The following is a 72,089-nucleotide window of genomic DNA, read 5'->3' on the forward strand; positions in this document are numbered from 1 at the left end:
CTATAGTTGAAGGTTTCCATAAGACTTTTCCCGTTTTGTTTGTTTCTTTGTTTGTTTTCTGAGACAGGGTTTCTCTGTGTAGTCCTGGCTAATCTGAAATTCATTAGGCTGGCCTCAAACTCAGAGATCTACCTGCCTCTGCCTCTTAAGTGATGGATTAAAGGCAGCACCTCTACCACCCAGGCTTAAAACTTTTTAAAAATTGACACCCCAGCCCCAAACAACAAAGCATCTCTGCTATGTTTAGCTATTATATATATAGGTGTATGTAAGTATAGGTATATATAGGTGAGGACACGGTGGTGCCCAGCCCCAGCCCATTTGTAAACAACAGCACTGATGGTAAATGAGGCACAGCCCAAGCCTGCCACAGATACACCTCTTCAGCAGACCATGCACAAATGCAGAATGTGATGCTGGAGTCCTGTGCAGCACTCCCACCCTACATGGGTATGGGTCCAGGCACTGAACTTTCTTCAAAGATAGTGTGTCTGTCACCCAAGAAAGAAAGGGGAAAACAGTAGAAGAAGGAACAATGTGGGGAGCATGGAACTGCCAAGAACCCTTGAAGCAGTATAGGAACTAGGGGTGCAGATAAGTGATGGCAGATGAGAGCTGGATGGCTTCTCTTTTCTCCAAGCCCCGCTCTAAGTCCCAGACTGAGCAAGAGGGACAGGTTCTCTTCTTTCATTGTGGTGGTTTGAATGAGGATGGCACCCAGAGGCACATATGTTTGAAAACTTGATCCCCAGTTGGTAGAACTGTTTGGGAGGGATTAGGAGGTGTGGCCTTGTTGGAGGAGAAGTGTCACTCGAAGGTGGGATTTGAAGTTATAAGGAAAGACTTGTGGCATTCCCAATTAGCTATCTCTGCCCTCTTCTTCTCAGATGTGAGCTCTCAGACACCTGTGACTATGGCCTCTTCACTCTGTCATCATGGACTGTAACCCTTTGAAATCATAAGCCCCTCCCTTTTTGGTTTCTTGAGACAAGGTTTCTCTGTGTTGCCTTGGCTGTACTCTGGACTTGCTTGTCAGCAGAGAACAGTGAATGAATGCACTCTAGTGTTTGGCTTGCTCTCTGTCATATACAGTCCAGGATCCTGCTCAGGGAATGGTCCTGCCCAAGTTAAGAGGAGGCTTATAATCAAGAGAGTCCCCCATAGGCATGCCCAGAGGTCCATTTCTGGTGAATCCAGATTCTGCCAAGGCCCACCCAGAATGGCTCCTTTTGGCCAGTTACTCTGATCCCCGAACACTCAATAGATGATGTGATGGGATAGCTGCTATACACATTCCTATTCAGAAGGGGGCAAGTAGTCCACAGTAACCCTGAACTCTAGCCAGGCAAAGAGTATGGATGCCATGGCTCTTGGCTATTCCCCCTGACTTCTGATTCATCTTTCCTTCCTCATGAAAGCCAGCCCATGTTTGCAGCTGAGCAGTGTCAGCTTGATTCCTGCCAGTGGGATTTGGACAGTCCAAAGGTCACTTTTAATTTGGCTTTTTTTTTTTCCTATAATGTCTGAAAAAACTCAGAGGGCAGCAAAGTACTGTAGTGTGTGTGAGGCTTTGAGTCAGACCTCCAAAACTATGCTCAAAAATTCTGCAGAAAGTGTTCAGCAGCAATCACTCTTAAAGAGCCAGGAGTAGGTGGAAAAATGACCCCTCCATGGCTGTGCACATTGCCACCCACAGAATGTGTGAATATATTTCCTGTTTTAAAGATGTACGAGTAAAGACCCTGAGTCCAGGAGATAATCTTAGGTTATCCCGGTAGAAATGATGCAGTCACAGAAATCGTTAGTGGCTAGCTTGGAGGATGGAAGGAAGCCATGGGCCAAGAATGCAGGCAAGTGGTAGGGAAAGGTCTTGGGTTCAGTCCTCAACACAGGGAAAAAACAAAACAAAAAACAAGTGTGGAGGGGAGGGAATGCAAGTAGCCAGAGAAGGAGGATGGAAAGGTGAAGTGAATTTCTCCAGAGCTTCCAGGAGAGGCACAATGCTGCCTAGACCTTGATTTTCATTAGTGAGATGCATTTCAGACCTCTGGCCTCCAGGATTGTAAGATAGAAATCTGTGAGGTTATAAACTACTGAATTTTCAAGGCACGGTGTCACATGCCTGAAATCCCAGCATTCATGGATCTGAGGCAGGAGGATCAGTCATTTGAGGCCAGTCTGGACTACGTAGTAAAATTCTCTCTCCAAACAAGCCAGTACGTTTATGGTACTCTATTCTAGCAGAAAGAGGAAATTACTATAGTGGATAATGGTGACATTAATGTAGATGGGGACAAGAAAGAATTTATGATCTGAACTTGTTAGATTTACATTGCCTAAGGGCAGTTGTGCAAGGAAGAGGTGACTTTTTGAGATTGGAGAGAGAGTCTTGCATGGGAAAGAGACCCAGGGACCATTAGTGTTTTAGGAGACATGGAAACTGCAGAAATGAATTCTGGCACAGTAAAGGGAAACGGAGGATGGTAAAGGTGGGAAGAGACGGGAGAATGGGGTGGTGCTGAGAGAGTGAGAGTAGAAGGAGGTGAAGGCGTGAGAATGTGAAGGGACAGAGGGGTGACAGTGATATGGAGGAGGTGAGGACAGAAAAAGATGGAGGAAGGCAGGAGTGAACAGGAGGGCAGAGGAAGGAGGGAACTACTGAAGATGAGCTACTTCACCCCAGCCACAGCCATGTGATGGAGGCTTAGTCCCTGGGGGACGCCTTTTATTTTCCATGCTGCCTGGATCTCCAGTTTTTCTAGAGAGTCTCTGGAGACAGGCTTGCATGTTCCCAGAGTCCCAGGCTGAGAGAAGGTATGTGTGTGTGTGTGTGTGACAAACAAATGCTTCGGTATCAGGTGTCCTGCTGTCCTGGGAGAGGGCCAAGCATGGTTCGCAACAGGCTGCACCCCAGCACCCCAGTACCTCCTGGGTCCTGGGGGAGGGGGCAGAGGTACCACCGGGTGAAATTGTCTTTTTTACTTCTTTGGCACTGAGCCCAGGGCCTAGATTCCTACAGAGGGAACAATATGGGGAGTGGGGGTGCATTGCTCCATCTGGGGAAGGGCCATGGGGGTGTCTGAGCAGAACTATGGAGTCCAGAGCCTTTGGGGAAGAAGGTTCCTCACCAGACTCTTCATTTTCCTTTCCAGATGGGGGCTACTGGGGACACATCTCAGCTGAAGGGTCAGTGGCTCCATGCAGAACGTTGCTTATGAAGTCAGCCATAGCTACTAGATCACTTACAGATAAAGAAGCTTCCCAGAGACTAGAAACAGGGAAACCAGTCCACCAGGACTTAAACAAATTGGGATGTGTTTTTCTTTCATAGCACCAAGTCTGGGGTTATCATGGCTGGCACTGGCTTAGGGCACAGTAGTGCTAGGAAGAGCATACTGGTTTTTATTCTGGTATTTTTTTCCCTCAAAGTCACAATAAGAATGTCTTCATATCTCCATTCAAGGTGAGAAAAACTTTTCCACCAGTAACAGGGAGTGTGTGGGGGGAGGACAGGGGAGAGGATTGGTATCAGATACATGTGTTCCATTTATTAAAAGGAAACATCTCCCCAAACCCAAGTAAGTTTCCACCTGTCATGAGTGCCCTTGGCTACAGATGAGAAAAAATGGTTTTGATCTGCTGAAGGGTGCTCTGAAGAAAGTGTGGTGCATTGGTCCACAGTTAGAAATGCCTGCTGATTCAAATCTGCTCTCCTGGAAGGATGGAAGTCAGCCAGGGCAGCGATCTGTCACATCCACACTCAGCAGGCCCTAGGTGATCTCACCTCAAACCTAGCATCAGGGCTGCGGCTGGCTCAGCTGGCTTTGGGAGATCCTGCCTTGCATAGGCAGGCTGTTTCACCGTTTGAGAAAAGAAGACACCTGTCTCAACATTTCCCTTTTTCTTCTTTTATTTCTTGCATTTATTTTACATTTCATTCCTTTAAAATGAAAGGATTTATTTTGTTTGGATATGTGTCTATGTGGGTGCCCTCAAGATGAACTTGAGGCTAGCCTTCTGCTTCTGCTTCCTTAACGATGAGCTTGTAGATGCATAACAGCACTCACATGCATTGCTTAACTTTCAAGTCAAAAATGTGGGCTGCTTCTTCGAGGCGAAGCCGAGAGTAAGATTCAGGTTAGCTGTCTGGGACGGAGAGAGGGTCTCACCTTTCAGCCAGGTTTCTGGCTGCACTCAGGTACCTACCACTTAAAGCCAGGGATGCAGGTAGCCTTCCTTCCCATTATCTCTGTTCTCCTCCCTGTCCTGTCTATCCTCTCTCACCTGCAGATGGATGTTTGTTGTGGAAAAGGCTATTTGACTCTAGAGGACTTGCTCTTAAATGATTGGCACAAAAACCTTTTAAAATTAAAAAAAAAAAAAAAAAAAAAGGCTTAAGGCACCATAACTGGGCAGGTATCAGCCTTCTCTAAGCTATCTCGCTGGTTCCCAGCCACATACCCGAAGCTACTTGTCATAATTGTTCCTGCCTGGGCTGCATCTGTTCCATCAGGCCAGCCCTCATAGACACATGCACATGGTCTTTGCTGCCCTGTGGTGACTTTTTCTCCCTGGCTTCCTCTCCACCTACTACATCTTCTGCTTCCTCTTTCTCCTCCTCCTTCCAGGACACCCTGAGACCCCAAGCCAGAGAAGCCAACTCTTCCCCTACTTTTCTTCTGCCCAGTTACAGGCTTCAGCAACTTTATTAAAACAATTAACTTTAAATTAACTTTAGGTAAAGCAAGGCTTACACAAAAATCAGATCTTGGGGGCAATTAGCATTAGAATACATAGCACCAGACCAACCTCCAACAGATGCTCTAAGACACTGTCTAGCTGTCTATGCCACTGACCTGTCACCTTCCTACTGACCTTTTATATTCTTTCCCACCCACTGCAGGCTGGCAGAAGGGAGCCCTGTCTCCCTAGCTGCAGCACCCCCCAGATAAGCCTGTCATACTGGAAGTGTCCTCCAGATTTAGACATGAAGGGAGGATGGCCACTGCCAACTTCTTTTGGGAGAGGGACAAGACTGGGAGAAGATCCCATCGGCCTTTCCAGGGCTGATTCACTGATGCTTGGTGGGTACCTCTAAGCTTGGAGATGGAGACAGGTACTACCCATCTTTAGGCAGACCTGGTTGTGGGGCATGGGTGTCCCTGCTTGGCTCTAGTATAGGCACATTCTTACAGGGACAACAGCCACCTGCCTCCCCTGTGACTAGCGGGCCAGACTCACTCATACAGACCCCCTGCTTGAATCCATATAGCGTGGGAACAGACTGTTTTAAGTGGGCTGTGCAGACCTAAGCCGATGGCCTATCATATCTATTCCCACACTTGGATTTGCTGGCAAAGTTGCTCTGAGATGGGAGTAAGAGTTGGGAGAAAACCAGGGAAACAGAGGTCTTATTTTTTCTTCATATTCTTTCATTTGCCTTTTTTTGCTGTTGTTTTAAATTATTTATTATTTGTGTGTGGGGATGTGTGTGCATAGGCCTGTGTGACATGCTTGAATGAAGATCAGAGGACAAGTTTGTGAAGCTGGTTCTTTCCTTCTACTTTTGTATGGGCTCCGGGTCTGAACTCAGGTTTCCTGGCTTGTACAGGAACCTCATTTGCCCACTGAACCATTTAGCCAGCTCTCTCTCTCTTTCTCTCTCTCTCTTTCTGTCTGTCTCTCGAGTACTGGAATTATAGATGTACCTGGGCTTTGTTGTTGCTGAAGATTGAACCCAGGCTTCATAGATGCTAAGCAAGACCTCACTGAACTACCTTCACAGCCCAGTATCTGCATATTTTGGTGTTTCATGCATGTATTATCATTTCAATTATAATAGTGAAAGTGTCGCCATCCTTTGCTTATTCTGGAGAAGTTGCTGGTTTAGGTGAATGCATTATTATCTCCCTTGGGGAGAACTGTTGCCCATAGCACCCACATTCCACAGTAGAAGTTTTTAACAGTCTGGAAGAGTCCTTGGGGACATGAGATGTCTGGCAAACAGACCTGGGGCCAGTTAAAGAGGAGAGACTTGTAGGCTTCCCTGTGTGGAGTGAAGCCTGTGTGGCTGTCCTTTGAGGCCTGTGCTCCCAGTAGCCAGTGTATTAAGGTGAAAACATCCCGAAAGCAGAAGAGAGAAAAAAGAAAAAAGTTAGAGCAGCTAATAAAAAAGATAAAACAAATTAGAATAAATGAAAAGATTGTTAAAATAATATAAAAGGCAATATGCAGCAAAATTAATGAACTAAAACCCCTGTTCAGCCCCACAGCTCTCCAGCTGGACAACCCTGAGGTAACCAGACACAGCCACTGGTTCCCATGAAACCTGGTCCCCCTGCACTGATGAGGAGACGTGGGGGCAGACCTCCCTTGCCATACAGTCCCTAGGGAGTGGATGGCTGCCCGTGCTCACCACTACACAGCTGGTGTCTGAAGGCACAGCTTCAGGAAAGCTGAGAGCAGCTTCTGAGGGCTTCTGGAGATGGGAGGCAGGCTTGGTAGTGAGTCCTGACGCGGTCTACTTGGAGGCCACTGACAGCTCTGTCCCAGTCTGCTTCCTACCTCTCACCCCTCAGGAAAAGGAGGCCTCAGTCCTTTGTGAGAGGATCCTAAGCAACCCCCCCTCCCCGCACTAGCAGCCACTTGCAGGTCTCATCCCCCTTGAGGAGTTAGCAGTATTGGGACAGAAAAATCCGCAAAGACCTGGCTCTGTGCGACACTTGTAACCTGCCCCTCTCCTGGCACCAACTTGATTCCTCCCAAATCCAGGCCTTTTCAGTCTGGCCAGGCCCAGTGAGGAGATCTCAGCATTCCTCTTGTGTCCAGGGTCACTGCAGTCTGGCTGCTAGTGGGCAGCTCTACCAGGGCAGGAAAGCAGGAGGCCTGGCCATCCTTCCAGTAGCTTCTTCTCTGAAGCCCATAGGCAATGGCTAGAAAGGAGCTGTACTTTACTCCTCCCTGCATGTGTGGGAATGGTGCTTTCTACACCAGGACAGACATGGAGAGCCTGGCACTAAGCAAAAGGCCACAACATCACGTCTGTGTCACCATTCTTGCAGCCTCAGCTTGTGAGAGCTGGCAAGAGATGTTCAGTGGACAGGAAGGAGTACTTGTGCTGGGTTGTTCATGTCCATGGTCTGGAGCAAAGAAATATTTGCTTAGAGTTAAATCCCTGCCACTTATAACAGCTTCCTGCTTGGAGACCAAGCGTTTCCCAAGCCTTCAAAAGTCCCACCACCAATTAATAGTTAAGGCTTGAACTTACATTTTGAGGCTCCCCACCATCTAGGAATTTCCCCTGGGGAGGAAACTTTCCCAGACACAGAGCACACTGGCTCCAGGGAGGGGAGGAGAGGGAGCTAGCACAGCTTTCTCCTCCAAACCCCAGGGGTCTCTTCACAGTCAGGAAGAAATAACACAATAGCAATAAAAAACAAGGAGATAAGATGAGATAAAAGAATGTAATATAAAATTATAAAGGACAAAATGGAGATAAGAAACGATCAAGATAAGTAAAACAGAACCAGAGAACTAAAGGACTAAAGGAAACAAGAAATAAATGAGCTTTTTTAAAAAATCGTACAAAAAATATAATCAACAGCTCATAGGATTACAAGCTGAGGTTAGAAAAACAAAGAAGTTTACGATGTCCAAACAGCCGCAGCAGGGGAGTGAGCTCAGCAGCGGCCAGGCTGTCTCCCTGGCTCCCACAGAGTCAGAACTTGAACCCTTGGCCAACTCGGAGTCCCTCCCCAAACATCTGACTATGGCTGTCCTTAATGTAGTGTCCAATCTGTCCCTCTGCTAGAGCTTTCCAAAACACCCACACCATCTCAATTCTGAAATGTAAAATGCTCAGAAAACTGAGACGTTCTCTGTGGAACAGAGCCGTGGCCTCGAGTCCCCAAATCTGCCTGCCTCCGCCTCCCGAGCGCTGGGATCAACGTCGCGTGCCTCCACACCCGGCCATGGCACCTCTTATTTGGAGGCATAGCGTGATCTAGCAGGAGCTCATACAAATACAATACCTGACCCACGCCGAGGAGGTAAATGTTTTCCCTGTGTCCTCAAAGAAATGTGACTGACTAAGGGCGCTGCTGCAGACTCGCATGGAGGGCTGCAAGTGGAACACAGCGCATGCGCACCTCTGTGAGTCCAAACCAAAATCCTTCACCAGAAAGACCAACGAATTGGTACTCGGATACAGTCACACACTGGAATACCATACAACAACGACAATAACTTTGCCAACTATAAGCAACTTAAAGTTGGGAGAAAGAAGCCAAACAATGGCTTATCTACCTAGCTGAAAGCTGTGCGATGCATCATTTCTGTGTGTTTATTTTTTAAAATTCTATTGTTAAAAAGTTCAAAACCAGGAGGGAGGCATTAACTAGAGGCCAGTCCCATGATGACCTCTCCCAGCCAGCACACTAAGAGCTGGAGAGCTCGCCAGGCCCTCACGCTGACAGCCCGGTCACGAGCACAGGGCCACATGGCTCCCTTCATCTTCTCTCTGCCTTTGTCTCAGCTCTTCTTTGTCTTCCCTGGTGGCTTTTGGGACAGTGGCAGTCTTGTCCTTTCACGCCTTTGTCCCAACTCCATTTGGGGCCCCTCTCCACCCTCTTCTCTGGCCATTCACATGGGCTTTTTATCTTTCTTCATCCCCTCCTCCTCGGCTGACAAGCTGCTGTCCCACGTGGCCTGGTCTCTTCTTGTCCCGTGTCTCCACGTCTGATCCTTGGGATCTGCTGGCTTTAGTCTTTGTTTGGCCTGTGGGGCTTTCTTTCCGCCTCAGCCTCTTGCTGCCACCACCCTCCTTTCCTTCTCCCTCTTCTCAACGTCCTCTGTGGGACATTCACTTTTATCTCTCTTTGATTTGCTTGCTCTTCTTTGTAGAGACGAATGAAAGGCTCAGCTAATTGTAGCAGTGGGGCAGTGGTGTCTGGTGTTCCTTCCAGCATCTTCCCCACCAGGGCTGAGCAGAGAGAGAAATGAGGGCAGTTCAGCTCCCACCGCCTAGCCTGCTCCACCTCTCTCTCTCCCAAGGGCCCCTGTTCCTACCTGTTTCAAGGGGAAAAACAGACAAGGAGGCCCCCAGCCTCACCCCAGGAACCTCCCTTGACCCACCACTCATTCACTCATATACTTGTGTGCACCAGTGACCACGTCAGGAGCTACGTGCAGTGTGCCACCACACAGATGTGCAGTCTTCCGCAGAATGGTGTCACCTTCAACAGGACTGACTTCAGAATGGTGTCCAGAGGCCAAAGACCGGCTCCTTGTAGCAATGACACTCAAGTCAAAAACTGAAGGAGGCTTAGAAGAATTGTTCTGGAGAGAGAGAAGAGGAGACAGCATCTGTGTCAGAGCATCCAGTTCACTGGGAAAGAACATGACATAAAACACACTATGGTCAGGGCATGACGGGGGCCGATGGTGCAGCCCTACCAAGAGCTTGGAGTTTATACTAAGGGTGGAGGAGGGGGCACTGATGTGTTCTCCACTGGGAATGATAGGTCACATTTGTGTTTGGGGTGGTGTGGGCAAACAGGCTGGAGTGGAACAAGCTGGGAGGAAGGGTTGGGAGATATGGTCACTTCCTGTTGCTGTTATAATGATTAAGTGGCTTCAGGCATCACAGCTGTTCTGTGTACGGTTCTAGAGATTAGAAGCCCAATGTCAGCCTCAATAGGCTGATGTTAAGCCACAGGCAGGGCTGGCTGCTTCTTCAGGTCCATGTGAACAGTCTGTCCCTCTTTTCCAGCATCTGAATGTCTTTGACATTCCTTGGGTCATGTGGCCTTGCCTCCATCTTCAAGTGGCATCTCTCCAATCTCTGCTTCCCTGTCACTTCCTCTCTGGATCCTTTGTGGTGACATTGAGTGACCCAGGATAATCCTCCTACATTTAGGCCCTTAACTTGGCCACATGTGCTCAGGCCCTTTAGCATGTAAGGTAGCACACTCCCAGGCTCTGGGGTTAGGATGTGGACTTCAGCAGGGTGTTCATTCTTTGCTCCAGGAGATGATTGGGGTATTTCCAGCAGGGAGATGGAACAAGTTTAAACCTGGTGGTAGCAGTGGAGGTGTGGCCAAGAGGACAGATGTGTGATAACTAGGAACCGGACTGGTAATAGATTGAAGGTGCCTGTGAGGTAGAGAAGAGAATCTGGGATCACACCTGGGTTTCTGGCTCTAGCAACTGGTAAACTGGAGAGTTTTGAAGAGAGTTAGAAGAGAGAGAACAGAAGAAAAAACCCAAGAGTGGACAGGAGAACTCAAGGGTGGGGGGACACCCAAGGAGCAATGTTCAGAGTGAAAGGGGACATGCATCAGGGGTCCCAAGGAACTGGAGTCTAGAAGAGGAGCTGAGAGACTTGAATGAGTTATATACAAATTATGCCCAGCAGGCTGGCAGCCTGTTTTGCAAGCCAAGTATTATTGGTACCCATGGCTTTTTCAGGACAGTCTATGCCTGGGCTAGACATGTAGCCTGGCGGTAGAAGGCATACTTGGAAAGCTTTACTCCCAGCACCACATGCACACATGCGTGTGGACATGCGTGCATGTGCGCACACACACACACAGGAGGTTTGTGCTAAAAATGGAAGAGAAGTGTTGAGGGTAGCTGGGAGTAAACATATAGAGCGAGGAGGGAAGCCCAGAAACCAAATGCTCAAAGAACAGAGAGAACAAAACGACCCACAGAGGGATACTCAGGGGAGCATTGGAGACGGGGAGAGAGAGGAGGTGCCAGACGTTGTCACCTGTGTCGGTTTCAAAGTAAGTCCACAGATGCTCTGCTCTTCCTCCCGCTAAAAATGGATGATCCGGAGTCCCAAGGAGACCGAGATGACTCAGCCAGGGCCCAGCAAACGATGTCTACAATGGCATGCTGGGCGTGCTGGTGCAAGCCTTTGATCCCAGCATTCAGGAGGCAGAGGCAAGGTATCTGTGAGTTCAAGGCCAACCTCATTTACATCATAAATTCCAGGCCAGCCAGAGATCTACAGTGAGACCCTGTCACAAGAAAAAGAAAACAATGTGAGTGTCTAATTCTGTTCCCCTGGAGTGTGGGCGGCATTCAGTACAGTGACTCACTTCTACGGAATAGCACAAAGTGGAAGTGACACGAGTGGGTCCAGAGACTTTAGGGACCTCTCCTCTCTGCTGGGGAAGTTGCTGTCACGCCAAGAGGAAACTGGACAGTTCTCGTGAAATCTACAGGACTCAGCCTGCATCCTACAGACAGGGAGACTGTGAAAATCAGAATATGTATCATGGTGAAACTCTTGCCCCTCAGAAACATCTAAGGTGTCTGTAGTCAGAGGCCACTGAAGTTTGTCAGACTGCATTACATGATAGGAGATAGCCAACCAAGTAGGAAGCAAGCTTTTCACAGAAAGATGTGTTAACTGTGCAAAATCCTGCCTGAGTTTTCACCCATCCTTACCTTCCATCTGCGTCCTGCTGGATTGTTGAAAAGTTTAACTCGGCTTTTACAGGAGTCCCTGGCCAGGACAAAAGCAACTGTGTGAAACCCTCAAGTCATTTGCTCTTCACTTATGCACCACTGTTGGGGGAGGGACCTGGGCCTGGGAACCAGCCCAAGTCAGTCACTCATCAGTCCTCAGAGGACAGCAGTGCTGGCTGCTGAAATAGGAATCTGAAAAGGCTTCTTATTTTTTCTCATAGTTTTTCAACACAGGGTTTCTCTGTGTGGCCCTGGCTGCCCAGAACCTCTCTCTGTAGGCTAGATTGGCATTGAACTCAGAGATCTGCCTGCCTCTGCCTCCTGAGTGCTGGGGTTAAAGGTGAGTTCTACCATACCCAGCTTCTATCTCTTTTAAAAGACAATAATTTACAAGTGTTCTCTGTTCAGGGATTCTGATTCTTGATTCTCAGCAAGCCACTGGGAGTGATTTTTGATCTGTTATCTGACCGAGCAGCTCTTGGGGGGGGTACCCCATGCTTCTGACTTCCGTTTTCACTTCTCACACAGAAGACATTCGGGGCCACGAGATACAAATCCCTCAGAGCCACAGCTGTGAGGTACCAGGCAAGTCCTCTCCCTGCTTGGCATTTTGACTTAATCAGTCAGTCAGTTTGGTGAGAGGAGGATGCCAAGCACTGTGGGCACCCCGTGTACATGACTCCTCTTTTGTCTTAAACGCTTGTTCTGTGTCATCCTTGGGGAAGGAGAAGAGAGAGCTGCTTGAATAGCTTTCTGTGGGGCTCTTCTGACAGGGCTCCCGTGTGAGGCATGCTGGGGTTTGATGCTGCAGCAGTCTCCGGTTGGTTTCCTGACATCACTAAGCTTTCCAGTCAATTGTTTCAGGCGTAAGCACTGCTACTCTTCTCCTTACCTCTTAGTTTCTTTCTCTTTTCTTTAAACAAGACCTCACTTTGCAGCCCTGAAACTCACAGAGATCTGCCGCCTATTCCTCCCGAGTGCCGAATGGAAGGTGGGGCCAGCCATGACTGTGGTGTATGTCTTACACCACATTTGCTGCTGTTTGTGTGTTCTTATGGCTTGCATGATTCTTTTAATTACTTGCTTCAACTTGAACTGATTCAACAAAGTTTAGTTGTTTTTAGCCACCACACCCAAATCAGTGTGTTCCTATCTAATTCTTTTGTTTTGCTTACATTTTTTTTGTTCTCTGTCAATTATACTTATTTTTCCCTATCACTTTCAACTTTATGGTCGCCCTCTTTCTATGTTATCTTATTAAAGTTTTAATTTTTTATTGATTTCAAACTTTTAATTCCACTTAATGTTATGCTGTTTTATTTTTGCAGTCTAGGGTGTTGTTCATGTTAGGCCGGTCTTCAGTCCTTGCACTATGCCCTCAGCCTGTTTTAACCTTAGCAAATACCAACCCCATCTATACTAAGGCTGGAGCCCAGGTCCCCCTGTGTGCAGGGAAGTTCTCCAGCACTGAGATGTTCCCCAACCCTCTAACTACAATTCTAACATTCTAACATGCAACTGTAAACCAGCAGAGTGGTACAAGTTAGCCCAAGCAGCATAATGAAATTTTATCTAAAATAAAACTACACACACACACACACACACAGACTTATACCATGCACCTGTACGAAGCAGACCCCCACACACATAGAGACTCCCCAACACACATGCCCCTTGAGCTAAGGAGGCCAGAATTCTGCTCTCTGTCCATTTTAATCTTCTCCTTTATTGTTTTCCAGGCAAGGCAATGGACTAACCCAGCACCCTTTGTTCTAGCCCTCCCACCCTGTTTTATTGGCATCTGCCTCCTGTCAGGTGATTCTGTCCAGATCTGTCCTGAGCTGCCAGCTTGTGGCTCCCAAATCTTGGTCTTTCCTTACCATTTCAACCCAAGTATTGTTAAATATTTATTACATTCTAGCCGGCTCTTCTGTGGCCCAGCTGGCTGCCAAATAATTAAGACAGAGACCTGTTGATTTATTTAAACAGCCTTAAGCATAATAACTTGGCAGGTACGATTTAAACTAATTTTCTAAGCTGGTCTGACTCCCTCCCTCTGCACTCCCCAAGTCACCTGCCAATGTGTCGTCCTATCTGGGCTGGATTGGCTCCATCAGGCCATATTCTTTCTCTCCATCTTATTCTCCTTCTTCCTTCTTTCCCTATTTCTACACACCTTGTGGTCCCTACCTGAGACCCCAAGCACAGGAACTGAAGCTCTGCCTACTTCTCTTCTGCCCAGTTAAAAAACAAGCTGTCCAGCCTTTTTTTTTTTTTTTAATTAACTAATCAGAGATAATTAGGGAGTAAAGTTTACACAACAAAGATGGGTGTATGTGAGAAAGCACTCATCTGGACTACAACCAGAAATTGGGGCTCAGAATCCAGCATTTATATATACGTACCACCAAACCAACCCCCAACACTCAAGGACTAGAAGGATCCAGCAGACCACATGGTTAGAGCCTCAACTGAAGTAGCAGGTCCGACATCACTTCTCAAACATGGTCATCCAGCATGGCCTCGTGGTACAGGTTCTTGATACATGGGTTAAGCTCTTCATGTTTGACAGGCTTGGCTGCGTCCACTCTTTTGGGAAACTTATTGCTTCCTGGACTTTTTAAAAAGTATATTTTGTTTTTATTTTTGATTAATTATGTGTTTGTGTGTGTTTGTGTGTAGGTTTGTGCACATAAGTGTAGTGCCCTGTGGAAGTCAGAAGAGGGCATTACACCCCCTGGAGCTACAGTTACGCAGATGCCGGCTGTCTGACGTGAGTCTTAGGAACCAAACTCAGGTCATCTGCTACAGCAGGAAGTGCTCTTAAACACCGAGCCATCTTTCCTGCTTCCTGCTTCTTGGACTTTTTGAGGAAGGTTGCCAGCTCTCACAGATCCCTGCTGATTGATGTGTGCCTTAATCACTGTCCTATTGCCGTGAAGAAGCATCATGACCAAGGCAATTCTTACAAAAGAAAGCATTTAGCTGGGGGCTTGCCTACAGTTCAAGAGATTTAGTTCCTCATCACCGTGGCAGGCCAAGTATGTGCTTTTGTAAGCCCCAAAGCCCACCCTCAGTGACACACCTCCTCAAATAAGGCAACACCTCCCAATCCTTCTAATCCTATCACAGAGTTCCTCTTCCTGGTCATTAATCACTCAAATATATGAACCTAGGGGCCATTTTAACTCAAACCACCACAACTTACTAACCACTAGAAGACCCATCTTTCTTTAATGGGTACCATATTCCCTTTTTAGGTAAAAAACAAAACAACAACACAAAACCCGTGAACTTGGTTGATATGATCCCTATAGTCTTCTCCCTCTGACTGGGTAATGAACTTGAAAATACAATAGGCAGAAATCCCAGAGTAGGTTAGAAACAAGGGTGAAGGAGCTCATGTTTAAGCTGTCCAGGATGGAACCCAGGGCCTCAAATTGGGCAAGCATAGCTCTGAAGGTACCTTTCCCTCAGTAGGCCTTTGGAGGAAGACCAAGGAGTCAACACTTTTATTTTCGTCTTTTGGACTCAAGAGCAGGATTCCTGATCACAGAAACTGTAGATGATAACTCTGTGTTGTGTAAGACACTAAACTTGTGGTATTTTGCTACACAACCTTTAGAACCAGTTGGATAATTGGACTGCATACTGGTAACTGTTTCAAGTTGAAATGAGCTGTTAGTGCCCTCATGGTGCAGCTTCTCTCTGAGGAGGCACGGTTGGCGTGGACCATCCGCCGCTGCCTGGAACATTGATCTCACCGCTTTGTCTATGGACTCACACCTCAGTGGGATGAGGTTGGTGTTATTTTCTGCAGGCAATTCAACTGGCCTGCCTCTAGGGGCCTTTGGGGTCCTGACAACGTTCTATTTCAGGACCTGCGTCCTGTGACCTCACCTGGGCCAGGTGCTTTCGATAAAACCGGTCTGCCACTCCCACCAATTCTCTCTCTGTTCTTTCTTTCCTCTGTGCTCTCTCTGCCTCTCTTTCTCTCCTGGGCCCCCTCCCCCACTGTGTCTCTCTCTTTCTCTCTCTTTCCCTCTCTCTCCACCTCCACCCAATAAATCTCTTTCATATCACATCTGTTGTATGTGGCATTTTGATATATATCCTAACAGTTGGTAAGGAGCTCTATTTGCAGCAGGACCCTCGACATAGGCGTAAAGTTAACAAATAAGTGACTGCAATTTTGAATATTTTGTTAGAATCTTTGGAAGGAAGGAAAGAGAATGCAAACTTAGGGTCAGAATTACATTTTCCCCAAAGGAGCAGAACAATATTATGTATGCCATGCGGTCTTGTTTTAAAGAAGGGTCAGGGTGGAGGTTATGGCTCCAACTCCAGCACTGTAAAGTGACGTGGACCCTCCTCTCACTGAGAGTGACGTCCGTCTCCTCTTTAACAAGGCGTTCATGTGTGACAAAGGTAATGCTGTGGGAATTTTGAGACTACACTGTCCTAATGAATCCTTTTGCCCTGATAAGCATGCAGACCGTCCCCAGGTCACTGTGCACTGAGGAACAGAGCTTAAGTACAGAGATCACTTGGTGAGGTTCTGTCACGGCTTGAAGCATGTGGCTCGGCACCTGTGAAGGCAGTGCTAGAACATGGGGGCTGAGAGTTTAACCACCATCACTGGCCTCGAGGAGCTCACGGCTGGAAGGATGGCTCAGTGATTGAGGGCACTTGTTGTACAAGCGTTAGGACTGGAGTTTAGATCCCAGCACCCACGGAAAAGCTGGGGTGATCCCATGCACACCTGTAACTCCAGAACTAGAGATGGGGGTGGGGCGTGAGAAGGATCACTGGGGCTTGCTGGCTACAGTCCAGTTGGAAAACATGAGCTCCATCCAGCTTCAATGAGAGACCCTGCCTCAAAGTCCCAAAGCATAAATAGAAGACACCTGACACCCTTCTTAGGCCTCTGCACACCTGTGTATGTAAACATACACAAATAAATAAATAAATAAATAAATAAGCCAAACACTGAAGAATTCTGTCCAGAAACATCAGTGACTCCGTGTTGGCTCTAGGTCCAGTGAAAGGACATTTAATTTACTATCCAAATGAATACAGATTTGAGAGCTGGGCTTGGTGGCATACAATTATAATCCCAGTACTTGGCAGTGGAGGCACAACGGGGGATTAGATGTTGAAAGCCAGTTTTGGATATATAGCGAGTTGGATGCTAAATATGGGCTACATGAGACCCTATTTGAGAGACAGACGGAGATATTTGAGAATGGAAGGGATATTATTAATAATCACTGTGGAAGAACAGGCATACACTAGGAATGTAGCAACCACTCACAGCTAGAACTGGTCCTCAGAACTGTGAGCTCTAGTCTTTTACAGCCACACTCACCTGTCCAAACCCATACTTTTCACACACCCATTTCTCTGCATCCTCCTTGGTCAGCTGAGTGTGCCGGGCCTGGCTGCTCTGGGGACCCCTCACTGGTGCCTGGTGATGGCATGCACAAGCACACTCTCTCAACAGTGGCTTTGCCTTTCTCCTTCTTGCCTTAAAGGCCCAGCACTCCTCCTTCCTCCTCACTCCAGGTTGAGGAGCTGACCATGTCCACGTACCTGGCTGCCCCTTGCCTGTGCACACCGCCTCCCCTGCCCACATGCTCCCTGAAGAGGGCACCCATGCCCTGACTCCAGGCCACTGTTCCCTTGCCCACCCTCTGTCTCTGGTGTCATTGTTTCCTCTCATCATCTATACAGCACACAATCTACTGGTCTGTCTCATACCTAAAAACAAAACAAACAACAAAAAAATAAAAAGCCTGCAGTACCTGCACCTGGGAAGCTGAAATAGGAAGATCATGAGAGAGAGGACAGCCTAGGCTACAGACTCTCTGAACTCTACTTTCCTCTTCAATTACAAACCCAATTTTCTTCTTTCTTCCTCACAGGATTATCTAAAAGACTATTCAGCCTCCAACTTTTCTCATTTTAGCCTCTTCTCCACCCATCACCATGAGCCTCAAGTCTTCCTTGAAAGACTTTTCAGCTTGGCTCTAGGACATTACTGTCACCTGGTTTGACTCCTGCTGTAACTGGAGTTTTAGGGTAGTCTGAACAGCAGCTCAGCCACCTGCTCCTAAACATCAGTGAAGAAGATGAAGAATGCTGAAAAGCAGAGAGGAGAGTGGTTCAATGTGACTACTTTGGGGCAAGGCACAGAAGGTATGCATAACGACATCCTGGTCAGGGTGTGGTCTCCCTGATCATTGTTTCAGTTTCAGCCTTATAAGATGGTCTCCAAAAGGCCTCAGAGGACAAGGTGGTTCTTAGGATGTGATTTGTTCTGCTCCAGGGTGGAGCCTCATCCTCACAGATAATTATACTCTATCGTAAGGGTGAAGGGTGTATGCTCTGTTCTGCAAGGTTTTGTTGCTCTTGGAATCCAAGGTGACTTAGGAAAGGCTAAAGGTAACACACCCCTGTGTCATCAGTCACAGTGAAGGAGTCAGGGTTACTGTGGGTCCAAGAGAGGAGCCGATGCTTCTTAGTGAAAGTGGTTTCTGAGAGTGATTCCACTCTTCGCCCACTCTTACTCTCTTCCTTGTTTATCCTCTCTTGCATTGTTCCTCTAGATTCTGGGGCTTCCCAAGGCTAGGGCTGGTGTAGCATCTATTTTTGTACTTATTAATTGTGCATGTCTGTGTGTGTGTGCAGTGTGGTGGTCAGCAGACAACTTACAGGAGTCAGTTTTCCCCGTGAGCTGTGGGTTCTGAGGACCAAACAGGGCATCAGGTTTGTACTGTCACTGAACCGTCCTGACAATCCAGTTAGCATGCTCAGTTTGAGTCGATCCCCACATCATAGGTGGTTTATCCACACTTACATATACTGAATGTTATCTACATCGGACGATTTTCACATTTGGAATGCTGGGGGCTGTTGTAAGTGTAAGAAAATAAGTCACAGTTTCCACGTCAGCAAATAAGATTGGTTGCCCCAACTGCACAAGATGTGCTTGGTCACGCTTAGGTGGGAGGAGCGTGTGCAGGAAGTACTCCAGGACGCGCGCTTGCCCCGGAACTGAATGAAAGTGGGACACTTGGAGCCTTGTGGCTTTCACCTTTATAAGCGCCAGACTGATGCTATTTCCCACCAGGCTAGTTCACAGCTGAATTCCCGGGGAGTCTCAGGTATGAACCCGGCCAGGGTATATCACATCATCTTGGTCAGTATTTGATGAAATTTGCTTCAAACTTGGCTCAAAAATGTGGGAGTGGTCTTATTCTGGCGGGATTAACACTTTTGTTAACACGTTCCCCAGCACACAACACACGCACACAGTTTGCTTGGTGTTACCTCTTGGGATATCTCATAGATGTTTCAAACTTAACATGTTCTAAATTGAGCACCTGCAGCTAACAGGTGTGAGCCCATAAATGTGAACTGCCTCCAGCTGTGAAGTTTTAGGAGCATTTGTCGTACAGCAGTAACTAATATGGAGCCGTCTCCAAGCCTCTTCCCCAACAGGCACTACAGCTTCTCAGCTCTGTTTTCCCTCTTAGCGTTGATTACTATCTAACACAACATGTATTTTAATGATTTATCTTGTTTTGGACTGTCTTCCCAAAGAGGATACAAGCTCAGGGCATGGATTTTTGTCTCTTTTTTTCCACTGCCAGGTCCCCAGGGCTTAGAACATTTTGGTGTACAGCAGGTGCTCAGACAGAGAAGACTGGCCAGCGGATTGATGAGCAAATGCAGTTGATTCTGGACTGTGTCTGAGAGTTCACACGTCAGTGAGGCTCCCAACCATCTAAAACCCGGTGAGGTCAGCTGCAACCCACTATATGCACTTAAAAATAAAGTACCAGGTATACAAATATCACACACTAAAACCCCGAAGGCTTGCAAAGAAGATGGAGCTAGAGCTGCAACACTCAAAAGCATTGTGGGTAGCTGGGCGTGGTGAAGCATGCCTGTCACCCCCGCCTCTGGGAGACTGAGACAGAGACTATGAATTCAAGGCCGGCCTGGGTTACACAACAAGACCCTGTTTCAAGAAACAGAGAGGAAGGAAAAAGGGAAGAAGGAAGGAAGAAAGAAAGGAAAGAAGGAAGAAAGGAAGGAAATTTCTTCAGTGTGCTGGTTTGGTTTCTGTTGCTGAGATAAATACCAAAAGCAACTTGAGAGGGAAGGGCTTATTTCATCTTGCAAGTCCCACCTTTGGTCTCTGCCCCCAGCACAGGAGGCCTGGGCATAGATGACCACCTGTGAACATTATGGGTGGCCAGGGTCATTTGCATCTTCCTCACTGCCTGGCTCAGCTGAGCGTGGTTTCTCCCCCAACTCAGTGCTTCGATCCTCAAAATCAAGCAGAAGCCAAAAGCTAATCTGTAGTCCACTCGGAGACTTTCCTAATGTATGAACAAATTCATGTTTCAGAATAAGCCTTCCGACAGAAATGCTGCCATTTCCCAAGGCTGTGCTGCTCTCTATTTCCTGCCAGGCCAGTTTCACCTTGGCTTCAAGGCCACTTCCTATTGTCTCCTTCATCACTTATGTAGACCTATCTTACCTGAACATTCCGTGATTTCTTCCTGGTTTTAAAGATAGATCTTAGCTTTTGGAGCAGTTTCTGATCTATAGGAAAACTAAATGGAAAGCACAGGGTACCCATATGTCCCAGCTCCCACCTATATCCCACTCCCATCCGTGTCCTCCATCAGGGTGGCTGCACAGGTTACAATTACACACATAAAACATTTAAACTTCTTGTTTGTCTTTTCATGGATTGACAGCTCATTCCTCTTTAGGGCTGAGTGATCTTTCACCAATTGTATGTACCACAGTTTTATCATTCACCTACTGAGAATATCTTGGTTGCTTCCAAATTTTGACAACCATCAGTGACAATTGCTCTAACAGGGCCGCGGGCTTTAGTGTGAATTCTCATTTTAGGGTGAACACTCTCAGAGGAAATAACACCAAATAGACAGTTGCTAGATCGTGTGGTAGGAATGTGCTTGCTTTGGTAAGAAACATAGACTGGAGGCTGCACAGATGGCTCAGTGGTTAAGAGCACTGTTGGTTCTTCCACAGGACCTGGGTTCAATTCCCAGCACCCATATGGCAGCTCACAACTGTCTGTAACTCCAGTTCCAAAGGATCTGGCACCTTCACACTAATGCACATAAAATAAAAGTGAAAGAACGGAAGAAAGAAACATCTAGACTGCTGGGCGGTGGTGGGGCTTGCCCTTTTAATCCCAGCATTCAGGAAGCAGAGGCTGACAAATCTCTGAATTTGAGGCCAGCCTGCTCTACCGATCAAATTTCAGGGTTATACAGAGAGACCCTGTCTTGAGAGAGAGAGAGAGAGAAGAAAGAGGAACCCCAGACTGTCTTTCAGTGGCAGTGGCATTCTGTATTCCTGCCTGCAGTGAGTGGGCATTCCATTGTTTCACATACCAGCACCTGGGCTTTTCTGTGTTCTGGATTTTAACCATTCCACAGGGTGCATGGATGCATTCTCACTTATATTTCACTGTCATCTAAAGTTATTGAATTTGAACCAGATCTCATCCAAGTTTACATATGACTATGTCTCTCTAGCTAGCTCTCCATCCCTTGAGGGCAGGTGAACTTAAGAAAAAAAAAATTATAATTATTGTATGTGTGTATGTGCGTATGTGTGTGCTCACAAGCACACGTGAGACAGTAGGTGTGTCTGTCACAGCATGTGCGTGGAGGACAGCTCTCAGCTGTAGGCTGTCTCCTTCCACTGTGGGTTCGGAGGGCTGGCAGCCAGCACCTTTATACGCCAGCACATGTGCTGGCCAAAGGGTAACTGCCCGGGTGGGGTCTCTTTTTCACCTTGCCTCTGAGACTAGATCTCTCTTGGTTTTGCCCCTGTACCACCTACCCAAGGCTAGCTAGCTCCAGAGGTTCAGGAATGGATGGGTGGTGATGGGGATTCTCCCGTCTCTGCCTCTTACCTCACTGTGAGAGCTCAGGTGCACTATAAATGTGCACTATTGTGCCTATTTTTTTTCTTTCCCTCTAACCCCATTTGGGGTTAGAACTCAGGTCATCAGGCTTGTGCAATAAGGTTTTTGTTTTTCCCCCTGAGCCATCTTGTCAGTCTCTTTTATTATTAATTCTAAAATAAGAGCTTAGACTATGGGGCTAGCTCCATGGCTGAGTGCTTACCCAGCATGCCTGGAGGCCTGGATTCTATTTTTGCTTGTTTGGTTTTGTTCTTTGTTTTTTGAGACAGAGTTTTGTGTGTGTGTGTGTGTGTGTGCGCGTGTGCGTGCGCACGCGCGTGTGGAGCCTGGCTGTCCTGAAACTAGCTTTGTAGACCAGGCTAGCCTGGAACTCAGAGCTCTGACTGCCTCTGCCTCCTGAAGGCTAGGATTTTGAAGGCATAAGGCCTGGGTTCTGTCTCTAACACTTGAGAGAAAAGAAGAGGAAAAGCTCTCAAACTTCTAGCTATTTATGTTGTTTCACATACTCATCAACAGAAGCAAAATCCTCCACCATGGATACTGCAAACAGCTCTTTCTTTTGGTTCACCCTCTCGTCAGCGCTCACTAAAATTCACAGAATGAATCCTCAAAACTTGTTCAGTGAGCCTCACCCCACCGTAGATGATGGCATGAGAAGGGGGGACTTTGCAGGCATGATGGGGTCATTTAAGAGAGCGGAGTCCTCTGAGTGGATCGCGCTCTTATAAGAGGCTTCAGAGAAGCGCTTGTCCCTTCCTCCATACCACCTACAGCAGAAACATGGCCATCTGCAGACCAAGAAAGGAGCCTCACCAGCTGCTGAGCCTGTAGGTGCTCTGACCAGGACCTGCCCGACTTCAGCAGCGCAGGAGACAGATGTGTGGTGTAGAAGCCGCATTATCTCTTGGCAGAGCATCCTGAGAGAGGACTGACTAAGCCTTTGTCAGCCCTGATCTTTCTAGCATCCCCAGCATCCTGGCAGGCTCCGGTTCCTAATGCCACGCCATCTCCTCCGTCGCTTTCCTTCCACTTTGTTGGGCTTCTGTGGTACTCTGCACTTTGCAAGCTGCTGCTGCTCCCCACATCCACTCCCTGAGTCCGTTGGCTAAGGGTCTTTCTCTCCTACCCGATCAGCTTCTCTGGATGCTTTGGCAACCTGGGCCTGCAGCAGAGGTGCTGGTTCTTTGCATTCCTGACCTTCTGAGTGGCTGTGATAAGTGGATGTGATGAGCACATTTGCTGCAGAGACTTACGAAGTGCTTAAAACTGACAATGGAAGGAAGAGGGCTCAGCCTCACCTCTGCTGGGCTCTTTTCCAGAGTGAATTGTGGGTGGGCCCAATGATGGTGGATTCCAAACTTGAGGGTTTTCCTTCTGTCTACCCTCCCTTTGTATGGAGCAGGTGATGGGAGGAGCCTGGGAGCTCATCTTCTGGTTTGGCAGGCCACAGCCCTTAGGCCGCCAGCCAAACCATCTCCATCCGGTTGAGACTTGACCTCTGCAGATAGTGCTGTCCCTCTACTGGAAGGAAATGACTTCCTGGACAGAGGAAGGCAGGCACACAAGCATCCTGCAACGGTTCATAAATCTGCATGGGCTGAGCACACAGGAATCACAATCTTTATGGAACATGAAAAGCTTTAACACATTAAGAGGAAAGACAACCACGCAAGAATGGGTATTAATCAGCAGACACTGACATCCACAAAGGCTTTCATTTGTATATAATTAATGTGGAGACTTTTTGTTTTGTTTTGTTTTGTGGTTTGGTGGTGTTGGGGACCAAACCCAGAGTGTCCTGAAACCCAAGGAAACTTTCTACCCATGGAGCTGCATCCTTACCACCACCTCCCGATCTTTTGTTTGTTTGTTTGTAGAATTGTATGTGTGACGGCGTTTTGCCTGCATCTGTCTGTGCACCATGTGCAGACAGTGACCTCAGAGCCAAGAAAAGAGCGTTGGAGCCTCTGGAACTGGAGTTACAGACGGTTGTGGGCCACCATGTGGATGCTGGGAATCAAAGCCGGGTCTTTCGGAAGAGCAGCCAGTGCTCGCAACCACTGAGCCTCTTCTCTGCGCCCTAAGGAGTTCTGAAGCAAGACTTCATCGCTGGTTCCTAGCCCTGCCTGGGACTCGGTTTGAGTTTGGAGTGCACAGCAGTACCCCACAGGCCATTCTGCTCGTCTAGTTTGTGCCAAGGACATGAGAGGCCAGAAGAACATGGTGCCACCTCGGTGGTGGTGTGCCCCAGAGCCCTGCAGTCCTGTGCAGGCCCCTTCTCCATTGCTACAGGTTACATTAGTGTGCCAGGGCCACAAAACCTACTGTAGTGACTCGGAGGCTTATGAACTGAATTTGATTTTCTCCCACTTCTAGAGATTAAATGTCCCAGACCAAGGGCTCTCGTCAAGGCGCTCATCTTGGCTTCTAATCAGCCCTCTACTGTGTCCTGGAAAGGCAGGAAGGAAAGAGTGAACTCCCTGATCCTCTCCTTATCAGCATATCAATCCTGCAGGGCCCATACTTGTAGCCTCATTTAATCTTAAGTACTTCCTTGCTCCAAATACACTCACATTGGGGGTTAAGACATAGGAAGGGGAGGGAGTGTGCCGTAGTCCGTAGCACTCTGTCCCCAGTTCACATCCTTATTGCACACAAAACACATTTATTTCATCCACCAGCCTCCAAAGTGGGGCCCCACCGAAGCTCTCCACCCTGGAGTCCCAAGTCTCATGTCAGTCACAGACGCTGAGAACCAAGTGCAAGCGTGCTACTGTCACTGTAAGTCCACTCACGCGCTGGAGAGTTTTCCTCTGCCTGTTTCCAGTGCTGGCTCTTCTCACTTCCTGCATTTTGGAGACTTTCATGGGCCACGAAATAAATAAATAACAACAAGAAAACATGTTCGAGTCTTCACGCAGTAACACCCCGCTTCCCTGCCCTGAGTTCTCTAGAGACGCAGAGCAGCGTGAAGGGGTGCACAGGAGAGGTGATGAGCTTACTGTGAGGGACTGACTGATGGTTACAGAGGCTGGGGTTGGGGCTAAAATCTCTACCCTTGAGCCAGAGACCTAGACAAGTAATGGTGTAGTTCTAGTTTGAGGCATGAGGATCAGGAGAGTCAAATTTGTGAAGTTAAGTCCAATGGTCAAAAGGCCTGAGAAACAGCATCTCTGTCAGTGTGAAGGCAGATGACAGGGGAGGCAGGTAGGGGTGGGAATGGGGTGGGAGTAGGGTTGGAGTCCCCTCCTCCTCCTCTTGTTCTTTTCAAGTCTTTAGCCAGTAAGATTCACCCCCATGCTCAACTTCATTCAATCTTGGTTTTTATTTCTGCTATCAGGGTAGAACCCTAGGGCTCTGTGTGCAAGGCAGATGCTCCATCACCCAGCCCATCACTTTCCTCAGCCTTCTAAGTCAAGTGCTAGTCTCTTCTAACAACACACCCAGAACAATGTTTGACCAAGTGTTTGGGCACTTCCTGTGCCAGTCAAGTTGACACATTAAAAATCAATCATCAGAGGCTCATACAAGGAGGTCATAACAGAGGTGTTCAGTTGGCATCTCCAGTTGTTTTCCCCCTCCCCCCATGATCTGCACAGAGGGTTTACATCTTTCCCATACCAAGCTTTGAGTGGAAAGATGCTAGAACCAAACTCCACTGAGCAAGTGTGTGTGTGTGTGTGTGTGTGTGTGTACACAGCTGTGATTAGTCAAATGACATACAGAATCAAGTCCTGAGGTTGGCACCCAGAGCACAGGAATTATGGGACAGGGGAATTTTGTTAACATGTAAATCTCTGCCAGGAGTGGTGGCACAGCTGTTTGGGCTGCCTTTAAGCAGTTGGTTTCTTAGGTTTTATTAGGTTCTTCCTTTTTCTTTTCTTCTTCTTTCCCTGGCTGTTCTATAACTAGCTCTGTAGACCAGGCTGGCTTCAAACTCTCAGAGATTCACCTGCCTCTGCCTTCTGAGTGCTGGGAAGCTAGAGGTCAAAGTAGTGAGCCAATTGGAAAAATGGCCTAAACACAATACTGGTATCCGTTAGATGGGAGAATGCAATGTGGCATTAAAGCCCACAGTGAAGCAGGACACAATGAGTCCTCTCTTCATCGACAGGGTGGCCATGAGAAAACACCCTTTGTCCAGGATTCCAGGTCTGGTCTAGGAAGGGCTAGGCAGGCTTTGCTGGGCCTTTAGGTTTGCTATGGTGGAGGTGGGAAGGGAAGTTGGGAGCTGATGAGGGTAAGGACAGGATGGAAGGAAGCAGTGTTGGGGGGAACCGACAGGAGGAAACAGCAGAGTGGCAGGGTGGGACCCCTCATAGCTGAAGTGTCAACAACTGTGAGGTAAGGCCAAGCATGCAAAGCGGGGCTCTTTAGGGTTCACTACTTCAGGTGATTTGGTGAGTTGGGGTGGAAGCAGAGCTGGCTGCTGAACAATGCGCCTCACATACTTGGTTTCCCAAGTCCTGCCTGCCCAGCCCTAACCTCCATTCTCCATTGTCTTCCACTCACTCAGGCCCTGGTCAGGTGGAGGGCAGGCGGAAGGGCCGCAGGAGACCCTCTTGGCTTGGTGCCTGGGTCTCCAGAACACACACACACACACACACACACACACACACACACACAGCCCAAATGGGGCCAGTGCCTTAGGCTTTCAATGCCTTGGAGCTGGTGGGGCTGGAACTGGGGGAGGAGGAGGAGGGAAGGAAGGGGAGAATCAAACAGAAACCTTCTCATCTTTCTATCAGCAGCCATGCAAGGAATATTGTTCAGCCTGGCACAAAGGCGGCACTCAAAATAGCTGCAGCCAGAGCGGGCTGCCAGCCTCTGCCTGAGATAACGTCTACTCGGAGACACTGGCGTCTTTGTGGGGCTGTCAGTGTCCCCATTGTTCCCTGAGCCTATTGCCTGGGGAATATTGTTCCCAGCTTTTGTCTCCCTGGTTCACTTTTGTTTGCCTTTACTTACCGTTTCATTCCGCGCCCCTTTGTGCCTCCCATCCCCTCCTTTGTCTGCCCTCTCTAAGCTGCCTGGGGCTGTGGATTGGTGCCCAGGGAGACAATAGGCCCGGCCCCCTCCCAGCCTGCAGCCCCACCCCAGCCCCGCTCCTTTCTGCCTCTGCTTCTGCCTCTCCCTAGGGCACCCGAGATGTTCCAAAGGCGAGGCCTCCGGGGAGGGTGGGGTCCAAGCAGCCCACCCCCTACTGGGAACAGAAAGAACCACTCAAGGGATATTCGGTTCCAGGGAAAGTCTGAACCGCCTGGCGGGGGCCCTCTCCCAGGATCGCCTATTTTCTTTTTCAAACAAAATAGGTTTTCAGAGCAGCGAAAGGAATAGAACTCCCCCGCGTTCTTCTTCAGCCCACTTTCAAGCGCTCCTTTCGGGTGACCGGGGTGCTCAGTTTTCTCGTGCCAATCGCCCCGGATCAAAGCAACTTGTGTTTATTTGCACATTAGAATCCTCCGGCCTCCCATGACCCGACCCTGCAAGATGAGCCATAGGGAAGGGGCTAGGTCCCCCAGGGTCAGAGCTGGACTGGACGCTGAGTTAGGGGTGAACAAGATCAGAAGGCCCCTGGGACCAAAGGGATTTAGAAGACAGTGGGGCCACCCTGAGATTGAGCCCGGTGTGGCAGTGTCCCGCGCCAGCCCCGGGACTCCGCCGTTCAACTAAGAGAAGAAGGCTGCACCCAAGAGTGTGGGGCCCTGCGCTCGCCTGCCCCGAGAGAGCCCGACGCTTTAGTCGGAGATTGGCCAGGAGTAGGACCAGCGCCTGCAGCCGGAGGCGGCTCCGCCCTTTCATTGTTCCTGTCCCAAGGACAATGGGCATAGTCTCTGGAGAGAGCCTTTGTTTCAGGAGGTGGAAATTGGGTAGAGGATTTCCGGAAAGTCTGCATGGAAGCTAAGCTTGGCTGTGCAGAGCTGGAGAAGGAAGGGGAACCGGAAAGGGAGGGAGCAGTTTGGGGTTAGGGGAAGCCACCAAGAGGCCCAGAGGTCAGCAGGGTACTCTCAAGTCCCAGATTGCTCCTGATTCCTGCCCACCTCACTTTTCCAGCCATGACTGGCAGGATTATAGAAGATGGCCAAAGTACAGGGGCCCTGCCTTGAACCAGACTCTTACTGAGTCCCTGTACTCAGTCAAACTAGGGAGGGCGTAGGGGCAACCTGCCTCTCTACCTCAGGACTTCCAGGAGGGTCTTATACAAAAGCTGGGGAACAGTGGGTGAGGATTCAGGTCCCTTACCAGTTACCCTCTCCCCCATGGGGCATGTCTGAAGATACCTTCAGAGATGATGTGGGTGTGACCCCATTGGCCTGTGTGTGGAATCACTGTCATGTTCTGTCTGTAGCCCACATATCACTGAAACCGGAGTTCCTTGAGGACAGTGTCATTTCAGTTGTCCCCAGTGCTCACTATAGGTGGCCAGTGTGTTAGGATACCACAGCCCAGGAAATGTAGAGGTGAATTAACTGACAAGCATGCCACTCTTGTCAATTCAACAATGGCATTTCAAGTCTGATATAGTCGATGATTTTGACGTATAGTGTTTTATCCATTTCTCAGCTACTGATTTGATCTTTGAAAATAGCCAAGGTCCCTAAAATCAAAGCACCTGACTAGAACAAAGTTGAGAAGCAGGAATTGAGTTAATAATGTAGGCTGCAGAAGAACCAGCGTTTTGTTGTAAGGCAATATCCTGGGGTGTGGCTCAATGGTGGAAGGCTAGCCCAGTGTGCACGAAGCTCTGGGCTTGTTCCCTAGCACCACAGAAAACTATAATCCCAGCTCTTGGCAAGTGGAGGCAGGAGGATGAGGAATTAAAAGTCATTCTTGGGGAGAGATGGCTCAGTGGTTCAGAACACTGTCTGCACTTCTAAAGGACCCAGGTTCAATTCCCAGCATTCACATGGCAGCTCACCACTGTCTATAACTCCTGTTCCAGGGACCCGACCCCCTTACACATGCAGACAAAACACCAATGTACATAAAAAATTAAAGAGATTTTTAAAAAAGTCATTCTTGGTTACACATTCAAAGCCAGCTTGAGACCTTGTCTCAGAGTGGTAGGAGAAGGCAGTACGCTCGCTGGGCATGGTGGAGGGTGCAGGCATGAAAAAGGTAAAGGCAGTATGCTGAATTTACCCAAGAGAACAAAGATTCCTTACAGCTACAAAGGCCCAATCAAATATCAGAAATAGAGTGCTTTCCCATGTGAGAACTGTGGTTATGATGGCTGGAGCTGCAGCTGATTATGTGACCAGAGGAACGTAGAGTTGGACAGTCCTGTATTAAGGAGGGCCAAGCAACAGTAAGCGCTTGAGGCCCTGATTGCTGCTACGCCATTATCGAAGGTCAAATTGTCTGACTCTAAGCTGTCCTTTCTTTCTTCCTTCCTTCCTTCCTTCCTTCCTTCCTTCCTTCCTTCCTTCCTTCCTTCCTTTCTTTCTATTTTTCCTTTTCTTTTTTTTTTTTTTTGAGACAGGGTTTCTCTGTGTAACCCTATCTTACCTAGAACTAGCTCTGTAGACCAGCTGGCCTTAAACTCTTCCTCTCTCCCAAGTGCTGGGATTAACTGGCCTCAAACCCACAGAGATTCACCCGCCTCTGCCTCCTGGAGTTCTGAGATTATAGGCCTGAGCCACTGAGCCCAGCTAGATTAAACCTTTTAATTTAATGTTTTGTTAGGAAGCTGACACGATTCATTACAATAGTGTATGCCTATTGATAGGGAAACACATCCTTAGACCATTTCTTTCTGTTTGCTGAATTAGTAGGAAAAAGCAAAGGAGTACTAAGAGCTGTCCCATGACTTCCCAGAGCCGGTGGACAATCCAGTGGGTTGTGAAAGTGAAGTCACAGCTCAGTTTAGAGACAGAGACCAGAAAGAACACACTGGTTATGTGCCAAAGCATCTTCTGAGGTGGTGGTGAGTGCCCAAGAGGAACACAGTGCTCTGGTGTCAGTTACTCTCCAAGCCGCTTTGACAAAAGACTGGGACATAAGCGCTTCGTGTAGCAACAAAGGCATGATGGCAAGAGTCTGAGGAGGCTGGTCACAGGGCATTGCTGTCAGGAGGCAGAGAGATGAAGGCTGGAAGTCAGACTCCTTTCTCCTTTTCATTCAGTTCAAGACCTCAGCCCAGGGAATGGTACCTGGTAGGATAGATAATGATGATTGGGGGTGGGTCACCATGGCAGGCCCATGCCAAAATGTAACCCTCTGAGGAATTATGCCACAAAACAGATCTGTTATAAAAGAAGGTTTACTGAGGTGGAAGGTAGAGGAGTGAACCTTGAGGGCAGAGAGAAGGGGGAGACAGAGAGGGAGAGAAAGGGGGCTCCCAGGACAGAGAGAGAGAGAGACTGACAGAGACAGAGCGAGAGAGAGTTGGGGATGGCCAGGGTCCTTACATCAGGCACACACCTGGTGCAAATGATGACCTAAGTAATTGCTAGAACCCTGAAGGCAAACCAGCGGAATTGCCTGTACACTAACAGTGCCACCAATTCAAGTGGCTATCTAGCCTAGATCGCCGGCTCTCAGATATACCCAAGGGTTTGATTCTAAATTCCATAAAATTGAGATTTCAGAATTATCATTACAGCTGTAGATGGGCAGATGGACATTAGATGATATCGTGGTTTGAATAGGGAATGCTTGGCCATAGGGAATGGCACTATGAAGAGGTGTGGCCTGGCTGTGTCACTATGGGGGCAGGTTTTTGAGGTCTTATATGCTCTAGCTATGCCCAGTGAGACACCATCTCTCCTTTCTGCCTGTGGATCCAAATGTAGAACTCTCAGCAACTTCTCCAGTACCATGTCTGCTTGCATGCGGCCATGTTTCCCACCATGATGATAATGGACTAAACCTCTAAAATTCTAAGCCAGCCCCAATTAAATGTTTTGCTTTATAAGAGCTGCTGTGGCCAGTGTTTCAGAAACAGAACCCTAATTAAGAAAGATAATGTGGAAGCTAACAGCCTAAGGCTGAAAAGGGGGGGAGGGGGGCAGGACTGGAAACAAGCAGAACCCCAGGAGCTTATCGATATCTTGGACAGTTAGGCCAAAGAGCCCTAGAGACTTCAGGCATCACCTCTTGCAACACAACATAAGGATGATGACTCATAACAGTATGGCTCATCTAAACCGGTCAGCCTGTCTCATATCACACAAGCAGAGATGTAGATACTACTGTCAAACACAGAAAGGGAAAGGAACAACAGATTTGAAAATTCACAGCCACACTTGAAAATGAGAAAGGGAAGCCTTGAGGACTATCTGTTGGGGGTTGCTCTGGTGTTATGTAATCTAATGCTGATTATCAGCCCCCCAAATATCTGGTTCCCATAGAGAGGGGTGCATTCTCACACACACCAGTCTTTGTTGTATAAATTTTGCTCTACCTAATTCAGAGTTAATTGGTTAATAAAAGTTGCTGAAGTCTGTGACTGGGCAGAAGAAAGGCAGGCAGAGTGTTCCCGGGTTTGGGTTAAGATGGGGACCATGAGGTACAGAAAGAAGAGAGAGGACAAGAACTGAAAAGGAGGAGATGAAGGGTGGACAGATGGACTAGAAGTGGTCCCTGAGGACAGACTGATGGAGCAGAAGCCTCCTGGTATTATCAGACTGACAAGTTACCAGCGTTTAGGTGGGTTTTAAGGGTAGTAGGATTACAATAGCTCAAAACCAGCATAATGCCTATAGCTAAATAATAAATCATAGTCTCTCTGTGTCAATCATTGAGGAACTGCCTGGTTAAAGAAAACTGCTGCTGTATTCACTTCCTGTAGGCAATATTATTAATAATCATTTACAGCTATCAAAGGAGGAAGGCAGATTATTGACCCAGAAACTACAGTCACATTAAAACCAAACCTCACATGAAATGGCAGTTGCTCAAATCAGTAGAATACAATACCAAAGTGCAGAAAGAAAGAACAAAATAGCTTAGTGGAAGATTCTGTGCCTGAGTAAGTATCCAAAAAGACACCTAAAGGCAGATAAGAACTCAGAAACTTTACTATGTCCAGACCTCACTGGAAAGATTTGAACAAGAAGGGTGAAAGGGGAATGTGGGCTGCAGATGAGGCAGAGCGTCCTCTCCCCGCTGTAAAAACAATGCTGGGGCCGGCAGATGCTCGGCCTGCGAAACGGGTGGTGTGGAAGCACAAGCACCCAAGCTCCATCCTTAGCACCCATGTGAAAAGCCAAGCATGGTAACACTGTGCTTGTAATCCTAGCACTGGGGAAGCAGACACAGCAAGACACAACACTGGCCAGCTGTTCTGGTCCAATAGGCGAGCCTCGGGTCCCAGGGAAAGAGACCCTTTCTCACATAAATGAATGAATAAATAAGTGAATATGGCTGAGAGTGGTGGCACACGCCTTTAATCCCAGCGCTCAGGAGGCAGAGACTGACAGATCTCTGTGAGTTCCAGGCCAGCCTGGATTACACAGTAAGACCCTGTCTCAAAAACAAACTAACTAATTTACTAACTAACTAACAAAAAAAACAAAATCAAGGAAGATGGCTCCTGATAATACTCAGGGCCGTCTTTTAGCCTCCACTTGTACACACATGTACCTACACACGTGTGTGGACCTATGTACACGAACACACATGCACACACACACACACACACACACACACACACACACACATGAAGGACTGGTCTAGGGTGTGCTGTTTAGTGTAGAGTTCTTGCTTAGCATGCCCAAGGCCTAGGGATGCATCACTGACACTCAGTAAATGAGTGAGTTACCAATGAAGGAAGAAGGTGATAGTGGGAAGCAGTACCCCCAAGTTCCATAGGCTGGTAGCCAGGAAGCTGTGCTTCCTCCCTCAACAGGCCCAGGGTTCTGCCCTGCAGCTCTCTATTTAAAACCTCAAGCAGAGGCAGAAGCCTCTACTGGGAAGAGATTGCTTCCCAGATATGGTAGGAGGCTACGAGAGCTTTCTACCCTCCAAACAAGCCAGGGGAAACCCACCATTAGGGGCTTGTTTTCCAGGCCAGAGGCACGAGGAGAGGTGATGTAATTCTCTGAGGAAGGGACAGGACTCACTCTGGACAGTAATCAGATCTGCCCCAGTGGGCAGCAGACTAGGAAGAATGACGAGTAATAGCTGCTAATTCTGGTGAGGAGAAATGCACGGTGTTATGTTCTCAAGGGAAAAAAGAAGAAAAAGTGGTAGACTCACTGTTTGAAGTTGAGCAGAAATGTTGTGAGCATTTGCTCATAATGGCTAATAATCCTCTTCATTACTCGTTATAAGAGGCATCAGTCTGATATAGCTAAGAGACCAGTGCATGAGAGGATAGAATTTGGGGGCCAGTGCATGAGAGGACAGAATTTGGGGGCTGCAGGGATGAAATAAGACACATTTACCATGGAACATGACTGTCTGGTGCCTCACTGTGTGTGATTATGGTAAAATGTCATGCAACATGGTAGGAAAACCTTACCTTTCAAATGAATAACTGCCAAGCAATCCTGAGAGCATGAAGGCTGAGTGTGGCCTGGAACTTAGTCTGTAGAGTAGGCCGGCCTCAGACACACAGGAGTCCACCTGCTTCTGCCTCCTCAGCGATGAAAGTAAAAGCATGTATCACCCACTGTACCCTAGTTGGTTTTGTCTTTTAAAAAATTCCATTTATCTGGTTGTATTTATACACATATATGTATACATGTCTGGGTATGTGTGCCACAGTGTACTTGTGGAAGTCAGAAGATGACCTGTGGTAATTAGTTTTCTCCTTCCACAGTCTGGGCTCCAGAGATCAAATTCTGGTTGTGTCGCTCAGAAGCAAGCACCTTTATTTATTTAGCCACTTAACCAGCTAGGTTTTCTCTTTTAAAAAACTACCCTTTATAGCTAGGTGTGTGGTTTATGCCTCAGCATTTGAGAGGCAGAGTCAGGAAGACTGTGAACTTTAGACCAGCCTGGGCTACATATCTACTGGTTATTATCTGTTATATAGCAATTCCTCAGAATTAAAACATTCCATCCTAGTAGGAAGTTCCTTAAGTGTCAGAGGGCGGTTCTGTAATACTCAGGAAGTAAACTGACAAGACTCAGTCAGGAAGCAAATCAAATGTCCTAGAAAGTCCCTGCAACTTAAAAGACACTAAAGCTCCTCCCCACCCCAACCCTGCTTCAAGGTTACATAAATTCTAAGGACAGCTCAGGAGAGGTATCTCTGACCAGCCAAGCTGCCTGTAAGTCCTACAGGGGAGCTCTGGAAATACAGCTTTCATTAAGTCATAACCGATGCTCAAACGGGCTTTCCAGTGGTGTAAATGCCTTTGAGTCATCCATGACCCTGTAAGTAATTTCTCACCATCCTCTTATAAGTTACCCCAAATCAATAAATTGCTTCACCAAGTTAGACTTGGTTGGAACTGGTTTTAAGTCTGTCACTGTGGCTAATATTACATGAGGCAGATGTCTGTTCACATTTGCCCCAGGGGGAAGAAAATCAAACAAACCTAGTAGAAATGGTGGGGCCACCCTCTGCAGGCTGTGGACAGAGAAGAAAGAAGAAATCTGGGTGAGGAAATGGCCAGCCTGTTGCAAGAGCTCCTTCAGCCAGGTGCTTGACAGCTATGTGCTTCCTGCCTCTCTGGGCAGCGCTAAGCTCTGAAACCAGTCCAGAATTCTGCGAAACTTCCTTTTGGATGTACTTACTGTGGATTTTACAATCACAGTAACTAACCAGAACAAATGGCATCAAGAAATAAGGTAAAGACCCACTACCCTGTTGAGAGCCGAGTACTTGGCCAGAACAGGGGAAGAACACCCAAGTTCACTGATTTGGTGCCATCTCTGAGCTCTTGACTATTGGGTTGATGGGGTAGCTCAGTGGTAGAGTGCTTGCCTTACACAAGGCCCTATGTTCAGTCCCCTGTACTTCTCTCTGTCTCTTCTTCCTTACTCCCCGATTCCACACATCTCCTTTGGTACCCTGAGTGCCTCTCACACCCTCATACTATGCACCAATCCTTGCTTGCCTCCTCACTGGTAAAACAGAAACAGAAAAGACCTCCTCCCCCCAATCTCCACAGTTTGTTTGCTTTTGTGACAGAGTCTCATAGAGCCAGGCTGGGTTTGAACTCACTATGTAGCCAAGGCTGGCCTTGAACTCTTGATCCTTATGCTGGGATTACAGGTGTGTGCCCCCAGCCACCATGTCTAGATTCAGTAACATCTATATCTGCTGGCTTCTGGAGTATACTGTGTCTAGTGTGTTGAGCTAGCTGGTCCTTGTCTCCTTAGCTCTTATGACGCCCATCAGAAGAATTCAGGAAAGACACACAGACCAGTGTAGAAGATAGATAGAACACATTACAGATTGCAAGAAGTGCTCAAAGATGAGGGACAATAGCCAGAAGAGTCATTGTCTGGCCCTGTATGTTCAGGCAGGCTCTGTTCCATTTTCTGACGTCTCTGGAACAGACAGCTTTCCTGAGGGGTGGTTCCCTGCTCCCATGATTGACAGGCCCATTTGGATTTACTCTGGGCAGGGGACAATAGTATGTCTTTGTTCTTTACCAGAAAGCTTCCCGCTAGAAATTAATCTTACCATTTTCTTGGCAGTTCTGAGAATTCTGTCTCAGCCCAGGGCCAGAGATACAGCCCATATCTTCTTCTTTTGACCAAAAAATCATGTAACAATAAAGATTAGATAAATTAAAGAGATTTAAAAAATAAATCTTAAACAAAAAACAACAACAACAAAAAACAAACAATGAACCTATTTTCCCAGGAGGAAACAGCCTTTCCCTAGTGGGACTCAGCAAAGTCAGGCCATGCCTTTGTCTAAGTGGGAGCCATCCCTGCACAGAGCATTTCAAAGCTTGAGAAGCAATTGTGATACTGTCTTCTTCCTTGGAATTATTGTTCAACAGAGGCACAGTAGGTGGAGTCCGAGGCTGATGATGAGGGGGAGCTCATCCCAAATAACCGTCTTGCCTGCTAATCGTACTAGCCACTTCACAGCACAATGTCTTTATTCTCTTTCTTCCTCAGACGATGCCTTCTTGGCCTCCTTGGCTATCCTCTCTTCTCAATCTGTAATGTGAGCGCCCCAACATGTGAACGCCCCACCATGCCAGCCTGCATTGAGGTTGCAGTAACACAGTTTGTCATGCTCCTGCCGCAGCCTTCTGCTGGCATTATAAATACGCACCACCATACCTGGCTTCTCCTTGTTTTTGTTTTCTATCTTGTTAAGTTTGTTTTATTATTTTGTGGGTGCTGGCGTTTTATGGCTGTGAACTGCCTTGTAGGATGGAACGAGAACCCACGTCCTCCGGAAGAGCAGCTTAGCCAGTGATCAATATCTGCAGGCCATTTGCTTTTATTTTAAACTAAAATTTTATTTAATTTGTGTGTGTGCATGTGCGTGTGAAGGCCAGAGGACAATTTGTGGAGTTGGTTCTCTCCAGGGATTGAACTCAGGTTATTAGGCTTGGTGGCAAGTACCCTTATCCATGGAGCCATGTACCTGGCCCTCGACATAACTTTAAATCTTTTTTTTTTAAGATTTATTTATGTATTTATTTATTTATTTATTATTTATACAGTATTTTGCCTGTGTGTGTGCCTGCATGCCAAAAGGGCAGCACCAGATCTGTTATAGATGAAACACCATGTGGTTGTGGGAATTGAACTCAGGACCAATTTGGAAGAACAGGCAGTGTACTTAACCTCTGAGCCATCTCTCCAGCCCACCAACCCCACAGTTTTAAATCTTCAAGTGCCTTAGGACCCAGACTCACTTGAATACTTACTGTTTTTCTACTGTCAGGCTCTCCTGTGCTTTTTGTTTTGAATTGGTACAGGTGATCTGAGTTTGCTCTCTGTAACTGATAAAGTTTGGGGTCTGTTCTCAAAAATAAGTGGAGGCTGTCAGAAGCTATCTTTTTTTGTTTGTTCGTTTTGCTTATTTGCTTGTCTTTCCAGATAGGGTTTCACTGCGTAGCCTTGGCTGTCTTGGACTCACTTTGTAGACCAGGCTGGCCTCGAACCTACAGCAATCCGCCTGCCTCTGCTTCCCCCGAGTGCTGGGGGGTGTGCACCACCACGCCCAGCTGCTAGCAGCTGTCTTTACTTATTCTGTTACAATGAACTGTAGTAGAAGCAAGGAGGTATGAAAGGACAGTAGTGTCTCACATGTGTTCTTTGAGGGCTTTGAGGGTGGGAGTGGAAAATCAGCCAGCCTGCAGACACTGGCTCAGAGCCCTGTCCTTTCTCTTATCTGTATGTCTGGTTGTCTCCTATCTAGCTGTGAGCTCTTTGCTTCCCATCCCTAGTGCTCCTGATTTGGCTGGTTTTGTTGTTTTCAGATAGGGTCTTACTGTGTAGCCTTGGCTGACCTGAAGTTTGCAGAGATCCATGAACATTGGGGTTAAAAACTTGTGTCACCATGTCTAGATCTCTGGCCATGTGACTGATTTAAATATTTACATGTGCCTACATACATATATATATAATTTGAAATTTATTCTTTCATTTATTTATGACAGTATACACATATAATATCATATATGCTGTCTTAGTACTTAGGTTACTGCTACTGTGATGACAACTTGGGTTTATTTGGCTTACACTTTCACACCACAGGCCATCATTGAAGGAGGAGGTCAGAACAGGAGCTCAAATAGGGCAGGAGCCTGGAAGCAGGAGCTGATGCAGAGGCCGTGGAGGGGTGCTGCTTACTGGCTTGCTCTGTATGGCTTGCTCAGCCTGCTTTCTCATAGAACCCAAGACCACTAACCCAAGGATGGCACCACTCACAGTGGGCTCAGCTTTCCCTCATCCATCACTAATTAAGAAAACCCCTCAGGCTTGCCTGCTTACAGCCAGATCTCCTGGAGGCATTTTCTCAGTTGAGGTTCCCTCCACTCAGATGACTACAGCTTGTGTCAGGTTCTCATGGACACGCCCATGCATACAATGTAACTCAACCATATTCACCTCTCCCTGGACTCCTGGGTCCTCGCTACATTCCCCTCCTAACTTTATTACCTGGTTTGATCTCGTACAGACCCTGTGCAGGCAACCAGAGCTGTTTTGAGTTCATTAGTCTAAAGATTTGTTTTCCCACAATCCTCCCCACCTCTGGCTCTTAAAATTTTTCCACCCCATTTTCTGAGCTTTGCAGGGAAGGAATGGATTTACAGGTGTCCCATTTAGGGATGAGTATTGCATAGTCTCTTATTCCCTGCACTTTGATCAGCTGTGAGTCTCTGTATTAACCCTGTTCACTGTGCAAAGACTGTTCTCTGTTGAGGACTGAAAGCCGTACTAATCTGTTGGTATAGTAATGTGTATACAGAAGGCTGTTTAATACTATGTTGAAAAAAAAAACCCACTATTGTAGGTTGACCCCTAGGACCCATGAATTCAGCCATGTGTTCTTGGCCAGATCTGCAGCACTAGGCATGAGTTTCCTCCTATGTATTGGGTTTTAAATCTAATCAAAACATGAAATTGGGACAAATGACTGAGGCGCCTATTAACATATCAAAGTAGAAGTTGGCTACCTGTCCCAGCATCATTCAGTACCTGTGGCTCCTTGCAGCACTTCTAATCCTGCTCCCTACCTGAAGACTCTTCCTCCCTGGGTCTGGGCTTCTGTCTCCCTCCCTCACCAGCATCTCTTCCCGATATAAACTGGGACATCTTGGCTATGTTGTTTCTCGGTTCCCTTATGCTCTCTGACCTGGGTTCACTTGCCCACCCTCCTCTTCTCTTTTTCTCTCACTTTCCCCCTACCCTCTCCTCTCATTACCCAGTTCAGTCTTTTGGACCCTTCCAGATGTTTCTGGCTCTTTTCTCTTTCATATCTACAATAACCCCCCCCCCTACCATAGGTAGGAGGCGCCGTGTCCGAGTTTTTATTCAGTTATTCCCGTAGCATTAATGCTGCTATCGCACTGTAGTTTTGTAGCTCAGAAGGTTGACTTGGCTGTTTTTACCCTATCCTTTCAACTCCACTGTCCATTTTTCCGGCAACTTGCAGTTTCCAGCATCGGCCCTCCCACAAAGAGCTAGCTCCTACAGTAGCCTTTCATTCGCTTGCTTGTTTGTGACAGGGTCTCACATGGCCCAGACCAGCCCGAAACTCAGTATGAAGCTTAGGTTCCTGATTGAGAAGTCTCAGGCTTGAGATTCAAGGAGGACATTGAAGCAAATTGTCCTTTTATAAGAGCTTTATTAGAGGAATGATTAATGTCACATAAGGCAGCATGGCTGGGGTTCTGAGGAAAGTTCAGGTCCCTAAGACACAATGGAGGCTCCTTCTTATTTACAGGTTTCAGGGAAAGGAGGAGTCTCCATGCTGTGTGACTGATGAGAGATTCACACTGCTTGATTGTAGTCAGGCCTTTTCTGATTTCCAGACTACACGGGGAAGGAGAGTGTTGCATTTTGGAGAAGGAATGTGTGACCTTGAGAATGTGGGAGCAGTGGGGAGGAGGGACCCATTTAGGTAACACATCACGTGGGGTGTGGCCCTGGTAGGCCCTGGTAGCTGGAGTCCAGTAGCCTGTGCGCAGAATCAGATACCAGGGGAGAGACATAGCTTCGGACAGCTGAGACCTGAGCAGCTTTGCCTTTGGTTCTATCCCTGGTCCTCCTGCCTCCACCAAGATTGCAGGCTTTCACCAGGGTATCTTTTGGTTTGTTTGTTGAGACTGTGTCTTCCTTTGCTGCTTGGGCTTTTCTCATATTCCTGCTCTCCAGTGATGCTCTGAGTGGCTGGAAACACTGGAGTTAGCCAGCAGGAGCACTCTCCTCTCCTTTGTGGTTTGAAGTACTTTATATATGCTAACAACTGCCAAATTTACATAGTGGTCCCTCCACTGTATGTGTTGAGGGATTTGCCCAGGACCCCCACGGTATCTACATTCATGGACACCACTGCTGCTCTTTATAGGAAATGGCTATAGAGTGTTAGTCCAGCTCTAACCAGACTTCGCTTCATAGCTCCTGACTCCGGTCTCTGGCCATCTACTCAGCCTCTCCATCAGGAGTCACAGGCTGTTCCTCTCTCAGCTCACTGTCCACAGCCTTATCTTTCCAGGTGCCTGAGAGTAAGTCCCCTTGCAGTCACTGAACTCCTTTTAACATTTAGAGGAAGGGAGGAAATTTTGTTTTATTTTATTTCATTATTACATATTCCCGGTTTGATCCTTTTGATTCCATCTCCTGAGCGCTGGGATTACAGATATGCACCAATTTTATGCAGTGCCAGGGACTGAAGTCAGAGGTCTGTGCATGCTAGACAGGTACCCTGTCAACTGAGATACAACCTATCACCCCTTATCTATCTATCTATCTATCTATCTATCTATCTATCTATCATCTATCTATCTTTAGTGTGTGTTGTAGTCAGGGTTTCTATTGCTGTGAAGAAACACCATGACCATAGCAACTCTTATGAAGGAAAGCATTTAACTGAGGTTGGCCTACAGAAGTTTAGTCCATTCCCACCATGGTGGGAAGCATGGCGGCACGCAGGCAGACATCGTGCTGGAGAGGGAGCTGAGAGTTCTAGATCTGTGCAGGCAACAGGAAGAGAGTGAGACAATGGGCCTGGCTTGAGCATCTGAAACCTCAGAGCCCACCCCCAATGATACACTTCCTGCTCCAACAAGGCCACACCTCCTAATAGTGCCACTCCCTATGAGCCTAAGGGGCCATTTTCATTCAAACCACCACAATGTATATGAGTGTTTTGCCTACATGTGTGTGCCTGGTACTTGAAGAGGCCAGAAGAGGACATAATATCCTCTGGGACTGGAGTTACAGACTGTTGTGAGCCACCATGTAGGTGCTGGGAATTGAGCTGCTGGAAAAACAGACCAGCCAATGCTCTTAACCACTGAGCCACCTCCCCATCTCCAACCCTGACTTTTCTTGAGTCAGTGTCTCACCGTGTAACCCAGACTGTCTTTCAGCTTCTGAAGGTGTGGCGATTGTTTTCCATTTAGCTGGAAAACATTCTTTCTTCAAAATGCTGTATCCATTTTGTCTTGTGGGTTTCTCCTCAAGGTGTTCCCAGAATCCAATGATTTTCCAGTCTTTTCCCTGCTGTCACCGTCACATCAGGTTCAGATTAGCAGGATAATAACAGGCCAGCTAGTGCCCATAGTTTTCAACATGGCTGCTTGACATATTTTTAAGAGTCCTGTTATACCTTTGTTCAAAATCCTGACACAGTGGGGCTGGAAGGATGGCTCTGATGTTAAGAACACTGGCTGCTGTTCCAGAGGATCTAGATTTACTTCTTAGCACCCATGTGGCACCTCACAACTGTCTATAAATGCAGTTCCAGGGGATCTGACACCGTCCACCGGCCCCTGCAGGTACCAGTCACACAGGTGGTAAACAGACATATATGCAGGCAAAACACCCACCCACACAGAATAGAATAAAATACAGCAATTTAAGAATAGTCTAACAACTCCCATGTCACTCAGATTAAATACTCTGGGTCATACAATGGCTTCTAGGCCTCATGCAATTAGATCTCATGTTTACCAGTGACATTTACCACTCCAGACACATGCATATTCTCGCGTGCCAGGCATGTGCCTGCCTAAGACTTCTGCAGAGTTATGCCCTCTCTGTGGAATGCTGTGTGCTTAGATAGTCAAGAGGCTGACCTAGCTCCTGTGACAACTGATGTCACACTTTTCCCTAGGCTCCTCTGCTCCTCTCTCTAAGTCTCTTCTATTATTTTTTTCTCCAAAGAGTGTACTTATCACTGTCCAAAGTCCTCGCTCATTTATTGTGTGTGCTGAGTCTCCCTCTCCCCAACAAGTTCTGCTAGGTTGGCTCCTTCATGCAGAACATTTTGTCTCCTTGTTTTTCACTGTTCAAAGTGTTTTGCCATGCCACCTGGCACTCCCTGTAGATCCACTGTCTGACCACTAGGCCAATCAGAGTAATTTGATTTTTCGACTGACAAGGTTCAATAAGACAAGGTCCGACTCAAGGTTACGAAACAAGAAGAAAGAGTATAAATAAGACTCTGAAATTCCAGATCAAGAAATCAATAACACACCAAATCCAGATACAGTCTACATAATAAATGCTGAGGGTCAAGTTTGTGGGTTCTGTTCTAGCACCACCTAAATTGAGTATTGTGATGCCCTCCTAGAACCCCAACATTTAGAGGCAAGAGGGATAGAAGCTTACTGATAGCCTCAGCTACACTGTGAGTTTGCGGGAAGCATTGTTATATGAGACCCTTCTCAAAAAAAAAAAAAAAAAACAAGCCAAAAAAGAAACACATAGCAACAATCAAACAAACTCAGGTGTAGAAGCATCTGGAAGCATCACCTGTCAATAAAAAGCTAATGGCCTAAAGCTGAGGCAGGAAATAAGAGGTGGGACATCCGGTAGAGCGAAAGAGCCAAGCCCAGGATAGAGCCAAGCCCTGGGTTTCACCCAGGAAGATGTGAGGAGGACAGACACATGGTACCTGAGCAGCCACATGGCAGAATTAAGTATAGAATAAATGGGTTATTTTAAGTTATGAGCTAGTCATAGAAGAGCTTAGCTCTATGGCCTAGGTATTTGTAAATATATTTTGAGTCTCATGAGTCATTATTCTGGGAGCTTGGGGTAGAAGTAAAAACACATCCTTGTACACTCAGGAGTTTTCAAAATGTCAGTGTGCCTGCTTTCCGGGGATACTGTCAGAAAAGCCGAACAAACAGCTATCAGAAAAGTAACAGCTAGTCTCAACATCTTTTTAAAAGGCCATACCCAGAGCTGCAATATCATTAGCAGGAAATGTCAGAAAACCTCTCTTTTCGCAGCACTAGATGCTCAGCTCTTAGATGCTTGACAAAGCAGAAGCAAGACATCATTTAAAAATGCTTCTGTGTCAGCCGGGAATGGTGGCACAAGCCTTTAATCCCAGCAGTCAGGAGGCAGAGGCAAGCCAATCTCTGAGTTAGAGGCCAGCCTGACCTATGGAGTGAGTTCCAGGACAGCCAGAGCTACACAGAGAAACCAAAACTAAAAGACCTTTTGTGTCAATGCTTGGCAGCGCAAGACCCTCTCAGCAAACTCAGACCAAGGGTCACAGGACTAGGAACTGAAAACTGGCTAGCAGAATCTTGCTGGATCACTGAGACAAAACTTTGAATCAGATTTGTACAGAATTCAGGGAGTGGGAAACCTAGTGGGACCAAAGTCTACAGGGGAGCTCCCACATAGACTAAGTGGCTCTCAGGACTTTGGGAAGATCTGTATTTGCAACCAAAATCATGCAGGGAATGCACAGTGAAGGGCTGGTATCCGAGACTCTACTTGTAAAGCTTTTTTTTTTTTTAATGGACTGAACCATTAAAAACACAAGCATCTTAAGCAAACAGGGCAATGGGATGCCTGTTGCAGGTGAGCTTGCAGGGCTCATAAGAGTAGGACTCATAAGATCTCATGGTAGAAGAACGCCTAGGTGAGGCAGGAACGCAGTAATCAGGCCAGGCAGGTTTCTGCTCTCTTTCCTGTACATTCATATCACATTTCCTTTGTTTTTCATTTCTCTTGCAGAGAACATAGCCTGGCCTGGTTTGTAGAATCTCTGAGGCTTAGCCACCTGAGAAACAGGAGTTTCTACGTTATCTGACAGTATCCGTCTGTCTGTCTATCTATCTATCTGTCTGTCTGTCTGCCTATCTATCTATCTTTTTAAGACAAGGTCTCTCTATGTAGCTCTGGCTGTCCTGAAACTTACACTATGTAGATCAGGCTGTCCTCGAACTCACAGAGATCTGCTTGCCTCTACCTCACTAGTGCTGGGATCAAAAGTGTGTGCTGAAACTCTCTTAATTCTCTTCCTTTTTACCCCTATAATTCTACCACTTATTTACACCCTCCTCCTCTACTTTCTATTCTCTTTTTAGCTTTAAGACTATTTAATTTTGTATGTATTTGTCTGTATGTTTGCCTATATACCATGTGCGTGCCTGGTACTCCCAGAATTCAAAAGCAGTTGCTGAATCACCTAGAACCAGAGTTAATGATGGATGTGAACCATTATGTGGGTGCTTACCAAACCCAGATCCTCTGGAAGAGCAATGAATGTTCTTAACCACTGAGTCATCTCTCAAGCCCCCACCCATTTTCTGCCAGAATAATAGAAATTACTGTTTTGATGCTTTTTTTCTCCTTTCCACTCATGATCATAACTAAGACATCAGTACATGCTAATGTTTTAGCTGCTAGCAATGTCCCTTTTTTCCTTAAAATGATTGGTGCATAGGAGTTGACTGTTTTGTAGTTGACTATTACTGCTTTCATAGTGGGTCTACGCTGAACCATAATTGTTGTTGCAGACAGCATTCTGCTCACAGCAGAATACAGGGGATGATGGGTAGCGGTCTAAACACTAGTCTAAGAGAGGAAAGTAACATCTCCATCCTACTATAGCCCAGCTACTCCCTAACCCTGCAAACATTTCCACCTTAAGAAGAAAATTAATTTAAATTAAAAAAGAAAAATAACCAACAACCTAACAACCAAATGTGTAAGTCTCAACTCAAAAACAGAAGTAACATGACAAACTGAGTGCCCTGCATAGTATTATGTTAACTGAACACAGGCTAGGGTGGATGTGGAAGAGGAAATCTCAATGGAGAAAACTCCCTACTAGACTGACCAGTGGGCAAAGCTGTGGTGCATTTTCTTGAGTGATGATTGATATGAAGAGGCTGGATCACTGTGGCTGGTGCCACTCCCGAGCTAGTGGCCCTGAGTTCTTTAAGAAAGTAGGCTGAGTAAGCCTTGGGGAGCAAGCCAATAAGCAGCACCACCCCATGTTTCTGCATCGCTCCTGCCCTATTTCCCTTCACTGATTGGCTTAGATGCTACAAGGTGAAAGGAACCCTCTCCTTTACAAGTCACTTTTGGTTGTGGTGTTTTATCACAGCAACAGAAATCCTACCACAGCAAGACAACAGGTCTCCTCCAAAAAAACCAGTCTCACTGCAATGGATCCAATGACAGTGACTAAGATGAAATTCTAGACAAAGAAACCAAAAGAATGGTTATCAATATGTTCAATAAATTGAAGAGGATACAAATAAACTGTTGAATGAATTTCTAAAGAGTACAAATGGCAGAATGAAGTCAATGCATGATATGAAAATGGAATTCAATAAAGAGAACTACTGAAGAAAAAACACACCCAAAAAAAATGCTTTGAAAGAACTTCATTAACTCAAATAAAAAGCTCAGGGGAAAGCCTTGCCAATAGGCTGATTATATGGAAGACGAAATGCCAGGGCTTGAAGACAAAGTGGAGGAATCAAAACATTCAGTTAAGAACAAAGATTTTTTTTTAAAAGGGTGTGATTGGGGATGAGAGATAGCTCAGTAGGAAAGGGGACTGGCGATCAATCCTGGTGACCCCAGTCCCTTCCCAGAACCTCTCTTCTCTCTCACATATTAACTAAATAAATGTTTTTTTTTAAAGTACAAACAGAACATGTGATATTTTTATAAAAATGTCAACTCTAGAAATTAATGGCATAAAAGAAGTAGAAGAATCCCATGCAAATTCACAGAAAACATTTCAACGCAATCAAAGCAGAAAAACCTCCCAATCCAGGTACAAGAGGCACACAGAGTAGCAAATAGACAGAACCAGAAAAGAAGCCTGCTCCCATCATATTATAGTTAAATCATATGATAGTTAAAATATACAGAACAACAACAACAACAAAAAGTGTTGAGAGCTGCATGTAAAAGCAAGACCATCAGAACAAGAGCTGATTTCTCAGTACTTTAAAAGCCGGATGTGCATAGAATGATGTGCCTCCAGTTCTGAAAGACCAAGCTGCAAACATGGGCTTCTATGCCCAGCAAAATGGTCATAACTGAAGGAGAAAGAAAAGCTTTCCACAATAAAAGCAGGTATTAATCCCACAGAGTGAGAAGGAGATCAGTATCACACTTTTTGAGCCAAATTTGAAGCAAGCTTTATTAAATACTGGCCAGAACCATGGAGGTTGGCCAGGTGCATACTTAGGATTCTCAGAGAATGGCTGCAAATTACATTAGTCTGGTGCTTATAAAGGTGAAACCCCTGATGTACTTCCTGTATACATACATATGTGATCAGGCATATCCTGTGCTGCTGGGGCAACCAACCTTGTCTACAGAAGTAAAAACACATGACTTGTTATCTTAGAGGAACAACAGCTCCCAGCATTCCAGGAAGTTATCTGTCCTTGGGCAAGTGGGTCTTTCTTATTAAAGGTATTTTTGTTTCATAGATCTCTTAAGCATGGTAATTTAAACTTAAAACATATCTTTAGCCATCATACAGGCTAATGAATGTATGACTACCAAGACAACTTTACTGAGGACATTGAAAGGGATTCTTTGTACAAAGTGGAAGATGAATACTTCCAAGAGGCTGTGAGAAAGAGCAAACAATACTAGAACAATAGTTAAGCAAGTAAGGATTAGGAAAATGACAAACTCAATCTATAAAATGGAGGGAATTAATACACATTTTCTAACAATAACTTTAAATATTAATGGTCTCATTTCTCCCAATAAAAAGATACAGACTGACAGATTGGGTTTAAAAGCAGGATATATCTGTTTATTGTTGCTAAGAAACATACCTCACAATCAAAACACACTACCTTAAGAGATTGGATAGAGAAAAGTATCCCAAGAAAATAAAACTAAATGTCATTGTTCTAATGTCTAACAAATAGATTTTAAACAAGCAAACAAAGATAGCCAAAAGAGATAAATAAGGTTACTACATACTTATTAAGAGAACAATCTTTTATTATAATATTAATATTCTAAAATATACATGCCAAAGTCAAGTCCAATTTCATAAAACAAATACTACTACATGTAAAGTCACAGATTAAAACCAACACAACAATAGCGAATGACTTCAATGCTCTACTCCCACCAACAGACAATTGTTAAAGCAACTTTTATTTCCCTGATTTAATTGTTATTTCAGGGTGCGCTTACTGCCTGTCTGCTAACTCAGGCCTAGTCCTGGAAGCTTGTAGCATCCATAATATATAATCTAGGCCTTGAATGTTTTTAGTCTTTGAGACTTACTGCTGAATAAGCTCACCCACCCTCTCGGGATCTTTCTGAACTCTGGCTGGCTGGTTCAACTCAGCTGTTCCAGCTCAAATGCTTCGCCAAGCTGACTGATTCAAACTGGATTCTCTCAACTTCTGACTGAATTGCTCTGCTTGGTATCAACCTAACTCTAGCAATCCGTTCTAATCTTCTGGCTCCTTCTCGTCCTCTGGCTCATTCTGTCTTCACCTGTGTCTAGCTTGTTCTTTCTTCAACCTGTCTCTGTAAAACTCTCCCAGTAAAACTTCTCTCTTCCCTTTTCCCCTCTGCCCTGCTTTCCTAGGTTCTCTTTTTTTCCCTTTCTCTTCTGGTGAGAATTGAATGTCTCCTGTCTCTGGCTCATTCTGTCAAATTTTTCTCTGATTTTTCACTTTTTCTTCCCCTCAGTTAGACACCACTTTCTAACACTGGTGCTTCCTTCCTTCTACAAACTAATTTTACCTACATTGTTTAAGAATAAAGGTATGTACTAAGGGCATGTCTGTATTCCATCCAGAGTAGCCTTGTTGCTGGATTAAATGACAACTCTCTATAGACAAGTCATTCCAACAAAAATTAATCACAGAAACATTGGAATTAAATGCCATATTATATAGACCTAACAGGTACATTCTCATTATTCCATGCCAGCACATTCTTCTCAGCAATCTGCTGAGAATGGACTGCTCTATAAAAGCATATATTAGGAAACAAAATAAAAAATAATTTCTTGTATTCTATTTGACCACAATGGAATAAAGCTAAAAATCAACAGCAGGAGAAACCACAGAACATTCACAAATATACAGCAATTAAGCAATAGGCTATTGAATGGTGGAAAGTTTATTGAAGAAATTAAAAAAAACAATTTTTTAAAATCCTGAAATCAAATGAAAATAGGAATACAACATACCAAAACCCATGGGATACATATGAAAATGGTCCTAAAGGGAAAGGCAATAGGTGTAAGTATCTACATTAAAAAAAAAATCAAAGATCTGAAAAAAAATAACAATGATGCACTCTAGAGCCTTATAAAGACACAAATAAGCCAAACACAATAATAATGGTAATAAAAATAATTGAATCATGACAGAGATTAATGAAACAGAAATGAAAAAAAAATGCAAAGAGTGAAATAAATGAAAATCTGATTCTTTTAAAAATATGATTGACAAATTCTTAGGAAATTAATGAAAGGAACCAAAAGAGAAAAGGTTAAATTAATAAGATCAGAAATGAAAAGAGAGACTTTACAATAGAAATCAATGATCCAGGTGTGATGGCACACACAAATTTAATCCTGAAGCAGAGGCAGGATCTCTACGAGTTTAAGGCCAGCCTGGCCTGCACAGTCAAGGCTACATAGTAAGACCGTGTCTGAAAAACAAAACAATAGGTACCAATGAAATTCAGAAAAATCGTAAAGCTATGCCCCCAAAACTCATATTCTACTACAACCTAAAAAAAGGATACATTTCTAGATGTCTATGGTCTAACAAAATTAAGTCAAAATTAATTAAATATTTAAATAGATCCACAACAAGTAATGAAATGGAAGCAGTAATTTAAAAAAGGGGGGGACATAGGAGAAGAAGAGGGAGGGAAGGTGGGATTTGAAGGAGGTGGGGGGAGGGACTACAACTGGGATACAAAGTGAATAAACTATAATTAATAAAAATAAAATTAAAAAATTTTAAAAAGAATATGAAAAAAAAAACAACTAAAAACAGCATGGACTAAGTCCATGTCTACATGAATTTTTTCAGAATTCTTTCCAACCTTTATAACACTAACACTTATCTTTCTCTGATTATTTCATAAAATTGAAAAGGAAAGAATCCTTCTAAACTGCTCCCCCCTTTTGGGGGAGAATTTTGAGACAGGTTTTCTCAGTGTGCAGCTTTGGCTGTCTTGGAACTTACTCTGTAGACCAGGCTGGCCTTGAACTCACAGAGATCTGCCTGCCTCTGCCTTCCAAGTGCTGAGATTACAGGCATGTACCACCAACACCTGGCAAAACCACACTTCTTAATCCTTCTCGAGTAGTGCCACTCCCTGATGACTAAGCATTCAAATATATGAGCCTATGGGGGGGGGCATTCTTATTCAAACCACCACACTAAATAAAAACACAACAAAAACAAATGACACACCAGCCTCCCCAATGAGAATAAATTCTTAGTTAGATGGATATTTGCAAATCAAATTCAAAAACATGCCAAAAGATTATTCATTGTGATCACATTGGCTTCATTCTAGAGATACATGGATGGCTCAACATAAGGAAATCATTACATGAAATATTTCATGTAACTGGTCTCAAGGACAGCAATCATACAATCATCTCAAAGAGGCCTTTGACAAAATTCCATCCATGAAAAGCCTAGAAGAGACTAGGAATGGAGTGAACAAATCTCAATGTGGTAACAGAATGTTGAACAAACCTCTATCTGACATTGTGCTAGATGGAGAAAAACTTAAACCTTTTCAGTAAGATCAAGAACACAACAGAAGTACCCACTCTTTCCATTTTTATTCAATGTAATGCTTGTGGTCCTAGACGGAGCAATAGGACAAGAGAAGGAAATAAAAGGGAGACAAGGAAAAAGTCAAGTCTCCAGATTTCCAGATGACAAGATTGTATAGTAAGAATCCATACAGACTCCACCCAAACCCCTAGAAACTGATTAACCCTTTCATCAAAGTGGAAGGCTAGGAAAATCAACACACACAAATCAATTGCATTCCTATGTACTATCTGCAAACATGCTAAGAAAGAAATCAGAAGGACAATGCCATTCACAATGGCCTCAAAAATAAAAAACAACACACATACAAAACAAACAAAACAAAACACAACTGAGGAAAAACTCAATGAAGGAAGGGAAAGACCTTGACAATGAAAACTTTAAAACACCAAAGAAAGAAACTGAGGAGAAGATGGAAAGATCTTCCATGGCCATGGGTTGGAAGAGATAATATTGTAAAACAGACAAAACAACAACAAAGCCATTCTCCCAAGAGCAATCTACAGATTTAGTGCAAACCAAGTCAAAATTCTAATGCCTCTCTTCACATAAGTAGAAAAAAATGTTAACATTCAAATGGAAGAAAAAAAATTGCACCTCCAAACACAATCCTGAGCAAAAGGATAATGCTAGCAATATCATCTTATCTGATATTAAGTTATACTACTGAGCCACAGTAACAAAAAAAGAACACAATATTGTTAAAGAAAAAAAAAAAAGGCCCATTAAGGGAAAACCTATGAAGAGAAAAGAACCTTAGGTGGAGATACTTGGGTTGGGCCTGGTAAAACCCCTGGCCAAGGGACCACCCCCTGCCCGAGCCTGCCGCAGAGTCAAATGGTTCCTGAGTGGGGAGTGAGAATTGAAAAAAAAATTAAAAACCAACACACTACACATGGGATCTGTTTGAGAGGGCTTTCAGTAGAAACTATCACCCCAGTTTATTCCATAATCCCTTTTCATAGTGAGAGAAAAGCACCTCAGTACAATGAAAGGGTTCACGGAGAAGTCAAATTTGTTTACCTCAACCACCTACCTATCTGTGTGATCCTCACACAAACAAAAGGTGAACAGCCTGCCTGCTGTCTCAAACAAAAGGAGGGGGGCTTGGCAAAACATCCTGCTTGTCCCTGACTCCAGGTGAAGGCAAGGTGAAAACATGTTTTTCACTGAGAGCTCAATAACAAAGCAGCCTGACAAACCAGTGGCTCTCCACAACCCCAGAAGAGGGTGAGTTCCCTTTAATCCATGCTAAAGAGTAGGCAGAACACTGGGGCCGTGGTGGCGCACACCTTTAATTCCAGCACATTGGAGGCAGAGCCAGGCACATCTAAGTTCCAGCCCAGTCTGGTCTACAGAGTGAGCTCCAGGATAGCCAAGGCTACACATAGAGAAAACCCACCCCACCCCCATAAAAGCCCAGAACAATAATAATTATTATTTTGTAAGATTTAGTTTTTGTTTTATGTGTATTTTGCCTGCATCTGAGTCTGTGCAACAGAAGTGCCATCTCTCCAGCCCTAGACTAATTATTTCTTTAATGAGACACTATACTTTTCCTTCTCAGAATTTTTAGCATCGTCCCGACAAACCTGTGGGGTTTGGCTGAAATCTGCTCACCTCTCTACAACCTTTCCTTTTTCTCTTTTCTCTCTCTTCCTGGTGCTGGCCAGAGATAAGAATGCTTTTTCTGGTACTTTAGGTTTCCTGCACTTTCTCTGAGCACCTCCCTCACCATGGTTGGGAGACCTCTATTCAGTTAACTCAAACAGCATGTCTTTTTTCCTTCTCTCTGCCATTCTCCTCCTCTGGGCAGTTGCTGAGATTTATAGCTTGCCCGCCTCGGAGGTTTTTCTTTTAAATGATAATAAAATTATCCTTAAGCTTCTGTTTGAGTCCTTGTTAAACTATCTTATTAACGAGACAAACTCCAAGAGGGACCCCAACTTTCCCAGTATCAGTTCTGCCACAATAACAGACACATAGATCAATGGAAGAGCAGAGACCCAGGTATAAACCCACACAGTGGCAGCTGAAGTATCTTTGCCAAAAATACTCACAGAAGAAAAGAGAGCCTCTTCAGCAAATGGATACTCACATGTAGAAAATGAAACTACATCCTTTATCTCACTGCCTTATTTGGTTCCTATTCTGTGTTAAAAACCCCATGACCAAAAGCAAAGTAAAGGGTTTGCACTGGTTCTCAACTTTCCTAATGCTGTAACCCTTTAATATAGTTCTTCATGTTGTGGTAACCCCTTCCTCCAACCATAAACTTATTTCATTGCTACTTCCTAACTGTAATTTTGCTACTGTTGTGAATCATAATGTAAATATCTGATATGTTACCCTAAGGAGTTGTGACCCACAGGTTGAAAACTTCTTCCTTATTGGCTTACATGTCCTAATCACAGCCCATCATTGCAGAAAGCCAAGGCAAGAACTCAAGGCAGAAACCTGGAGGAGGCCATGGAGGCCATGGAGGAATGCTGCCTCACTGCCTCACTCCTCCTGGCTTGCTTACTTTGCTCTCTTATATACCCCAGGACCATCGTCCAGAGATGGCATTGTCCACAGTGGGCTGGGCCCTATCCATAAATTACCAACCAGGAAAATGTCCCACTGCTTGTTTATAGGCCAGTCTTATGGGGGTATTGTCTCAGTTAAAATTACCTCTTCTCAAGTGAGTCTGTCCTATGTCAGGTTGACAAAAATAAATAAATAAATAAAATAACCAACATACTTTACCGGGACAAAAATTAACTCCTAATAGATCAAAGACCTCAATGTAAAACCGAAGTTCTGAGAAAAAAAATGTAGGGGCAAAAATATCAAGTTATAGATAAAGAGGCAGTAGAGATGGCTCAGTGGTTAGAAGCACTGGTTGCTCTTCTAGAGGACCCAGGTTTGATTCTCAGCAACCACATGGCAGCTCACAGTTGTAGTTCCAGGAATCCAACACCCTCTGAAGTCACCAGGCCCAGAAATGATACACAGACATACATAAAGATAAAATCTCTTACAACGAAATAAAGGGGAGAAATTAAAAATAAAACAAGAGATATAAGAATATACAAAGCCTTTCTAGAACCCAAGTTACTCAGGAAATGCAGCCGATTGACAAGTGGGACTGGAAGAAATTTAAAAGCTTCAGTACCGAAAAAGTAACAGTTGATGGAATGAAGAGAGAGCCTACAGAATGGGAGAACACCCTTCCCAGTACATCTGAGAGATTAACGTATGGAACATATGAAGAAGTAAACAAAAGTGAAGCAACAAGGAAGCAAACAACCCAATTAAAAAATGAACAATGAGGTGAGCAGACTGTTGTCAAAAGAGGAAAGTCAAATGGTTATTGAAATTTGAAAATTGTTAGCTTCACTGGCCACGGAGGAAATGCAAATCATAATTACACCCAGATTCTAGCTTACCTCAATTTGAATGAAGTCATCAATAAGAAAAAAAAAAAAATAGATGTTGACAAAGACATAGGTAAAAGGGAATCCTCATGTATTGCTGTGTAAGCTAGTCCAGCCATGGAAGACAGCACGGAGGCTTCTCAAAAACTAACAATAGGGGAAGTATCATGGCTTATCAGGTAAAGGATAGGGGATAAAATGTGCTAAGGGGCGGGCTTCCCTTTGGCAGTCCATGCCAAGGTGTGCCCCTGAGGAGTTAGACCACGAAACAGATCCAGTGTAAGAGGTTTATTGAAGGAGGGGAGGTTGACCATCTTGGGGGTAGGGGAGGCAACGTTAAAGACGCAGATCTAGGTGCCCTTTTATGTTCAGCACACAGCTGGCATCTAGGTGCTGCTAGGTCCCTGGGAGCAGCCAGTGGGAACGCCTGTTTGCTGCCAAAAGGTGCTTGCTGCCAAGCCTGATGACCTGAATTTACCCCTAGAACCCACATAGTGGATGAAGAAAACCAGCTCCCTGCAAGTTGTCTTTTCTTTTTTATAAAGATTTTTATTTATTTATTATGTATACAATGTTCTGCCTGCATACACACCTACACACCAGAAGAGGGCACCAGGTCTCATTACAGATGGTTGTGAGCCACCATGTGGTTGCTGGGAATTGAACTCAGGACCTCTGGAAGAGCAGCCAGTGCTCTTAACCTCTGAGCCATCTCTGCAGCGCCCCCCACAAATTATCTTTTGATCTTTAGGGCATGTGCACACATACACACACAAACACAAAATAACTAATTGTTAATAAACAAATAAGAACCTCTCCGAAACTCACAAACAAAACAGCCCAACTAACAGCAGCTCTTCTGTGTGACCCAGCCATGCCACACCTGGGTGCTTACCCACAGCCCCCGGCTGACCTAGCAGAGAGACACTCACACACCTGTGCTGACGGCCGTACCACTCACAACACCGAGTGAGGACGCAGCCTACATGTCCATCAAGAGAGAAATGGTTAGAGGAAATACGGTGCAGGGCGGCATGTTTCCAGCCAAAAAGGAGTTATCGTACCAGGAAAACGGAGGCAGCCGGAGCTGCATTAAGCAAATTAAGCCATACACAGAAAGCCAAATATGGAGTGTTCTCTCTCATTTCTAGTTCCTAGAGTTTTATATAGACACACAAAAACCATAATGCATTGTATGTAATATATATATACATTATGTATACTATGCTTTGTCAGCATCTTTTGTGTGTATATATACATTATATGTTATATAATTATATGTATATGTGTATACATATATATACACACACATTATATGAATGACTTGAAACTAGAAATAAAGTTACCTAAGGGTCAAAGGGAACCAATAAGAAAGGGAAGAGTGAGGATAAGGAAGGTGTGGAGTGAGGGCAAACAGGATATAGAGGTACAAAGGCTTAAAAAAGAAAGCGGAGGGGCTGGTTAAGAGTGCATACTGCCCTTACGGAGGACCTGAGGTAGGTTCCTAGCACCCGTGTCAGGTGGTTCACAGCTGCCTGGACCTCAGCTTCAACGGCGCAGACCTCCCTTCTGGCCTCAGCAGCACTCTCCCACCCGGCAAAACACCTTTTGAGGACGTAAAATGAAGAAACGTTGTTTTGTTCGCTTTCTTTGTGAGAGGTTGGTGGATGGTGCTCGGGAAGGAATCCTGAATGTCTGACCGGCAGCACGGAGACAGCACGAGGAATCGCTGGCGTCCAGACCTCCTGCACACAGGCTCCTGCACACAGCCTCTGGTGAGCGAAGCCTTGCAGCAGAGGGGCCCCTCCTTGCCGGACTGGGAGTGGAATGTGGTCGGGGGAAGGGGCCACATTCCTGGGCAGGTCATTACAGATAAGCACGCAGCAACCAGCCCTTACCTTCAGTGTGGCCGGAGGAGGCAGGCCTGACTGACGCCAAGCCGCTCAGCTTTGGAGCAGTGCCAGGCTATGCTGCCGATGGTCCCTCACCTACCAACAAGGCTCCTTTGCGATTTCATTGCAGGCCTTGGACACAGATGGTTAGTGTAAGATCCTTGCTTTCATGGCCCTTACGTCTCGGCTGGGGAAAGGAAGCAAGGAAGCATGACTTAGTTGAGGCTATGGTGGGCATGAACAGGAGTGAGCACGGGGAAGGAGGGGAGTGGGTGCTCAGGGTGGAAGGCTTCCAGACTCAGAAGCCCTTCTTCCTTCCTCGATGAGTGCGCAGCCGCAAGATGAGAGCAGACAGGGTCAGCTGCTGCTGCCATTAGGGAGGCAATGGAGCGGATTTGCTGAACACTGTTCCTGCTTTTTTTGGTGCGGAAAATCTACACATATTCATATAAAAAGAGCTCACAGGCACGGACCAACGTGAGCACATTCCTGAGCATGCTCATTTCTGAGTCACAGTCACATGTCCAAAACAAACAGCAGGTACATTCCCGAGCATAGATTCAGTCCTCGTAAGTTTCTCTCCAGAGTCCTGGGTGAAACCACAGACAAACTTCAAGGCACTTCAGCCCTGACTGGAGCCTGCCTCCGAAAGTGACTGACCTGTCAGGCATCTTCCCTGGTTCACACACCTCACCCACTGCGGTCATCCAGGGCCTGGGGACCCTGGAGTGGGAGTGCACTTCTCTAGTCCTAGCCTTTGGGAGATGGAAGCACAAGAGCAGTGGGTAAGGAGGGACGGAAGACTGAGGCAGGGTTATGGGGTAAAGCATGCAGTGGCAAGTTAGGAGGGATGGAAGATGGGGTGGGAGCAGTATTATGGGGTGGGCCAAGCAAAGGGCAGAAGCTGACAGCTTCCAGAAAAGTACTGGGTCTGATTTTAACTTCATAAACATTATAAATCAGAGGAATATAGATAGTGCGTTTCAACTGTCCAAGCAAAAACTCGTGGCAAATTCATGAGGGTAAGTGAAGATATTAGAAATAAAATCACAAGGAAGAATTAGGGCCCTAGATCAGGAGGGTGCCTAACATGTGTGAGGCCCTGGGTGCAAATCTAGCACTGCATAAACAGGACCTGGTGGGTCATGCCTGTAGCCTCAGAGCTCAAGAGGTAGAGGTTGAGAATCAGAAGTTCAAAGCCATGCTTGGCCACATAGTGACTTCCAAGCTAGCCTGGAAAACAGCAGAACCCCCATCAAAGAACAAAAACAAACAAATCAACACACACACAAACAGACTCAACAGAGGATGGAGGTTTTAGAGCGAAAGTACAGTAACTAAGGCACTGGCTGGAAAGCGTAGACAAAATGGAGAGCTTCTGGGCCTTAGAGAGAACCCATCTCAAGGCAGTAAGGTAAGAGGAATAGAGGAGGCCATTGCTATCTCCCACAGGCCTCCACGTGTACTTGCCTGGGTGCGTACATACATCATACATACACACAATAAATTACTAATACATTCATTTAGAATTTTAAATATGCATGAAATTATTTATATGTATATGAATGTAATTTAATTTAACGCCTATGACTAAGAACATAACCCCTAGTGAGCTACACTCTAGTCCATCTTAGCTCCTTTTGCTAAACCCAAATCATTAACTTTGTTTTTGTTTGCTAGGGATTTATCTCTATTTATGTTAACTTGAGTTTTTAAAATCTTTCTGCATTTGTTTCAATAGGAATACTTCTTTATTAAGAGAACTAAAGAATCAGTTTCCCTAATTTTTTATGAATTTTAGAAAATACTCAATTTATATAATGCTTTTTTTTGAAGCCAATTGAAATAGGCCTCTCCTTTGAGAGCGTAGAATCCAATTTGTTAGGAATGTGTAGATGCGGGAAAGTACTCTATGTTCTTGCCCTGAGAGCAGAGACCCTTCTGAGTTTAGGCTGTGAGTGGACAGACTTGAAAGAGCAGGAGACTTGGTTCCCAGACTTAACTCAGGCTTCAGCAAGCCCTGAAGCGTGTCACAATACAAGATACTGGGAGAGCCAGGACCCCAGCCTGGTGACAAAGTGATCAAGACCAGGCACAACCCTCTGGCCATGGCGGAAGTCGGCTGAACCCTATAAAGATCTCCTCTTGGAAGAGGGAATCAAGGAAGCTTCCGGTTCAGCCCCAGACACTGATCCTAGCTTAGCCATGTGCTAGACCTGATGGCCAGGGCTCCTGAGGATGGATCTCAACTGCAGTATGTTTAGACACAAATCAATAACTGCCTTAAAGGAAATACGGGATGGTCTAGCCTGAGCCAAACAGGAGCGTCTGAGACCCAGGAATTTGGATTCAGGTTAGTCTACTCCCGAGGAGGAGATGTTGTATGGTCTTTGGTAGTCGAAGTAAAAATAAAGCCACAAAACACTGCATTTTCAAATATTTGTTTCTGGTTTATTTACTTTTATATATATAAGTGTTTTCCCTTGGTGTATATGTATGTGCCACATGTGTGCCTGGTGCCTGTGGGGGTCAGAAGAGGGCATTGGATCCTTTGGAACTGGAATTATGGATGGATGTTTTGCAAGAGCAACAAATGCTCTTAACTGCTGAGCCATTCCACCAGCCCCATAAATCAATACATTTAACAAATATCCTCATCAGTGCTTTAGGTGAGGGGCCTCGTGAAGCGGACAGATATCCTCGTCAGTGCTTTAGGTGAGGGGCCTCATGAAGCGGCTCTTCCCCAGGGGCTTCAGATACTATCTGTTAGCATCTTAGCGCGAGGGGTGTTGGAGGCTAGTGGCCTGCTTTTCATCAGACTACAGCAAACATTAACTCAGCTCAACAATACATTCCAAGAGGTTTACCTAATAGTCATGAGAACGGTTAGGCCAAATGCAAAGGTTAAAAGTAAATGCATGGGGGAAAAAAAATAAGTAAATGGTGTGGGGCTGTGGAGATGACCCAGAGGGAAGAGTATGCTTGCCGCTCAAGCATACTGAGTTTGGATCCCCAGCACTCAGGTAAAAGCTGGATCTGGAGTTGTATCCCTGCAACCGTACTGCAGAGATAGTGTGCTTTCAGGGGGTTTGCTGGCTAGCCAGCCCAGCTGCAAATGTAGACTCCATATTTGCTGAGAGACCTTGTCTCAAAGACAGACAGACAGATTAACATCTGGCCTCTGTCCACATGTGCAGACATGGTGAGTGGACCTGCCCACATAAACATCACAGACACACTATTTCACAATTTTTTTAAAGCTAAAAAACAAGAGCCAGGCAATTGCACATTGCAAGCTTGTCATCCCAGCACTCAGGGAGGCAGAGGCAGGTGGATTTCTGTGAGTTTGAGGCCAGCCTGGTCTACAAAGTGAGTCTAGGACAGCCAAGACAAGAGAAACTATTTCTTGAAAAGCCAAAACCGAACGAAATCAAACCACTCTTTTTCCTGTGGGTCTAAGAGAGCCTAAAATGATTTGGCCTCCAGTTACACATTTTCCCTGGCTCTGTAAGCTGAGATCAGAGTAGCCCACTTTAAGTATTATTTCACTTCCTAGGACACTTTCAGCTTCTGATTGGTCAGTTTCTTTGCTCAGAGACTGAATGAGTTTCCTGGGCTAAGGTTAATTGCTAATACTTCCGCCATGACTTGTCCCATCCCCTGCAGGCCACACCCAGCTGTCTGGAAATGTTAACATCCTTGGCTTGGTAAAGTCCAACTCTATAAAACTGAAGAACAATGGCTTAAGTCTTCCAAGAGCCATTTGGACCAAATGATCTTAAAACTAGTGGAATGTCAACTTCAAGGTGGTCTTTCTCCCCCTCTTCTTCTGTCCCTTCTTCTCTTTCTCTTTCTCTGTGTATAGGGTTTCTCTAGAGTTCTGGCTGTCCTGGAACTCACTCTGTAGACAAGATTGGCCTTGAACTCAGAGATCTGCCTTCCTCCTCCTGAGTGCTGTGATTAAAGGTGTGTGCTACTGCTGTCCAGCCTCAAGATAGCCTCTTAAAATAAAGCTGTATACAAATCCTTACCTTTTCCCTTCTACTAGGTATGGCCAATCCACAGCCCATAGGTCTCCTGCAAATGAGGACAACTATGAATGTAGCCCAACACAAATTAAAAGCCTACTTAAAGCAAGAAATGCCAGTGAGATTTGTTGATTTATTTTGTAACTTGACTGTGCAGTTCTCAGGCATGAACTTTATAGATGATGACGCCTGATGCAAAGTCAAAGGCTGGCCATCTGCTGGGCAAAACCTTTGGAGTGGCTCACCCGTGGCTGGGTTCTGAATGAAAGCCCGTGTGTTGTGCTCTCTCGCTCAAGGAGGACAGAACACACTAGAACCCTTTCTGGGTGTCCTGGGAGTCACAGTGCTGCCTGTGGAGGAAGTCGGGCTGGGGGTGGGGGCTAGGCACGCACACACTTCTCTTGCTCCAGTTTCTTTCTTCTGTCTGTGAGTCTGCTATGGAGCAGAGCTGATAGGGTGTGGCGTGGCCTAAGTCTTTGAGCCCACTCCATCTCTCTTTTGTTATTTTTGGCATATGATGAGAACCAGAAGTCATCAGTGAGTCAATACACTTCCAGGCCGTGGTCTAACCTTCCACATACGTGCACTCTGGTGCCACCAGCGCCACATGGATATGTGACCCTTTGACAGCTTGCTGTCTAGGACATTTTAAACTGAGTGCGGTAATCTTACTTGGAAGGGTGTGCAGCCCTAACTACAGAGTTCAAGGCCATCCTGAACTCACAGAGGCCCTGTCCAAAAAAAAAAAAAGTTTAAAATTTCTTCAAAGATTCCAAAGGATTTCATGTTTTATTGTTGCAAAGAGATCTCTAAAAAGGAGACAATTATAAAGTCACTTCCTTTAAGGACCTTAGGAAAGGCAAGTGAAAATCTGGAGACCTGCTGGGTGTAGTAGCCCATGCCTTTGCTCCCAGGATTCAGGAGACAGAGGCCTCTGTGAGTTTGAGGTCAGCCAGGGCTACAGAGTGAGACTCTGTCTCAAAATAAAATAAAATAATAAAAAAGTAATTATCTAAATAGTGCACACACTGTCATGTTCCTTATGTTTTGATACTTAGGAGCGAGGGTACAAGTACAGTGTAAAGTTTTGTCCAGATACCCTTATGTTACTGACTTCTGATTTCATTCCATTGATTGATTCACATGATTTATTTGTGTGTAGAACTCCAGGCTAAACCCTGGCTCTCACACATGCTGGACAGGCACTTTCCCGCTGAGCTGTATTTGAGGAGGGGTGGAACTAAGTTGGCCAGGATGAGCGTGAGACAGTGAGTCTCCTACCTCAGCCTCCGAAGTGGCTAGGTTAGAGCCTTATACCACCAAGCTCAGAATGTCGTGTAATCTGTGTTCTTTTAAGCGAGTTGAGATGATCCTGTGAATGTCCTGGGGAATGCTCATCTGAGAATGAGTGCTGCTGGGCTGGGGAAGTGTTAGCTCCGTTTGTAATGTTCAAGTCAGCCTCCTTGCTGATCCTGGCTAGTTGTTCTAGTGTGAAGCATTGAAGTCTTAAGTTACTGTTAATGAATCACCTTACAGCTTCATTCAAGTCTGTCCATTTTTGAGGCTCAATTGTTAAGTACACAAATGCTTGTAATTGTTATGAGTTATCGGTTGAGTCTCACATACACACCCTCTATCCCTGAGACAGAATCTTACCACCATTACCATCACTTTAGACCCACAAGCCTTCCTGTTCTGCCCTCCGGAGTGCTGTGCCCCTCCATGCTGGTCTTGCCTGTCCCCTGTTGTAAAATGCCCTCCTTTGCCTCCAGTGACACTTGTTTGTATACTCTCAGTTACTATTCACATGGTAGACTTTTTTTCTAGCCTTTCCGTTTCAACCTCTGTGTCCTTCAGTCTGAAACCTGTCTCTTCTACACAGCATATGGTTGGATTGTGTTTTGTATCTCTTTTGTCAATATTTGCATTTTTGTTATCTTCTCATGATGCTGAGGTACATACGGCGTAGCTTAGCAACTTGGGACTCCAGTTGGCTTGGCACGTGCTCCCCCCCTCTTCTAACAATGCACCTGGGAACCTAGCACCCCTATCTGCATGTGCCGTGCACACAGCCCTCTCCCAACAATGCTCAGAGCAACCTGGCACCTCCATCTGCAGCGGACTGGACATACACCCAGCTCCCAGCAATGGAATAAGTTCTTTCATAACAAGCATCAATAACGGCCCCTTTGTGTTCACTTTCTTTTTTTTTTTTTTTTTTTTTTTTTTCTTCTAACATGCAGGGGCAGATAAAATAGCCACAGGGTCTTTTTTTTTTTTAAGGACTTTTTTATTTTTAAGGATTTATTTATTATTTATACATATTCTGCCTGTACCAGATCTGATTACAGATGATTGTAAGCCACCATGTGGTTGCTGGGAATTGAACTAGGGACCTTTAGATGAATGACCAGTTCTCCTGACCTCTGAGCCATCTCTCTAGCCTGGGTTTTAAAACCAAAAACAGGAATGTATGTCAGGTGCACTTCGTAATTGCCTGGTACCTGCTGAGGCCAGAAGAGGGAGTCAAATCTCCTGGAACTGGATTTACAAACTGTTCTGAGCCAACATGTAGGTGCTAGGAATTGAATCTGTGACCTCTGGAAGAGCAGCCAGTGCTCTCAACTGCTGAGCCATCTCTCCAGCCCGGTGCTTAGTTTCTATTCAGATATATTCCTGGATCTGTTCAGGAACTGGAGATAGGGGTTGATCCAGCTTGAAATGATCCTGGGTGCGTGTGCTACAAGTCAAACTATGCTCTCAAAATGACATTTTAGGGATATAACATCCTGTTTACCATCTTATGGTTCTTCATTCTGATTAAAATCAGAAGCATTATGGGAAAAGTCATGAGCACTAAAGAAAAGATTATATAACCCAGTCTGTCAATAAAGATAGAGAAGCACCCTCTCCTCTTTGACCCCACAGAACAGTAACTGAAGAACTCTAGTCCCCTAACTCTGAAGGGCCACTGCTTGCACGTGCCTGATCTGTACTGTCACTCTGCTTTGAATAAGGTTCCCTGCCATTTTTCGATCTGTGTGTGCTTCTCCAGTTTTTTTTTTTTTTTAAGAAGATGCCAAGAACCTGGAGACACTCTACCCAGATAGTGGCACCTGGTAACAGTGCTGGGCATCAAATCTAGAGCCTTGTACATAGTAGGCAGTTGATCTACATGTAGACTGTCTGCCCAGTCCTGTATCTGCATTTTACTTTCAACCCCCACTTAAAAACAAAAAACAAAAAACAGTGTCTCACTACATATATATATATATATATATATATATATATATATCTGGCCTGAAACTCACTATGTAGACCATAATGGCCTCAAACTCACAGAGATCTGCCTGCCTCTGCCTCCTGAGTATTGAGATTAATGTGCATGCCACCATGCCTGGTTCACTCAGTACTGGGGATGGAATTCAAGGCCTCATGGTAAGTGAGCACTCTACCAACTTAGCTACACCTCCTGTCCCAGTGTAATTACTGATGGGATTGAATTTGTGTTTGTCATTTGTAGTGAGAATTTTGGAATTTTTGTTAAAAAAAAAAAAAACACAGGAACATTATTTTTTAAAGTTTTTGTTTTAATCCTAGGTGTGGGGATATGGCTACTTGGCAGCAGCAATTATTTGCCTTGTGCTCTGGCAGGCATGTGATTTTGCCAGCTGCAGATGATAGTTTCTGAGATTATGTGATGCTTAGAATTCTGAGGACTTTTGAGGCTTACAAATTTTAGCACCCTGAGAGGTGGTGGGTTGTTGCTTGGTTGTTGATTTTTGTTAGTTGAGGTTTGTTAAGTAGTCCTGGGCAAAGAAGAAACAGGAATCAGAAGAAACTAGATATGCAGATGTCAGTAGTCCCTTGGCTTTATTCAAGGATCTCTTTCCTTTCCTATCTATTCTTTTCTTCCCCCTTATCTATTGTTAGGTGGTTGAAGTGGTGAAAGTAAAGGGGTAAAGAAGGGCAGAAGAAAGTATAACCCACAAAGTAGCAAAACACAGCTACAGTCATTATAAGGGAAAGACTTCTTTTAGTTAACAATCAATTCTGGGTTTTTTTTGTTTGTTTGTTTTGTTTTGTTTTGTTTTGTTTTTCATGTGAAACTGGCCTCATATCTTTTTTTTTTTATTTTTTCCTTTAGCAATGGAAATCCAATCTAGGCCTTTGTACATGCTAGCCAAGTGATCTACCATTAAGCTATATCCCCAGATTCTGTTTCATTGTTGAATGATAGTTGTGTTGGGTATAGAATTCTTTGTTGGATTTCTTTCTAAAAGTCATTCTTTTAGAATTCTATGTCATAATGTTCTTTTCTGATGTCACTGAGTTTTGATGACAAATTAGGTATCACTCTTACTGAAGATTACTTGAATGTGATGAGGTAATTCTTGTTTTCTTCAAGATTTTGTAAAAATGTTTTATATGGCAAATATATATCCCTTTGAAGCTAGCCTACTGGGAATTCACTCAATTTCTTGGATATATAAACTTATATGTTTTTTGTTTACATTTTAGAAGCGTTTCAAAATTAAAATATATATTTATTTATTTGTTTTTATTTTATATGTAATAGTGCTGTGAATCAGTATTCCATGTGCATGCAGTGCCAGAGGAGACCAGAATAGGACATTGGATCCCCTGCAACTGAGTTATAGACAGTCATTAGCCATCATATTGGTTCTGGGAATCAAATCAGTGTTCTTTGGAAGAATAATCAAACTAAACTGCTGAGCTAACTCTCCAGCTTCCTCTCCATGTACTCATTGATATTTATACTTCTTTTGAAATGTGTCTACTTAGTTCATTTGCTGGATTATTCATTCTTTTGATGTTTAAGTTTTGAGTTCTTCCTGGTTACTAATTTCCTGTCAGATGAAGAGCTGTAAAAGCCTTTCTCTTGTTCTGTAGGTTGAAGGCTCAGCCTGGTAATTGTTTCCTTGGCTATACAAAAGCTTTTAAATTCCTTTTGTCAAGGCCGACTACTTCCTGTGCTATTGGAGTCCTAGTTGGAAAGTTATTGCTATGCCTAGACCTTGAAACGTTTCCTTCTAGTGATTTTATATATTCAGGTTTAAATTAGGGTTTTTGATCCATTTTGAGTAACCTTTGCTAGGTCAGTCATCTGCATGTGGACATCCGTGTTCTCGGGACTGCTCATTGGGGAAGTTGTTTTGGCACCTTTGTCATGAATTGGATGGATATAGCTTCATGGGTTTATTCTCAAGTCCTTTATTCTATTCCATAGAGCTATGTCTGTTTCTGTGTCTTTGAGATGGCAACTGAAAGTGTTAATCCCACTGGAAGAGAGTAAAGACCATTACCTAAATTCTTTGGTCAAACTAAGCAAGCTTTATTTTCTGTCAGACAGGGCTATTTCCCTATAAAAAGGTTTGAGGAAATAGCAGTGAATACAGGGAAAAGTGGGACTTATATAACTCAAAACTGCAAGGCTAGGGGTTTCCAAGGGGTTTTGGTTATGTAGGAACTTGGTGGAACATTTCAAAATAATTGGCAGAACATTTTATCTTATCAGGGTGGAGGTTGGGTATGGGGTGTGGATCATGTCAAATTCTAGAAAATGAGTCAAGACGAAGTCAAATCCAAGTTTTACAGAAAACAGGAATAAACTTATTTTGACCTTGTAATAAGATGGCTTTTAATCTTAAAATGGAATCAAGCGGTCCATCAGAACTTGCTATGTAGAGTAGGCTGATTTTGAACTTACAGCAATCCACCTGTCTTAGCCTCCCACGTGGATTTCAGCCATGAGCCACCACACCAGGCTTCTGTAGTAGAATTTGAAATTAAATACTATAATACCATGCTTTCCCTCACTTCAAACTTCCCACACTGTTCAAAATAATCTCTTAAGTGATGTTTTTCAGTGACATTAAGGCTACTAGCACAGAGATTTCTCATGGCCCAGTTGTAGAACCAGGTGGGTTATCTTGAAGGATCTCAGACTTTCAGAAGCACAAAGTCTCACCAATATGACAGCCCAAATGTGAACTGAATATGGGTGGCTCCAGTAGAAAGGACAAAGTAGATGGGGAAAAACCCACAAGGCCTCAACTCTACACAAAGAATTACAACCAACTGAGGAAAGCTGAGAGCAGGAGAGGTGTTCTTTCCCCAGGGACGAGCATACCAATCGGTTGTCTGGTGTCAAGTGATCAGCCCTGAAAACATAGATCCAAGGAACAGTATATGCGCTGAAGAGATTATATTTGGGAATATATATATGTGTGTGTGTGTGTGTGTATACACACACACACACATATATGTGGGGGTTTGAATAAAAATGGCCCCTATAAGCACATATATTGGAATGTTTAAGGAGTGACACTATTGGTTTCAGGAAGCTCAACAAAGCCTTGCTGGAGGAAGTGTGCCATTAGGGGTCGGCTCTGAGGCTTTAAAAGCCCAAGCCAGGCCCATGTCACTCTCTTTTCCTGCTGCCTGTAGATCCATATATAGAACGCTCAGCTCCTTCTCCAGCACCATTCCTGCCTGTGGCCACCATGCTTCCCATCATGATGGTAATGGACTAAACCTCTAAAACTGTAAGCAAGCCACAGTTAAATGCTTTTTTAAAAGAAATAAGAGTTGCCATGGTGATGCTATTCTTTACAGCAATAGAATACTGACTAAAATTATATATAATATGTATATGATACATCACATCTGGCAGGTCCACAAATAAATTAGGAAATGAAATGAGTAGATTCTATTGATTCTATTCCCCATCCCTGTCTATTTTTTATTTTATTTATTTTACTTGTGGTTTGGAGGATCAACCCAGGGCCTTGGGTATAGCAAATGCTATGTCGCTGAGACCCCCAGCCCCTAACCATAGTTCTCTAGGGACATCATGGAAGAAGCTACAAGGGACACAGCTATAGCAAAGCAGGTGAGGAATAGCACTCATGTCAGCTAAGGTTAGGGGGGAGGATCGACCATATGAGCTAATGGGAACAGAAGGGCGGGGGTGCTCATGTGCCCCACCTTGTACACATGGGGAAGGGACACATGTATCTTTCCAACGATCCAGGACCACAGATGGTGTAACCTCAGTGGGAAAGCCTTCCCCAGAACACCACTTCGTATTTATTACTCATTTTTGCACACTGTGAGTATATTCACTAACCAGAAATTAACAACTTTAAAAGATTATTTAATAGCTCAGGAAACAAAGAAGGAAACGTGGTGGGGAGTTAAAATATATTTAAAACAATGATAATGAAATCGTTACATTTCAGTAATATGTAAGGGGATAAAACAGTCCAAAGAACCTTAATTTTCTCAGCTGTTCCCAGTAAACTAGAGGATAAACAGGGCGGTGGGGCACACCTTTGATTCCAGCACTCAAGAGGGAGACGCAGGTGGATCACTGAGTTCAAGGCCAGCCTGGTCTCCAGAGTGAGTTCCAGGACTGTCAGGACTACACCCAGAAAGCTTAACTCAAAATAAATAAATGAGTGAATAAATACAAATAAATAAAAAAACTAGAGGATAGGTTGAAGTTAAAGCGACACAGATTTCTTTCAAAGTTAGATGTCTAGTAATAGGAAAGTCCGCTTAAGAGATGGCTCGTGCTCCTCTTGCAGAGAACCTGAGTTCAGTTCCCAGAACCACTTCTGGCATCTCACAACTCCTGTACCTCCAACTTCAGAGGTGTCCCACAGGCAGGAAGCCTGCACTCACATCCACATACCCACACACATACATATGCGTAATTAACAGAATAGTAACAGGAAAATCATGACTGTCTGGCTGAATCCTCCAAATGGCAACTCTGCAGACTAACTGCCTAGTTTCCCTTCTGAGGTTGTATGACCAACCACAGGGGTATGGTTTCCCCTTCCATGGACGGGGCTCAGGAGATAAGCCTAGGATTTCATAGAAGTTGGTGCTGGACAGAATGAGAAAATGTCTTTGAATAATGTTCAACAATGTAGGAGACAGAGTCAGGCAGGTCTTTGTGAGTTCAAGGCCAGCCTGGTCTATGTCGTGGGTTCCAGGGCAAGCAGGAACACATACATATACACATTCTCAAAGCAGCCATCTGGTGACCCCTACCCTGGCCATCACACTCTTGCAAGTAGTGCAATGAAGGAGTCATACAGGAAGCTGTGTGCCACAGCAATGGCTGTGTGACTCCCAGGCTGTCATTTAACACACTCTGATTTTCAGTTTCACTCTAGTAGAACAGGCATTCTGAGAAAAAGCAGTTGCCATGCTGTGAAGACACTCAGGTCCTGCTTTGGAGAGGTATAGAGAAATGTTAATTTAGAACATGGCTGCCCTGGCAAGAGATCACATCCAAAGACCTTTTAGGTCTGTTTGATCCAGCTGGAATACAAACATTGCCTTTAATCCAGGAGACGGAAGCAAGCAGATCTGAGCTCAAGGCCAGTCTGGTATAGAGCAAGTTTCAGGTAAAGAAAAGCTTAGGTCCAGGTGTGGTGGTGCGTGCCTTTAATCCCAAACCATAAAGGTAAAGTTAGTTTGTAGAATGAAGAACCCATGTTTCAAAGTGATGTCTAATTGAGTGGCAGAAAAAAAAAGCAATGATTCAGAATATTTGACAGACTAGGATATGCCTAACTCTCAAGAGAAGAAAGAGGGAAGGGAAGCTACTTAATGGGCAATGCAGAGAGAAAGAAAGAGAGAGAGAGAGAGGAGAGAGACAGTGTTACCGGGAGAGTTTTACAGAGAGAGGTTGAATGAGAGAACAAGCTAGACACAGGTAAAGACAGAACAAGCCACAAAATGAGGAGCCGGAAGATTAGAAAAGATTGCTGGAGTTATTCTGAGGCCAAGCAGAGCAATTCGGAGGTCAAGAGAAAAGCCAGATTGAATAAGTCAGCTGGGAGAGAATTTGAGCCAGGACAGCTGAGTTGAGCCAGCCAGCTATGAGCTCAGAAAGAACGAAGTGTGAGCTTATTCAGCAGTGAGTCTCAGAGGCTGCAAACGTTCTAGGCCTGGCTTAGACAGTACGGAGGCTAGGAGCTCCCAGGACTAGCCTCAGGCTAGCAGATTGAGGCAGCAAATCTTCAAGACAGCAAATGAAATATTCCTTTTACAGAGAAGCAAGCAAGTAGTTGAGGTTTCCTTAGAAACCACGCTCACTCTGCAGGTTTGTGAGGAAGCCACCTTAGAAGTGACTTGTCTACAACCAACTACATAGCAAGTTTAAATCCAGCTTGAGTTACATGAGATCCCCTTTCAAAAACAAAAGAAAATAAGGAGGGGGCGGACAAGAAACGGAGTAGGAAATAAACTATTGTGAATAACAAGGGAGATTTTAAGAGTAGGAGGGTAGAGAGAAGGCCCTGAGGTTAAGAGCTCATACCACTCTTCTAGAAGACCCAAGTTTGCTTCCCAGAGCCCATGTCAGGCAGCTCACAACTGCTTGTATTACAGCTCCAAAGGCTCCCACACCTCTTGCCTCTTTCATGTGCACATACTCACATGCAAACACACAATTAAAAATAATAAAGAGAGCAAAGGAGAACTTCTGTAAGTGAAAAATTAATCAATGGACTTAATAAACAAAATAGATACAGCCAAAGTCAGAGCTAGTGTACTGAAAGATAGATTCAAAGAATTTACTCATAATGCATGAATTGACTCAGGGATGGGAAATCTTAACAAAAGCTTTACAGACATGGAAGACAATGACCAAATTTGTTCATGTTTGGGGAGAAGGACCAATCCACTGATCCAGAAAGCTGAACAAAATTTGGGAAACTAGAATAAACTAGAATAAATAGAAAGATGTATTTAATAGCATGTGGAAAAAGAATCCGGGGCTTGTTGAAAAGGTACCATATGTAAATGTAACCTTTAAGGCTGGTCCCCAGTGACCAAGGTCTGCTGGCAGGCCCAGTTCCATAACCTCCCCAAGATCACTGTGATCAAGCATTTAAACACATGAGCCTGAGCAGGGACAGTTTAGATTCAAACCATAACAAGCATTAAGATATCTACTTAAGGGGCTGGAGAGATGGCTCAGTGGTTAAGAGCACTGGCTGCTCTTCCAGAGGACCTTGTTTTAATTTCAAGCACCCACATGGCAGCTCACAGCTCTCTACAGAGCTAGAGGACCCTACACACTCACATAGACATACATTCAGGCAAAACACCAATGCGTGTGATGAAAGAATAAGAATAAAAGCTATTTCCTTAAAACACAGGCGGGCTGAGCATGGTGGCCCATGACAAGTTTTCTGCCATTCCGGAGGCCAAGGTGGAAAAGTTGCTTAAGCCTATACTTCAAGATCAGCCTCTGCAATATTGTAAGATGTTGTCTCAAAAGAAAGAAAAGAAAGGAAGGGAAAATTAAGTAAGAACAAATATATATAGAGAGAGAATGATCAGATAATGCTATCTACTAATCATTGGGTACTAATCATTTTTTAAATAAACTTCCTTCTGAAATAAACATTCACATACAAAAGTGCAGAAACCAAGTGGACATTTCAATGCATGTTTCACAAATACACAAAAAATCACCACTCAGATCAAGACAATATTACCACAGAGACTGGATGTGTAACCCAGGCACTTTCCTAGCAGGTACAAGGCCACAGGTTAAATCCTAACATTAAAAAAAAAAAAAGTAAGTAAGTAAATTTAAAAAGAGGTTATTAACATGAAACAGAAGCCTCCTAAGGACAATAACAACTGAAAGCCATTTTTCACAAAGGCCTGAAGTTCACATGGATTTGGCCAGTTTGCATTTTAAAAGCAACTGCTTTTCTGTCTACAGATTCCTAAAAGAAACACACACAGGTGGCCTAAGACCAGAGCAGATTTGAAAGCTGAGAGTGGAGCAGAGGGAGGCACTTAGACTGGCCTGAGAGTTGCACTGTCAGGATCTGTATCTTTGCTTACGGCCTAGCACGTGTGGGTTTGCCTCGGCAGATGCACAAGCTGCAGTAACCTGTTGAGATCAAAACAGGAGGAGGCTTAAGACCTAAAGGCTCGTGCGAAAGTTCAAAGCTGCAAGTATAAAATCCCACCTGGCTTAATACGACTTCTTGAAAACACGTCAAGCACACTTTAAAGTGGAAAGCTCAGAGCCACACACTTTCCCTCACCAGGAGCGTCTTTGTGTGGATATTTTGTCGACCAGAAATGTATTCCCTATTTGTGAACTGGTGTCCGCAGTCTACCATGTGGCTCAGGCGGTTATGCTCCCCAAATGCAGGGCTCCTCTGTGTGTTGGCCATCACTGTCAGTTTGTTGAGATTCAGAATTGTTATAGGGATGGAGGTGGCTCAGCAAGTAGGGGTACAGAACCCTAACCACTAGACTACCAGGTGAGGAACTGGCGAGTTCCTCCTGAAGCTCTGAGTTTAGTTCCTCACAGACAACTGCACTCATGTGCACGCGCCCCCCACACTGTTATAATAATACAAATAAGTCTGAAAACTCCCCCTAGGAACACCCCTTTGGATATGTCTCTGAGGTGTGTCCAGAAAAGTTTGATGGAGTGATGGATCAAGGGACTCGACTCCCACGCTTTGGGAGCTGGCTTGTGGAAGGAATGTGGAAGAGTTGAGGCTGTGGCCACAGAAGCCCTGGAATGCTCTAAGCACAATGCAAGCAGCAGTTCTGCTGGTGGAATGCCGGGATGTGGAGAGAAGGGCTAACAGAGACGCCTGGCACAGGATGCTCCAAAAGGGAGCAAACACTGCCATGGACCGGGCGAGAGGCCATTGTGCCATGTTCTGGAAAAGAACCTGGCTGCATTCTGCCTATGCCCTGAGAAGTTGAATGAAGCTGAACTGAAAAGTAATTAACTGCCAGCCAGGCATGGTGGTGCATACCCTTAATCCCAGCACTGGGAAGGCAGAAGCAGGTGGATCTCTGTGAGTTCGAGGCCAGCCTGGTCTACATAATGAGTTCCAGACAGGGCCTGTCTCAAAACAAACTCCCAAAACAAACAAACAAACAAAAAGTAATTGACTAATTTCAAGGCTCCATTTTGTGAAAACACAAATTCATTTGAAATGGGAAAGCACAAACTAAGTTTGCCACTGGAGGCATTCCCTGCTTGAAAAAAACCTCCTGCGGAAGGTTCCCAGTATCTGTCTGCAAGGCTCTGAGTGGGTGCAGCTGTGGGCCACAGCGCCAGGTACAGCTTCACCTGGCAGCAACATGACAGACGTACGAGGGGCTGGGAGGCCTGTGTTAAGCTTCCAGAAGGTTGTTGAAGACGAGTAATGTTGGTCGAATTGGACTTTCTGCAAGAAGGCTGAGGCTCTCACAGGTGAACCCTGTGTTGCAACCCCAAGCTACTGGAGATGCCAAGGCCATGGGATGTGTGTTGAGAAAAGCCGCACCAGCAGAGTGAGCTGGTCCGAGAGAGGTGATGTGTGCAGAGGGCAGCAGAGCTGAGGGGTGGGGTTCCCCAAACCCTTTGGATCCTGAACGATTCTGGTACAAGCCTGACACGCCGACATGGAGCTGAAGGAGTTGGCATTTTCCCTACTACATTTTAGTTTTCCTCTGGCCCAGTCTTTGCTGTGCCTTCATTCATGCCTCCTGGAACGCGAGTGTTTAATTTCTGCCATTTTATGCTGGAAGTATGGAGCCTGTGTTTTTGTTTTATAGACGCTCACAGTTAAGAGCATGCCTTGGGTCTCAGAAGAGATTTTTGGATTTTTGAAAAGTCTTGGGATTTGTTCAGACTATGGGGATCTTTTAGAGTTGAACAAAGTGTGTTTTTCATTATGAAATACAAATGAGATTTTTATGGGCCAGGGATAGAATTCTGGTCTACATAAGGGAGTTCCAGGCAAGCCTGGTCTATATATTGAGGTCCTATCTCAGTCATGATAATGACAATAATAATATGTTCCAGAAAGATTTAACAGATCAAAGAAGACCCAGCCTAAATGTGAACAACATGACCACCAGGTCTGACTGAAAAGGAGGAAGCCACAGCTGAGCAGCAGCATCTCTGTTTCCTGACTAGGGACACAGAGTAAGCAGGGACCTCGTGCCGCTACCATCGCAGACTACCCTGAGCAACACGAACTTTCCTTCCTAAAGACGCTGCTGACAGCCAGGCAGTGGTGGCCCACACCTTTGATCCCAGCACTTGGGAGGCAAAGGCAGTCAGATCTCTGAGTTCCCCAGAAGAGCTCAGGATGAGGGATGGCAGGGAGGCCATGCAACAGAGGAAAATGCCAAGTGATGCAAGCTGCATTCTCCCCACATCTCAGCATCAAAATCAGATGTCATCTTGCTATGTCAAAGCTCCTGGAGATGTGTGACAGACCCAAGGAAAAGGACCGGGTGCATGTACATGAGCAATCAGATGGCCAGAACTCTGACAAGGGGCTCCTAAGACTAGTGATGCTAGAGCCAAGGAAAACGCACAGGTCCTGTTCTGTTTGGTAGTAAGTAGGTCTTCATCAGTGCATAGAGAGCCACAGCTTCAAAAAGGGAGCAAAAATCATAAGGTGGAAGGGAGCTGAAAAGATAGCAAGATAAAACACACTGAGTGAAAATTATGGGAATACTATAAGGAAATCAGAACAGCAATAAACAAGAAAAAGATGCAGAAATAGTTAGGCATGAACTGACATAGAATATGTCATAGACATTTC

Source organism: Meriones unguiculatus, chromosome 11 (genome assembly GCF_030254825.1).
Source record: "Meriones unguiculatus strain TT.TT164.6M chromosome 11, Bangor_MerUng_6.1, whole genome shotgun sequence".
Taxonomy (NCBI): Eukaryota; Metazoa; Chordata; class Mammalia; order Rodentia; family Muridae; genus Meriones; species Meriones unguiculatus.